The following is a 72,089-nucleotide window of genomic DNA, read 5'->3' as shown; positions in this document are numbered from 1 at the left end:
GCCGTCCCTTACAAATTGCTTATTTCGTGCTTCCTCCCTCTCCTCTTTAAACCAGAGAGAACAAAACTCTCTGTTCTCTTTCTCTCTTCGAACTCTCTCACTCTCTCTCTCACTCTCGCCCTCTCTCTCACTCTCTCTCTCACTCTCGCCCTCTGTCTCACTCTCTCTCTCACTCTCTCGCTGCCTCTCTCTCTCTCTCTCTCGCCCTATTACTCGCTGAAACCCTCGCACGAACGGCTCACTCTCTCTTCGAACTCTCTCCTCTTTTCGAACTCGCTCTTCTCTCTCACTCTCGTTGCCTCTCTCTCTCTCTCTCGCCCTATTCATCGCTGAAACCCTCGAATGCTTCGACATCACTGTAAGTTTTTTTCAATTTTTTTTATTGTGATTTTAGTAAGAATTATTTGAAATAAGCATCTCTATTGAGAAGATTGTAGTTCTAGTGTTTAAATTAAATCCTTAATTGTTATCCATGTGAAACCCCATTTTAAAATTGTCTAAATGCTTAACTTTGTGGAGAACCATTGATTTTTAATTTTTTATATAGTTTGTATCAGTTGTTTCATTCATGACTTTCTTTCTAAATCCTATCCTCTTCTTGGTGTTCGAATGTTGAAAAAATAAAAATTTTGGACATGAAGGTGAAAGTGTCATCATAGTCCCAAATTGGGAGTCTTCTATGAAATTTTTAAAAAAATTCAGAGAATTGTGTGACTATACTTTCAATGATTTGGAAATGGGTTTATTTTTTGAGTGATGCATGACTTGGTGTTTGAGTTGACTTAGTTTATACTTTATAGCCTTTGGTCTCAATGTTCTGTATGCTTGCTCTTAAACCTAACACATATAGGCACAGAACAATCTTCACACACCAAATGAAGATAGCTATCGACATCACAAAACTATGCTGTGTAAGTTTTTACAATTTATGTCTTCATGGTGTGTACTTGAGATTTTCATAGCTATGACATGACATGAATAAGTATGATAGATTTAAAATAATGGGGATCATGCATGGGGAACCTTGAAACCTTGTGTTTTTAGAGGGCTATTGTAAGTTGGATCTTCCTTTGATGCTTGAGTGCTTTGTATGTTGCTAATTTGTCTTTTGTTGTTTTTTCTTTTAATAAAATGTCTATGTATTCAGAAAAAAATATATACTGCATGTGTACTTGGACTGGTTGTGTTTTTTTTTTTTTTTCTTTTCCCTCTTGTTTTATTTTGCTTTAGGAATCAGTTTTAGCTTTGCATCAGGGTCGTCAAAGGCGCTAGGGTCTCTTAATGTCAATATTAAGCAAAGGGGTCGCTTTATGTAAGTAAGGAGGATGAAGATGTGGATCTAGAGGAGTTGGGTAGTGCACTCTTTGAAGCTTCATGCCTGGCTTCGCAGTCCAAGAAACAAAATATTCATCTACAACTTGAGTCTGATGTGAAGGGCTTAGCGTTCAAAATGGATATCATACCTTATTGTAAATCTTCTTACATGAAAGCACAAAGTTGTGTTCAGATTCCATAGAAAATGTTTCTTTATGAAAGTTTCACCAAAATATACTTTTTTCATAAGAAGGATGATTTCTAGCCATTTCTTTTCTTGTATATAGATGCATGATTTCTAATGTAACCAAGACAGGACCATCTTTTCTATGAATCTAGATATTTGGTCTGTTTATTAAGGATGCCATTTGATTCATCTGTGCTTTTGGTTTTTGTATTTTGATTGTACTGGTATCTTGCTTTGATATCTAGAGTCAGGAGGGGATATCAATGTTGTTTGTTCCAATTACTCCTCACTTTCTATCAAGGAGAGCCAGAGTGATCTTCATGGTCCGACCGGGGAAGAAATATGGGAAGAAGGTTATGAGTATGATAGAGCTTTTTATGTTGTCAGGACATACTTGAAGTTCAAGAATGGGTTGATCATAAATTTCTTTTGATTGGAAATTTTTGTGGATTTTAAGGTTTTTTGGTGGCAACCTTTTGAGAATTCCAGCCAGCCATTTCATAGCTGGTGCAGAGCTGATTGAGACCACTCCCTAGTTGTGTTATTTCTTGTCAGTGTGGGACTTCCGCCTCATACAACTAGTTAACATTTTAAGTAATTTCCACATCTGTTTCAAACTAAAGACTAGAGCTGTGAATTTTCTTATTAATGATTAATCCTCAATGCCATTTTACTGTTTTACATAATGGTAGCTAATAGGTTTTGTTTGGATCATTCATTTGATTTTTTCATCATCACTATTTTTGACCTCGATAAATAATTAATTAATCTCAAGATGGCTAAATTTTTGCATAAACACTAGTATTAGTCATATGAGATTTTCGTTTCGATTATATAACCAATTAACCAAACAAGATTTTGGATTTTATAAATTAACTCCTAATTTTGACTGTCTATCTATCTATAATCAAAATTACAAATTCTAACCATCTCACTTATATATAGAATTGAATGGAGTAGAAAACCCTTCACCAATAGTGCTACGACTATATTACAGTCCAACAACACAGCATAGCACAACATTTGTTGTATCATATATATCAAATCGAACAGACACCCTTCCGGACAACAACGAATAATGATATATACCCAAACACATTTTGGTGCTCGAACTCTACATCAATGAGTATCACAGATCTGTGATTGTGAACCATGTACTACTGCCCATTATGGAGCTAGTAGACATTGGTTACATTGAATGGTCCAGTCTCCATGTCAACATAGGTTTTCATATGAATATATTAGAAGGCGATACCAAAACGATTATATTTATTTACCAAAATTATTAAATATAACTAATTAAACAGCTCGAGTTTCTATTCACATCTAACACTTAGTTATTGTAATAGATATTAATTACACTACAATCTGCCTTTATTTACCAACACTTTTCCTTCCCATCCTCATTCTGCTCCACTTCAATAATATTCTTCAAGACACGGAAAGGGCGGTGTTTCTGAATACCAAAATCTAATGCATATGCAATTTTGCTATCCTGAATCTTTTTATCACAAATATAAGCATTCCTTAAGGCAGAAATATCATTCTCTGGTCTTTTACCATCATGAAAGTTCTGCTCTGGCCGGACAAGATCACTCCACCTTACATGAAGGTCAAAGTATCTAACCTGAGACACATTGTAAATTGACTGGAAGTTAGAATCTCACCAAATAAGGTAGACAAACACATCACAGCACATCAAAAGAGCACCAAAAAGAGTGAAACCTTATAAAAGGGGCTTAGACCCATAACTCAATTGGTTTGACACATTGCAAAACAACTTTGGGGGTCCAACTCACCCATCAAAAAGAAAAGTTTATAAAAGGTTTAAGGATTTGTACTATTTGTGGGTTATGTTTTACTACCTAAGCTTGTGTTTACATTATTTGAGTAATTTGAGGTTACTATTCTTGGCAAAACATATCTTACCATAATTGGATAGGTGAAATATGTTCTAGAAAACAAATGGAGAAGTTCCATTAATTTTAACAGATCTAGGATAGTTGCTCTATTTTTCCCTTTGTTTCTCTGTTGTATTAGGTTTATTATTAAGAAAGAGCATATAGACTGGAATTAGGATTATGAATCTAGTCATAAGATAGTTTAAGAAAATTTCTATTTCCTGTTCTAGGTAAAATTACAATAGAAATAAGAAATTACAGGATGTTGTCCAACCAATGATCTCTGATTGAAAAAGTGAATAATGAGTTTTATTTTATGTTTAAAATTGCTAAGATGGCTACTATGAGAGGTGTGATCCGTGCATGCTGGGTAGCACTGATTGCATCTTTCAAAGATTTGTGTCTTCTCCAAAAACAAAGCAAGTTGTATCATAACCAGAGTGTAGTAACCCATGCCCTTGAAAAAAGGATAGATTCATGTTTCTAACCCAAATCATTGGGACAAGGCATAGATGATTACAATGATCATTCTCTTCTTTATCTGTTTTATATTTCTGAATTTCATCATCGTTATTTCTGTCATACATGCAATAACCCTTTAAATAAGCATTTAGATAAGCCCATTAAACCCCTCTAAATGCCCATTTGCAACCGGTTCAAACCAACACAAGATCTGCTACCCAGAAATTCCACACACTTACTTGAGATCAGGCTCAGTAACCCTCCAAAACCCATCTGAAACCAATCCCACCAGTTCATGCCAACCTAATTCATTCCCCCACCCTAAACCCATATCAAGAAATCCTACTACTCGAGCAAAGGTGGAAACATTGTTGACCCTAGACACTTCCTCACTACTCTGTCTACATCGATACGTTCTCAAGCAAAGCAACAATTTCTTAACCAAAGATGTAAAAAAATGAAAGTCGAAAGAAGAGAGTATGGCCTTTAGCATACAAATAAGATATGAACAAACCTGAAGTGCAAGATTCGATGCACTCATGCTCATTTCCACTGCAGCTCTCCAAGCAAACCGTCTACTTATTTTGGGAATCTCAAAACCTTCAGCATAATTAATACTAGAGATTTTTCTAGAACCACCTGAAGTGCTACCAATTCATTAGCCTTTTTTTTCTTTTATTTATCTCACGAATCTGAATTGGGAAAAAAGATGAGTTAACTTGCCAAATTACCTTGACGAGCTGCCTTTTTAACCATAGAGCGTGGCAAAATCCCTTTCTGAAAGACCAGATTCAAAAGTTTCCCTCCACACCACCAGCTAACTTTGTACAGCTTCACTTTTATAGCCTCTATTCTCCATAGACAGTCTCCTAGCCCTTTGTTTTCTCTTTAATCAATGTCCATCTTGAACTTTGCAATTTAAGAAGGAAAAATTTTATCCATGGTTTTAGGTGACATCCACTGCTTTAAGTAAAGTAAAGAAGACTGAAGAAAAGTAATGGCAGCTTACGCAATTTTTGTGCAACTGAAGCAGCCTCGGCAACACGACTGTCATCAGAAAATAAAGGTGAAAGTTCTATTAGGTCCCCTGGGCTGCTATTGAACTCCATCAAGAAAAATGGGAATTTTTATCACATTATAACTAACAGGCATTTAAATTTGAAAAAGGTTGACTGAGCTTACCTCTCTCTCATATTGGGTGTACAGTTTCTCAAACTCCTCACCCCAACAATCAGACAAACCCAGAGCTTCATTGGGGCAAAACAAAGACCATTGTCCATAACCTTGGACTCTTTTCATAATGAGGTCTGGAACCCAAAGAGCATAAAATAGATCCCGAGCTCAGTTCTCTTCCTGAAAAAGTGAAACAAATAAAGATACATTATTGCTTCTAAAGAGTACCCTCCTTTTGTTGTGCAGAGAAAATAGTGTTGCCTAAGTCTAAAAAACATAACATAGAAAAAGAATTAAACCAATTAATATTAAAACAGAAGTTCCAATCATAATCTTGGAAATCTAAAGCACAACAATATTGCTAAGAAGCATATAACTTAGAACCTACTCAACGATACCTTTCCATGATTATTTCTGAGATCTAGAAACTCAAAGACATCAGCATGCCATGGCTCCAAATACACATCAAATGCACCTACATATAGCATATATAAGATCAGAATAAACTTATCCCCCAATAAAATAAAATGAAAGGATCTTTTGCAAGTCTCCCCCATACACAATTTGTACATAAAAGATATTCAACTATCGATTAAGAAATTTGTATTTGTTTAATAGACAAATGATCCCAACAAATTCAGAATTTTCAAAAATAAAATTTAACGTCCACAATGCTGTCAACTATGGCAAGATGAGTCTCCTTTGGTATGTTGTTTACACCATTGAGTTTATCTGGGTGACAGATCAATTGTATTTATTTACTCTGCACTTTTCAATTTCCCACTCACTGTTAATGAAACTAAGGCACAGACAAACTTGGTAATTTAATTTGTACATCAATTTAGTTTAAATTTTCATTGCATAATTAACAGATATTTTAGACAAATTTACAAAATGAATGAAACAACTGATACAAACTAAAAAAAAATTAAAAATCAATGGTTCTCCACAAAGTTAAGCATTTAGACAATTTTAAAATGGGGTTTCACATGGATAACAATTAATTCCTGATTTATTGTCTTCAAATAATTCTTACTAAAATCACAATAAATAAAATCGAAAATCAAATCACAATAATTATTCATGTTCATAGAATAATTCCATACAGTGTTTGAGAAATTTCCAAAAAAAAAAAAAAATTGAAAAAAACTTACAGTTCTGTCGAAGCATTCAAGGGTTTCAGCGATGAATAGGGCGAGAGAGAGGCAGCGAGAGTGAATGAGTGAGGCAGCGAGAGTGAGAGAGAGAGAGAGAGAGCGAGAGTGAGAGAGAGAGCGAGAGAGAATGAGAGAGTGAGTCGTTCGTGCGAGGGTTTCAACGAGGAATAGGGCGAGAGAGAGAGAGAGAGAGAGGCAGCGAGAGTGAGAGAGAGAGTGAGAGAGAGGGCGAGAGTGAGAGAGAGGGTGAGAACGAGTGAGAGAGTGAGTGAGAAGAGAGAACAAGAGAGTTCTCTTCGAAGAGAGACAGAACTCTCTGTTCTGTTCTCTCGGGTTTAAAGAGAGAGGGAGGAAGCACGAAATATAGTTAAATTGAGGGACGGCGCTGTAAAATTATAAATTTTATAACGTTCGTGTGAGATTCGATCTCGTCCGTCAGATTACGTTTTATCTAACGGTTAACAAATGTTTGCCAATCCGTTTGCCAAAAAGTTAGCCAGCGAACGCCACCCTATATATATATATATATATATATATATATATATATATATATATATATGGGAGGCGTTCGGATGCCTCTGTTTTAACAGTCATTTTAACAAAAGAACCTCGACCGTTGGATATATAGCGATTGGATGGTCGAGATTGCTGATTGGGTTTAAGTTATAATTTATGACTTTTTACAGCGCCATCCCTCGTTTGTGTGATTATTAGTGCCACCTCCCTGGCACAATTACAACAACAGAGAGAGTTCTTCTCGTCTCCTCTCGATCTCTCTCTCTGAAACCCTTGAACTCTCTCGATCTCTCTCTCTCGCTCGCTCCGCTGAAACCCTCTCTCTCTCTCTCTCTTAACAAAAACAAAAGAGCATCCATTTTCAAAACCTTGGATCTAGTTCGAAAGAATCGTTTTTTGGAAAGGGTTTCAGAAAAAAGAAAAACTAGATAGAATTATATAACCATTAAAGCCTTCATCACAAGCTTGAATAAGAAAGAAAAGCTAAACATGCATCTGTTAGAAGGAAAACCCATTACAGATTTAAACCAAAAAACCCCAACATTATTGAATAAAAAAGAAAAGCTAAACATACATCTGTTAGAAGGAATACCCATTACAGATTTAAACCAAAAAACCCCAACATTATTGAATAAAAAAGAAAAGCTAAACATACATCTGTTAGAAGGAATACCTATTACAGATTTAAACCAAAAAACCCCAACATTGAGACTCAGATTGGATTATATGGCCGTCATTAAAGCTACCAACCTCTATTTCAAAAAAAAGAAAAGAAAAAAAAGAAAAGGAAATTCATCCAAAAATCCCCTCTTTCGGAAAATAACCCATTTGGCATCTTCCCATTCTTGATGAACCCTCAATTTGGAGATTGGATATTTAAGTTCATCTCCTGTGCTCTCAAAATACACAGAGTACTTCGACCCAGATTCTGCCGTAATCCTCCCAACCCACCAGCCATTGTTGTCGTAAGTATCGACACTATCGTGCAAAGAGAACCCAGAAACAGGAATTTCAGGAGGAGAAGGCCTCACATGGACACCATTAACGATCTCTTTTAATAATCTTGACTTATCGTTAGATAAGAACTTTATGTTCTTTTTCACTCTCAGTTGTAATTGTGCCAGGGAGGTGGCACTAATAATCACACAAACGAGGGATGGCGCTGTAAAAAGTCATAAATTATAACTTAAACCCAATCAGCAATCTCGACCATCCAATCGCTATATATCCAACGGTCGAGGTTCTTTTGTTAAAATGACTGTTAAAACAGAGGCATCCGAACGCCTCCCTATATATATATATATATATATATATATATATATATATATATATATATATATATATATATATATAATTGCATACAATTAAACAAACTAAATATCATATGCAAAATAAATAAATAAAAGGTAGGCATGATGCTAAATAAATGCCTAAATAATTTTAGAATTTATTTTAGTTATTTATTTTATTTATAGAAATTGATCTTCTTTAACTTTCAGTCTATCCGATTTCTATCCGATTGAACTCATCAGATAAAACTCTAAAAAATATATAAATATAGTTTAAAATTTATAAAAATTATAAATCTAATTTCTCAATGATTTTTTGACGTTTCGATTTCTAGCTCCAGTATGTATCAAATTAAATTTTAAAATAAAATTTCAACCAAAAATAGAAATATATATATATATATATATATATATATATATATATATATATATATATATATATATATATATATATGGATACATTAAAAATAAAAAATAAATTATCAAGGTAGAGATTTTGATGCTCTGATACCAAATGTTAAATCAGAACTTAATATGAAAATTGATTATCAAAATGCGAAAATAAAATAAAGAGAATCGAAATCTGAAAAAATGCCCAAAATCCGTACCTCCAGCCATTGATTTCTTATGCACTTATTTCCACTGGTTTTCTGTCTCGTTTGGCACTTCCAAACTCAGATCCACTCACTTTAGATGGTGTAGACAGAAAGAGATTGAGAGAGAATGTAGAGTTTGGGGGACCAAAAACGGAGTTTTTTATAACCAAACTTGGTCGAGACTTCCATCAAGCACTCGATCACGTTTTCGTTCGTTGCCACAACCCAGATCTTGAGTGGGTCACGTTACCTAATTAGAGGAAACATGTTGGAGTATCGTGGACCACCTCATGAGCTCCGAAAATGGTGGTTTTAAACCATCCACGAAAATCAGGGCTAACACTATGGTCCAAAGGCAAAGCAATAGAGATTGAAAAGAATTCCATGAGCAATCCATTCGGGATTGAAACGAGAGATTTGAAAGATTTAGGGTATGTGGAGAACCTGTAATTGATGTCTTAAGTAAGTCTTCATTCATTTGAATATTTTGCTAAACTAATACATCAATTCAGTACCATTTAAATTTTATTCTTCTATGATTTCCTTGAATTATAGCACCATGGCCATTTTCAGAGTTTAGAGAATGGTATGGAACTCCTTGAGTGCATAATCCACATTTGATTTATAAAGATCGATACACACCGAGGGGTTATAGAGAGGAGATGTTAAAATATTATTATACTAGAGCAAGAAGAATTGCAGAAATCACTTGAAATAGCAGTACATCCTTATTATTTTTCTTTTCATTTTCTTATTTATGAACTAAAAGTATTATAGTTTGTGATCACAGGCGGATATTCTTGAACATGTACTAGCACAAGTCGGGTATGTAATGGAAGATTTTGATATTCGATGGGCAATCATGAATGGGGTGCAATCAACATTAACATTCCTACGACAAGATATTCAAATATCGAGACCACCTCTATTTATACGTGATCCTAATGAGCCTCAATCGAGGTAGTTCCAAGACCTATGCCTAGAATCAAAGTTGACAACTCACATGCCAACAAACCACCAATGGCCACAAGTAGAGCAAAGGGAGCAACCGCAGGAGTAGCCACAAGAAGAATATCATACAGTAGACGAGGAGATGACTATGCCATGGATGAATTCACCATACTAACAACCAGAGCTAGTACACTCTCAGTTTCAGTCAACCCATTTGTCTAATTCGACGGGACATGAGTATTCAATAGAGGTAGATGTCATGTCTATTAACAATCTCATAGTACCCGTGCTTATATCGGCCTCACAACTACCGACATGTCAATCACCGATATGTACATGTAGTCATATGGTTAGAGATAGTATGAGGCACATTATTCAAGCACCCAAACCACAATCATTGAATAATCGTTCACGACGACAAAATATTGGCTTTCTAGCTCCATGATGCATATTGTAATTTTCTTGAGTTTATGGAGTTGTAAAAATCTATCATTTTGGAAAGTGGATGTAAAACCCCGACTTTTCATTCGTATCTCAAGGAAAAATAAATAATAGAATTTTAAGAATATCTTGGAAGTGGGACTAAGGGGTAAAACTTTAGAATATTTCTGATCATTTTTAATGGAATCTAACCTCACCATTGGATTCAAAATGATCGAAAAATATACTTTAGCTTGTAAGCACGCTCAAATGCGAGTTCAAACATAAAACTTGCAAAATCCTCGATAACCGAGTCAGACCAGGCTAAAATAGTGACTTTTAGCTAGAGCAAGAATTATTAAGATTCGATTTCACCATTGGGTTCGTAACGAAAAATTATTGAACATGAATTATTTATTTTTCGTTTTTAGAGATCAGGAAGTCGAATTATCGTCAAAAACGAAAACAACATCAAGTTTAGGGATCACCTCAGGTTAAAAATGTAAATTTTTGTTAGAGATAAAATTTATAAAAATGACTACACCATTAGATCCGGAATGAAAAATTAGGCAAAATAGAGTATTCATTTGTCAGTTTTGGAGTTCGGATGGTCAAATTATGGTCGATCAAAATAATTGACAAAATACCGATTTTGTCCCAAATTTTATATAAATAAAATTTTAATAATTTTTTTTATACTTCGTATCTCCAACCCATCCAACAGCCAATGCGTTATATAAAAAAATTGTTTTTTTTTCTAAAACTTCCACCTCAGATCTCTCGCAAACTGCTCGCCATCGACGACCGATGTAAAAGGGAGAAACGTCCGCAGCCTCGACATCTACAAAACCCACCCAACTTTTTTTCGTTTCACTTTTTTTTTCACCCGATATCATCAAAAATCAACCGTATTTATATACAGAGATTTCGAAGCTTCGACTTCGGATTTCATCTGTTTTGGGATCAAATCGTCCTCTGCCGTAGAAGGGAGAAAGGAAGACGACATCGAGATATTTGAAACCACCGGGCCGGTTTCAAAAATCAACCGGCTTGAAGTACGAGTTACCTCGATTTCCGTTCCATTTGCATCGATTTCCATGCACGTGTTTCAAGTCCTTCGCATAGAGATTGTAAGGAACTTTCAACTTTTATTAGTAATCGTAGATTGTGAAAATTGCATTTAGGATTTTATCGAAATTTTTTTGATGTATTTCCAAAATATAGAATTCTTTTGTTATTTCAAAATTTACATCAGAAATTGCATGTTTGATATGTTTAATTGTATTTTTTAACAAATTATACGTGGGTAGGATATTTTAACGGGTTATTTCCATCAATTGGGTCTTGTGCACTGCTCGAACCTCGTTTTGATATAAAATTTGTATTCTTTTTCAATATTATTGATAAAAATAAGTTTTATAGTTGGAAAATGTGATTTAATATTCAATGAACTCATATTGAGTTGATGAATATAAGAAAATGGATATTTTATTGAAGAGATTAAAAATTATAAAAAAATCGGAAAAGGGAAAAAATGGTATGAAAACGGTAAAATGCCAGAATCACACTCGAGGGGTGATGTTTGCATTTTACATTATTGTGTTGTGTGTAGGTTGGTGAACGGGTATCCAGGAATAATATTATTGGTTGCATGTTTATTTACTTTCTGTTAGCGCGAGACGCTGTTTACGTTTCCATTTTGTTATTTATTTTAAGCCGGGTGGCCACACTTGCATGGTAGGAAACTGGATATCCATTCTCAACCTTGTATTGTTAATTTCTCTTTTATTTTCAAATGAAATTAATATATATATATATATATATGTAGCTGTTTTGTGAGCTGTTAAAGAGTCTGTGAATTCCTGAAGGGATAGTGCGTCATATCATCCGGAGTGGTGTACTATCCTAGGATGTACGGTAGGGACCACCAAGCTCATACGTGGTATGGGACGCATATGAGAGTGGAGTTACAACTGGAATCCGGGTTCATTCCTCTCTATCTTTACTAGTGAACTTGTAATGTAAATGTGGTCGTATACGAATGGTTTGTATATTTGGGAATCACATACACGCTTGATAGGCATAGACGAAGATGATTAGTCAGTGATCACTAACAATCTATAGTAGTCGAACGTTTTGACACATCGAAAAGAGACCCATTGCTTACGGTGACATCAAATGGCCAGCCTGACTCGGATAAATGGTCAACCAAGTGTGGTAAGTGCAGCGACCGGCCACAAAATTAGGAACTAAAAGCCAGAGAAGAATTGTAATATTATGTTCCGACTGGGAGCGATCCAGTCGTGAATCCCAACTCTCTAATTCCAATACTCCACCACAGTGTATTACGTATCTGTTGCCTTACTTTGATATATAAAATGAAATGCATGTTTAATGTTTCCATTTGATCAATTAGATTTGTACATAAAGAAAATGCTATAGTGAGTACTGTTGATTGATGTAATGTCAGTTTTAAAATGTTTAGTTGCTCATCCCTAGCTATATGTACCAGTTAATCGTAGTTTTTTCTGTAAAACTTTTTATATTTTAAAATGATTCAATATGTTTATTAGTTCATGCTAGGAGGGGTTATTGGCAGAAATTTTTTGTTTCCTTACTGGGTAACCATTGTTACTCACCCGTTCCTTCCTATTTGTTTTTTAGCTTCAGAACCTGCAGTTGACGAGACGGGCATAGAACCAGCGAGTGAAGACCATCTGGTGGGTCAGATAGACGACCAGAGTCTATTACCTATTGAGTATTGGGGTTATTACCCCTAGTGGTATCGATTTGTCTGAGAATAATATAGATTTCGATCTGAGTGATAAGAATTTTTTTAGAGTGAGAAATTCCTGTATAATCATGTATATAAACTTCTTCTTCCGCACTCTAATTTTTGTACATTATTAGATGTATATAGGCTTCCGCTAGTATTATATTTTGAATGTATATATGCAGTGTATGCCGTTTATCAGATGCAGGTTGAACGCCTTTGAATGCTAACATAAACAGAGGAGACCATGCCAGAATTTCGAGGTGCCACCTAGTACCTCGAGATCTGACATGGGGATTTGTGTTAGCGTTTGGCAGGGCGCCACAATGGAACTATGGATATTGTAATGTTCTTGAATTTAATGGAAATCAATCACTTTTTGATGTGCATTGTTTTTTTATTTATTTTTATTATATCTTCCATTGAGACAGTTGAAATCCTTTGAGTTACTCTAATATAATAAAATTAATGAATCAAATTGGATTAGGAAAACAAATTTGCTTCCTCTTTTAAACAAAATAATGGTACCCAAATATTTCAGGTCCATTGAAATAAAAGATCAAGCTAAAAAATGTGTGAACATGACCAAGTGTTTTTGCCAAAGAGTATAAACGAAACTCAATCTTCTCTTTCCCTCATCCTGTTAGTTCATAGTTTACTTGGCATCTTCAAAATTTCAACTAAATGTTCTCCTTTGTTGCAATAAAATTTTTTTATTGACATTAGGCATGGAAAATCTAGTGCATGTCATATAAGCAGTGAAACTCAAGAATGAAAATAAGTATTTATTGACAGATTACCAAGTTTTGTTGGATATTGGGTTTTAAAATTAATTTTCCTAAGAATTCTTCTTATGGATGCAAAATTCATAAATGTAAAAAAAAAAAAGGAAAAATATTTAGGAACAAGAAAAGCTAAACACATGATGCAAATTGCAGCAAGTAATAATTGATTCCAATATATAAAATACCTTAAGAGAACTATAACAAATCATATGGTGCTTGTACAAGTCTTCTCATTATGGCCTAGTTGGCCACCACGCCCATAATGCAAAAGATGTTTCTCTCCATCCAATGTATCTTTTCGTCTCTTCTTTGGTCAACTAGAACAACGACCAGTTTTTTATGGCAAAGTTGTATTCGATTTTTCATATGGATTTTGTAGCTGGTATGGGTTGGGACACCATGCTTGGGCTCGGAATACGCATGATGGTATGTCTCAACTGACAACTTAATGGCACAAAAATTATATGGGCTCCACCTCCTCAAATTGCCGTACAAATTACATGCTCACAAGGAATTCCAATATGTTACCAGTTTGCGCATGAACAACTCTTGTTGAACATATGAGCTACGTGACGATTAGTTCTATTAATAACTTCAAATTCCATGTCATTCACCCACATGACTGATAAAGAACCCGTTAATTTCTCACATTTTTGAAGTTTTTTTTTTCCCATTTTGGCACAAGTACACTAACCCATGACTCCGACTCCTCACGACGTCTTTGATGGATTTCTGTAATCTTCACTCGTATCCCATCCAATAATTCAGTAATGTGTTTGTCACGCAATTCTAAAATCCATGCATTAAATGATTCTGCAATGTTAGATGTCAAATGACCATAACGTTTTCCAGGAAAATAATTTGTTGCCCAATTTATCAGATTACGTGAAGAATTTCCCTCAATAATCCATTTGTAAACTATAGAGTTATGTATTTTCATAGTCTCAAGGACTCCATCACACTCTATTTGTGTATATGCCCTTGCTGCTTTCAAAATCATCTTTGAAAATACCACCCTTTTGAAATGAGATATTAAATTACTCAAGAAGTGTTGCATACAAAATGCATGATTACCATGAGGAAATACTTTTTGCATAACTTTCTGAAGTCCTTTTTGACGGTCTGAAATAAAAGTGATCATCCTACTTGTCTCTATATTAAAAGCTTCTCTAAGGCATGTCAAGAACCACTCCCAAGAGTGCGAATCTTCAGCTTTAACAATAGCATAGGCTAAAGGAAATATTTGATCAGTCGGATCAACAGAAGTTGGTGCAAGAATTATTCTTTAATATTTTCCTTTAAGAAAAGTTCCATCCAAGCCTACCATTGGGAGACAACCATTTTTAAATCCTCAAGTGCAATCCTTAAAAGAAATGAAGACTCTTTCAAACTGACTTTTAGCACTTGTCTATATCCAAGCGATAGTTCCAAGATTTGTTTCTCTAAGCTTAAGACAATAATCATGAAGATTTTTGTAAGATACAGTCGTTGACCATGAATTTTCACCAATGCCTTTTCCTTTGCATTCCATGTTTTTTAGTAATTGATGGTAATACTATACTCACGAAGAATATCTTTTTTTATTGCACTCGCCGTATAGTTTGGATTGTCACGTAAACGAGCCTTTATTTGGTCTACAACTCATGATGCAGTTGCTTGAGGGTGATTAGCTACACCCATCCTCCCTGTACGTGTATGCTCATTACTTAAACTTTGCATTCGAAACATTCCACCATCTTTGATCTTTCGACCATAAGTTTTCCATTTACATCCCTTAATATCACACTTAGCAATCACTTATACTTTGTTATTTTGAACATAGTTGATGGAGAAATTCTTTTTCACGACAAAGTCTCGAAGAGATTTTCGAAATCCGTATACATCATCAAAAAAATTTCCATAAGAGATGATTGGTTTAGAATGGCCTAAAATTTCATCATCCCTGGAAGATGCATACGGTTAAAAAGAAAAAAAAATCATAATCAATATTTTTATGATCTTGATTTTGTACAATGACTTCTTCTCGTGAATGAACAACTAATTTATTTGCTTCATCAAACCTTTTTTCATTCATTTCATCCAACACATACACATTCTCTCTGAAATGGTTTTACCATAGGTCTTGCTTGAGAAGTGGGGTTCGATGTGACCATGTAAATATGGTTCTCAAGAATTGGGGTGCCAGTAGATTCATTCTTGAAGACCTATATGTTTATGATAGAATTTATATCACGCATATCAAAAATAAACTTTAGGCTCTCATCATTGATAACATCAAAAGTTATCGAATTTGAAGAAATGGGAAAGACACACCATAAGAAAATCAAATTGTAGGGTAGCTTTCACAATGTCACAACTATATCGATCAACTCTGAAAATAAAATGTCTATTGAAATCGTCAAAAGTCTTGTAAAACCCCAAAAATACACGTCTTTACTTTCATCAATTGGTTGTATGAACTTACCGCCATAATAACATAACAATCGTAAGATTTGTGTTGACATTGGAAGAAAAAACTTGCTTGCTTAGGGTTAGAAATAAAGAAAGAAGATTGGATTAAAAAAAAGATGAATTTAGGAGGAAGAGAAAAATTTAGGTGAGGATTTTATAAAGAAAAAGATTTTTTTTCATAAAAAAGTGAGAGAAGAAGAGAAGATGAATTTCTATATAAAAAAAGGAAGGAATGTTCGCATTATTTTGTAAAATTGGTAAAAAGATAGATTAAAACGTGGTACTGTCCAATGTTTTAGTAACTCACTGAACAATCAAACGTTTTAGTGCATTTGGGCATTTTTGGAAAGAATTTTTTTGAAATCAATTAAAACGTTGGGTTGTCCAACGAGTTACTAAAACGTTGGACAATACCACATTTTAATTTTTTTTATATAGATTTTTTTTATAAATAATTAATAAATTAACACATTTTTAGTAATTTTTCCTAGATTTTAATAACAATCAAGGACTAAGTCTATCTCGAAAAAGTAGTTGTTAGAAACAGAATCTGAAACAAATGCATAGACTGAAATATTAGCGCTCGATCGACCGAACAAGTATGAGTCGACCAAGTGACCACACGTACGAGCTTTGAGACTTTCAGGTTTGGTCGACTGAACAGTCTCGATCGCCCGAGTGAACAAAAATGAAGGTACCCAAGTTTCGGGTTTAATTGACCGTATATGGGTCAGTCGATCGACTAGAGACACTCAAACACACTCTTACCTTTTCTAATTTTCCTCTTTCTATCTTTCAGCTTGTCTTGATCACGATTGGTCCTTCATTCTTCTTTTCAACCTCTTTAAGCTTGAGCTTTAATAAATTTCTTCAAGTTTGATACTTTCCAACACGATCTTAAAGTGATCTTTTTTACATATAAATTAAATATTTACATGGAAATGATAGAACTCATGGATGAGGATAAATACTTCTACTTTAGTAAAGACAAAAACAAGTAATTTGGAGAAGAAGATGAACAATAAGCTGCATATGGTGTTTGATTATCCAGAGATATGAAGACTTGAGAGAATTCATGTTCTAAAGCGTCTCTTAGTCTTTGAGAAGGGATTTTATAGTTGAAATCCAGGGACATTGTCACCACACAACTGGTCGAGTTGTTTGCTAGGTGGTGTGATTGAGTTGGATGGAGGTTGTTGATTCTACCCTTGGGGTTTGTGCCCATACCTCATTAATGTTGTTATTTGAGTTGGATTAAATACCGAGTTGATATGATTTCATTGTTTGAGGGTAGGTTAATAAAAAAAATGACATGTCTACCACTAAATTTGATAAGTTATTTTGGATATCACACTTAATGCTTAGATTCACCTTGAAGGGAAGCTCAAATTGCTTTTAATTCTTTGTCATATTAAGCTGGGAAATTTTAAATTGAACTGATATCATATATTGAGTTACTACTAAGTTTAGTACCATTCATGAACATCTTGGCTCCAATTCAAACCAAACTCGTTTGAAGGCTCAATCTGAAATTTATTGTGTTGGTGATTATATTTGCTAGAGTGCACAATTTATACCATTATGTCTATGTTGATTCCTCAATGCAAAGTACTTTTTTACTATTAGAGATAGAGTTGGTGAAACTCCAGGCTTTTCACCGTGTCTAGACCTAGAGTGGGGTGAATAAGTAAAATAAAAAACTTTTTAAAACTCTTAGCTTATCTAGGTAATTTAATAGGTGAGATTAAAAATCTAGATAAATTCACCAACCAAGAAGTTAACCTAGGTCTCAAGATTATGCTAAAGCAAGTTAGTACTTAACGATGCACAAGTTTACATTAATTCATTCATGGCAAAGCATACAACTCTAAGACATGATGTAGACAATTTATCAAACATTTGATATGTATATTCATTCAAAATAAGACATAAAATATAATTATAAAAGAGATGCAAGACTAATAATGGTTTGGCAACTTGCTTACATCTACTACCAAGCACCCTACTTTAGAGTCTTGGGTTCCACTAACAAATGAGGTTTATGGTTCACCTCAAAACCTTAAAACTCAGATTTTTCTTTAGATTAAATTTATATCTATGGTTTGAGAAGAAAACTTCTTCCTCACACTTGTGGATTTTGTCAATAAAGAATCCACAATCTAATTTTCTTGAGTAGAGTCCTCAACTCTATTAAGAGCTTGATTTTGACTTAGAACCAAAAACCTTTAGATAATTAAAATAAACCAAAAACAAACTTATAAGGACTTGAATCAACTTGATCGATCTTCCAATTAGATGCTTGAGTTCTTTATGTTTGTAAGGTTCTTTTCTTTTTCACTTTGAAATTCTTGCTTCAAGAGGACACTCCATGCTCCATTGATGTGTTTCAATATGTGCAAGATAATGGTGAAGAGATGAAGAGGATCAAAATAAGGAAGGATTAGATTGAATATGGATTCAACTATGGTATGGACCTTCCATGGCTCGATGGTGCTCTTTAGATGTTATGAGGGAAGTGCCAATGTTCTCTAGTCTTTGATCAAGCCCAAATGAAGCCAAGGCTTCTCTAGATCATTGGATTTTGTTTTTTAATGATTAAGATTGGCTAATCCAGAGTAGGGTTGTTAATGAATTGGATCAGATCCAAAATTCGGTATAATACACTAGATAAAAATTTACTATTTGGGTTCCAACAAGAATCCAATCCGATAAGGATTTGATTGATAACCCATCAAATGGTTTTCGATCAACCATGTCCTAATTCGATAGGATACCGATCCCATTATATGTGAAAAAGAATGTATAATATCTTGCATTTAAATTATATTATAAATTTTATTTAAATATATGAAGGTTATTTATGTTTTTTTTTTTTTAATATCAAATTGAATTTGATCTTATTGAGTCAAATCATGGATCGAGGATTTGGTTTCTAACAAAGATCCAATCTGATATCTTATCATATCGGTTCTAGATCAACAATCTCCCGATTGGAAAGGGACCCAATAAAATGTGAGAAAAAATGTAATTATATTATACATTTTGTTTAAATACATGAAATTTATTTAGATCTTGTTCGTCAAATCGGATTTGGACCAATCCAAATCCGACCTGAACTTTGTTGGATTAAATTTGGATCCTCATATTGAAATTTGATAAACCAATCCAATGAGAGTCCAATCCAAAGTTTATCAGAACAATTTTGGGTCCAATCCAAGACATGGAATTGGTACAAAATCAACACTGATTCATTGACACCCTACTAATATTGAGATCAAATAGCATTCAAGTCCGATTTTTTTTAGATCAATTCTAGGTTTGATCCAGCTTGGATCTTATCCATTGATAGCCTAACTGAGACGAACTCTTGGACTTTAGCTCCAAAAAACATCCCCTACTTTTGATTCTGATCAACTAAAAAAATATACAAAAGTAACTTATGTAACAAAGTATGAAAGCCACAGGACCACTTCATTAACTAATAAGATGGGTGCTCTATTTGCTCCTACTTTTTATGTAACTGTACCATCTTAAGTAAATGCACCTCAAAAAATTAAAGGAGTTATATAAGTGTACCTTGTTAGTAAGTGCACCTATTGCATATACGACGTGGAAACCGTGCAAATTAAAGAAAAATATTATTGGGCTTGGCCCGGCAAATTTTAGAAACACAAATTTGAACAGGCCAAAACTGGAATGTCCGAACCCGTTACTCTTGTTCCCATTTATACTTTCTTGGCAATTGTACTTAATTTTCTATCTTATTTATTGGATTGAACATCTTATTATATCCACATGTTATTAAGTTCAAATGATGGATATTACCTTATGGTATATCAATAGTTTTACCAAGTTGATCGATCTTTCTTCTTGGGTTGATATCTCGATGTATCAAACATTTTCCGTGTAAGTACGAGAGCACTATTATGATTACTTTGAGAACAGTGGCAATGTAGGGGAAATCCAAATCTTGACAAAAATATGAGGACACGATACAACGGAGAGAGCCAAAAGAGATCAAAGGCATCGCGACCATTTGCTTTTAATTGTGTTTTATTTCTAAGTAATATATGACGTAATTTTATTTGTAAGTATCCAATTATTTTAATTAGAGCTTGTTTAGTAATGAAATTTCAATATATAATATGGATTTCGAGTTGTTTAGTTTAATTTAGAGCTTGATTTATGATTTTAATTTTGTTCTTTATTTTTCTGATTTTTTTATTACTATTTCATTTATTGTGATTAGTGAATTAGATGACCGTCCTATTATTTGTTAAACCTTCATATTCGACAGTCATACTCTATGGATTTTTTATTTTTTTGAAGTCCATTCTCCAATAATTTGATAGTTTAGAGCCGTCAAAAAAAGAAAAAAAAAAAAAATTCTACAAGAAAATATTTGACGGAATGGTCCGTCAAATATGGGATTTTTTCATATAGTGATATGAAGTTAAAAATTATTAAACTTCTTTGTTTCTTTTTCTCTTGATCTCTCCCCTTTGTGGCCCTCTCTCATTTTTCTTCTTCTCCGCCCTCTACCTTTCTTTGTAATTCATTATACGTCATTCATTATTCTTCTTGTATTTCTTATTATTTACATTTACGAAGGTTTCATGATATAAGAGACAATGCTATTAGAATATGAGTAATCAAATCCATTTTAAACTTAGTTTAAAAAGTATTTGATCCTGTCATGCTGACATCAGCCTATCGATGCAAAAAAAATAAAAAAAATTTGTCTACGTCGATTGGACCTATTGAAACATTAAAAAAATATCTATTTTTTTAAATATTAATTTACAAAAAAATAAATAAAAATAAATCAAATGATAAAATCCAACTCCATTGATGTGATCTTCCAAAATCTTGATCTTGAAAACTTTAGGGAGGAGGAAACAATTAAAAAATGAAATTAAAATTGCTCACTTAATCTTCTACACGTGAGTAATGTGGGAATTGAGAGGAATTCACTTTTTCTTATTCATGTGCGCAAATGGAAGTTAGGGTTTTGAATTTGAAAATATTAGTTTTAATGTTAGGTGCATGTTTCAACCATAAATTATAATACACAAATGTCATTTTTATTATTTTAAATTTAAGGTGGTAGACTTACAAGTTAGAAGAAGGTGCAAAAAGGGGAATTGAGAGGAATTCACTTTTTCTTATTCACGTCTGGCGCAAATGGAAGTCAGGGTTTTGAATTTGAAAATGTTAGTTGTAATGTTTGGTGCATGTATCTACCAAAAATTATAATAATACACAAGTGTCATTTTTATTATTTTAGATTTAAGGTGGTACACTTACAAGTTAGAAGTAGGTGCAAATAGAGTGCCGTTAATAAAAATGTCGAGGGCATTATCGTAATCTAAGACAGTCAGTGAAGCATTGCCGGCCTTTTTTGTAATGGCAATCCCCTGAAAATTCAACTGTTGCAGTCAATGGATTGGCGCCTTGAAAGTTGAAAGATCAGACATCAGAGAAGAAGAAACACCATGTTCACAGAGAACGATCTCCCACAAAATGTCGAAAATCCAGATGGAAAAATCGGTTTTTATGAAAAGGGTTCCTATTTTAATCGAGAATCAGAAAAGGGTCGTAATGGGTTTTATCTAAAACCATCGAAAATCGGTAATTTGGGTTCTCAAGAGCTGACTCTAAGCTATCTCTGCGAAAATTCTAAGATGGATTTTCAGGAAAAACAGATTTCAGGGAAAAATTTCTCGAGTTCTTTGGAGAAGGGGAAAGAAATGGTTTCGAATTCTAGAAGCGAAGATGAGAGATTGGTAGAAAGAGATTTCTTCCAAATCAATGGAATTAGTGGAGGAGCATCGAAACGAGACATCGATGGAGACGAAGAAGAAAGAGAGAAGAAACCAAAGGTAGATACCCTTAACCTCTCTTTATCTTTGCCTGATGTTTCTCTAGCGCTAAATTCTTCGAATCCATTGTCTAAAGACGATAATCCTACAATTAATCCGAAACCCAGTAGGAGCAATCAGTCCTTGGTGCCATCGAATAATTTTACGCGAACTGAAAGCTCCGATTCTTTTTCCCTTCAGTTTTCTCACAATCTTAGTTGTTCTCTTACACGAAATTCGATGGAGAATTACGAGTATTCGATTGGGAGCTATCGGAATTGTGGGGAGGGGACTAATGGGTCAGTTCACAGCAGGTTTAAACCCGTTGGTGATGGTGTCAGTTTGTCGAACAATGTTGGTTTTGGTCACAATTTGATGAAGGGAAATCGACCTATTAATAATGATTCGTTTAACAGTTTTTATAGAACAACGGGTTCGGAAAACAATTCCTTTCTTCCATCCGAATTGCCCGCAAAGCCAAGGAAAGATACTCAATCAGCTGATTCAAGAGGAATAGATTCTGATCGACAAAGGGTTTTTGAGAATTCGAATGGAGGGACAAGATTTGAGAGGCTTATACGAGAAGTCGTTTCGGAGTCAATCCCTCTCATGGCTCAAATATTTCATGAGCTTCCTTATGATACAATTGAATCCACGAAGGAGTTTTTGAAGAATCTCATTCGGGTGTCTGAGAAGAGTGAGGTGTTGGTTGACCTTCAAAACCGTCTTGAGAGAAGGTCTGATCTCACATTTGAGTCACTCTCAAAGTCCCACGAAGCCCAATTGGACATCTTGGTTGCGGTGAAGATGGGACTTGTGAACTACTTGTCTGAAACAAATCGTCTCCCTATGACTGAACTGGTTGAGATCTTTTTGCTTTCGAGGTGTCGGAATGTGAATTGCAAGAGTTTATTGCCCGTCGATGATTGTGATTGCAAGATATGCTCGACGAAGAAGGGCTTCTGTAGTACGTGTATGTGTCCGGTCTGTTTGAACTTTGATTGTGCCAGCAATACATGTAGTTGGGTTGGTTGTGATGTCTGTTCCCATTGGTGCCATGCCGTCTGTGGGATTCAGAGGAATCTCATCAAGCCGGGGCCCAGCTTAAGAGGGTCAAATGGGACTCATGAGATGCAGTTTCATTGCCTTGGATGTGGGCACACTTCCGAGATGTTTGGGTTTGTTAAGGATGTGTTCTTGTGTTGTGCAAAAGATTGGGGTTTAGAAACTTTGAAAAAGGAGCTTGATTGTGTCAGGAAGATCTTCAGGGGTAGTGAGGACTCCAGGGGAAAGGAACTCCAGAGTAGGGCAGAGGAGATGCTCTCCAAGCTTGAAAATGGTGTTATTTCACCTCCAGATGCTTGTCATGGCATCCTTCAGTTTTTCAAGTGTAAGTTTTCTAACCTCTTGTTTTTTGTTTATTAATTTTATTTTTTTTGGTTTATTTTTTTTCTGCTCATTGTGTTAGTCTCTCGCTGTTGCCTGAACCTTCAAGAAGTGCATTGTGGGGATTGGTTGAATTACTTGTCTATATAATGAACATGTCTCCATTACCTATAACATTATGGTTAGCTTGGTTTAAACCTTTTATATCTTTTGATACATAATGGTGGTTTTCTGCTACAATGTCAAGCTTATTGTTTATACTAGGTATGGACTTTAGAAATAGATTTTTTTTCAAACCCGACCTAATATAATTCTACTAATTCTGAACTTCTTGTTAACTCATCTCAATCAACTAGCAATAAACAATAGAAGTCCCAACATATCATATCTTTGTTTTGCTTGACCTTCTCTTGGACCCTTGTGGAATTCTCTCTGCCCATGGTCCTAGTCCATGAACTGGACCCTGTTGAGTTTGAAGGCTTGCTATGCTTCTTTTTAGCATCATGCATATTCACCTCATTAAAGATTGGAATGCCCTTCAACTTCGCTTGGTGTTATGTGAGTCCTTTTGGTGAAACGATACTATGTTTACTCATTTTAAACTCCGTTTGAGTACATTTCTCTCAAAGGTTTCTAATTTGATACACTCTTTCAATGGCTTCTATTTTAGTGCCATGGGCTAGATCTCACGCTCAAGGCATAGAAATCAAATGTGGACTTTACTAGACCTAATTAGCGACTGCTTTGGACTAATTCTTCAGATCTGAAATATCTATGTTTCATTTCGTGTATTTACAAATATGATGCTTTGAGATACTCTAAATAATATTATTTGCATGACAATATCTAAATTATGTCTCCATCTACTACTCACTGGATCCTAGACCACTCATCGAAAGTTTGATTTCTCACTCCCAAGCTTATCCCTTAGGTCCTTTAACTTCTTTGGACAACTAAAGTTGGGGTAACTCTCTAAGAAGGGGGGCAGAATTTTTGTTTGGGATTCCAAGTTACCATCTATTTTTGAGTTTATGAATTCAATAAGGTGTTCTCTGTTGTGTTGTCTAAGCTTGCATATCAGGAGGTTCGGGAAGAGGCTACAACAACAAAACCCTATCCCAAATATTTTGGTTTGGTTAAACAAATCTTGCTTCTCCATTCCACTCTGTTAATAGCCACGTCCATAGTATTAGATTTCAACATGTTTCCACGAAATATACCGAAATATTTCCATTTCCACAAGTTCCGACATGAAATTTAACCGACAATTTCTTTTTGTATATATTTTGGTGGAAATCACTATTCATTTCATGAAATATTTTGATGAATAGTAAATTTTGACTGAAATTATCAAATCTTAAGTATAAAAATGCAATATTTCATAGGAAATATTTCGATGAATTGTAAATTTCGACCAAAATATTCTTTTTTTGAAAAAAAATTTATAATTGCTTTTAGAAAGAACTTATAAATTACACGTAGTATTTCCTAATAAAAAATTGCATATAACATTCTTCTGTTAATATCAATGAATTATGATTAATTAGTTATCTATATCAGCTTATTTTAATATATTCTAAGCATATTAATACATTTATATAAGCATGCATACAATCAGCCATGTTTCGATTAGTTGGATACATTAGCAATTTATTCATTACTTATTCAAAAAATAAAAGAAATATAATAATGCATGAATGCAATACTTAATAGTTTCTTCATTTTAATGTCTTACATATTAAGTTGTATGTAGTTAATGCAACATTATTATTCTTATTTCTACTGTCAGCCTCTCAATATATGTGCGTATGTGTAACAAAATGTTGTTGATATTCAATTTCACATTCCATATGGTAGTTTATTGTATTTTGATGACTTAATGAGTGTGTTTTAATGCCTATTTTATCATTTCCTACGGGTTCAATGAAAATTTCTTCAATATTTCGATCACTTCCAAAAATTGTATTCATTTCCACACTGATCGAAATATTTCTACGAAATGTTTCCATTTTCAGACTAACTGAAATGGACACCGAAAATGAAATTTAATACCTTGGCCGTGTCTTATATTTATTGAAAGTGTTTTCATATCTCAATCCACATTCTTTTAGGTCTTCTTATTGCCCTACTAGCACCTTCATCTTGAATATTTCTTCTAACCAGGGCTGTAATCAATGTTGGTTGAACATGCCCAAACCATCTCAATTGAATTTCTCTTAGTTTATAGCCCATGGGAGCTGTTCGTAAACTATCTTAAATGCGTTCATTTCTAATTTTATCTTTCCTAGTCTATTCAATCATCCATCTCAACATCCTCATCTCTACTACATTCAATATAATTAGCATGGCGATTTTATCTTTCTAACTCCATAAAACTTAGCTGGCCCTACTACCATCTTATAAAAGTTCTCTTTAATTTGGTTGGTATGCATTTGTCATATAATACTCCAAAATTGTACTTCCACTTTAACAATCCAACTCTGACTCTATGGGTTAGACCTTCCTCCATCTTTATCTCAATGAATAATAGACCCACGATAACGAAATTGATCTTTCCTATATTTCTAGACCATCAATTTTTATTAGACATTTCTCCTCCTGCGTTTCAATACTAAATATGTAGTCCATATACTTGGTCTTGGTTCTATGTGTTTAATAGCCCTTAGACTCCAATATCTCTCTCCATAATTCTAGTTTTTTATTGACTTCTTCTATAGTCTCATTCTACATCATTTGCAAATAACATGCACCATGGTATGTGCTCTTGGTACTTCATCTATAACTAGAGCTAACAAATGTGGACTCAAAGCCGATCCCTAATACAAATCAATTGTAATAATTGGGAACTCATTCTTCTCCTCACCATTTGTCCTCAAACTAGTCATAACCCTCACATATATATTTCAAATTATGTCAATTTATTCATTATGATCTCCATTATTTCCCAATGCCAGTCGAATTGGCTTTCTAGGTACTTTATCATTTGCTTTCTTTAAATGAATAAAAACCTTATGAAGATACATCATCTTCTCTCTATACTCTATCATTTGTCCAGGTAGAATGATTGTGTCAATTGTTGATCTACTCAGCATAAAATCAAATTGATTCTCTGATATATATATTCATTTTTGTTTTAACCTTTATTCAATTAGTTTTTCTCATATTTTCATAGTGTGTCTCGTAAGTTCAATATCCCGAGAGTTGGCACAAATCTATGTCTCTTTTATTCATAAATACTAATACGACAATGTTTATCCTCCATTCATCTCACTTCTTCTCATTCTTTAAATATTAATGAATAGCTTAGTTATTTAGGACAATCCCTAACTTCCCATGCGTTTTAATATTTCTATCAGAATACCATCTAATCCTAAGGCCTTACTTATTTTCGTCTTTGCTAAAGCTATTTTAACTTTTGAAACCATAATTCCACAAAAGTATGTGTGTTCTCAAATCTCCCGCTATATATTTTTTTTCTAGCTCTGAGTCTTCTCTTTGGTGGGGTGAGGCTTTTAGGTTTTTATTTTGTCGACTTAGGTTTTATCAAGTGGTCTCTGGAGACGATTGGTGCTACACAATCTCAATTGATGATCCAAAAGATCAAGCATTCATTCTAGGGGTAAAATTAATTTGTATTAGTTTTATTCGCATATCGTTGTTTCCATGGTGCCCGAAGTTGAGACCTTTCCTGGAAAGCAACCCTAAAGGATCTATTTGATTATAACAAAATGGCTGCAACCCTGATTGGGAATGTGGCTGCTGGTTTCATTGAGGTAGATGGGAACTAGGAGGAGCCAATAAACAAGGATGCTATAAGAGTTCAGGTCAGGAAACCTCTCGTCTCAAAGGACTCAAGAGGAAGATAAAGAATAAGATGGTATGACAATCTGCTTGCCCCATTCGGCCATCATCAAACAGTTTGGGGGTGGTACAGAGGAAGAGGTGGAAGTTATGGTGGATCAGTCATAATGGGTTCAAAGAGAGGTTACACAAGATTTGCAATTTGAAAGGGATAATGCTCTAAAAGATGAAGATGTGAGAAGTTGTCATCAAGTTCAGCCTTATCCAAGTGGTGTGTGAAAATTTTGGATGATCCAACGGCAAATGACAATCTGTTGGAAGCTTTTTTCTGGGCTTGAGATTTTTTTAATAATTGAAAATACATTTAAATAGCTGGCATCCGAGCTTGAGAATTGGAAACTTGAGGATTGGGAGCAAAAGCTTATTCGTAGGTGTAGGGTTGTGAACGAAAGGAGAGGAGACATGAGTAGCAATTTAATAGTTTGGCACAGAGCAAGAGGGACAGGTTGCATGTGTGTTAGCTTTCGAATTAACAATGGCGCACGTCAGCAAATCTTCGTGAATTTGAGACATCCTTTACGGACTATTTTGAATATCCAAATTCATAATCAAATGATATTCTCACTATCTTGGTTTCAAGTGATTACCTTGGGATTTGTTGTAGAATAGGATTATTGGCTCTACTTGATTGATCAAGGAAAAACAAGGTTATCACAAATTTGTGTCACAATAAAAGTTCTTCCATTGATTTGAGAATCTCTAACGAAGTGCATATCTTGGGATCATATTTAAAAAAAATCTAAAGTTTAGGGTTGTTTCTCGTAGGGAAAAAAAGACAATTTGGGCTTAGAGATGGGAGGCTTCTCAAATTGTTATGCTTTAGTAGATCTGGCTTAAAATGTAAATAAAAAGCATCAATTGATTAAGGGAGTATTGTCCATTTCAAGATTAACTGTAGGCAGGTTTGTGAAAAGGGTATTCAAGCAAAATAGAGGATAGAATAGAGCTAAATTGATTTGAGATTCAAGGGAAGGAAGTTATAAGAAATCAGGTTTTTGTAAGAATACTTTCTGGGTGTGTCACAAGGGATTTTGGACTCATCTATCATAAGTCAGTCAAAAGGGGTTTCTCATTTGAGAAATGAAGTAAGGTCGGAGAGGTTAGGCGGTTTCATGATGGTACCTATCAGTTACCCTAGGCATTGCATAGGGATACAAAATAGGGTGAAGATCCAAGATGAAAGTTTGAGATGAGCAATCTATGCGAATCAACATGCCCCAAAACCCTAACATGCATCCCCATGATTAAGTGTTAGAATCTCAAAGTGTGAGATATTTCCCATATAGTGATGAACACATATAACTCAACGATTTTAGACAATGGTACCATATACTGCAGTGGAAGCATAACTAAATTACGATACATAAACAAAATAACAGTTCTAATTCCCAACTTCCTTTATTTATATATAATAGAAAGAAATATCGGCACATACTGCCAAGAATATACTTACATGCTCTCTCAACATGAACCAACTGCTCTATCTACTAATGCTCACAACACACAAACTTAACTGATTCTGAAATTGCAACAATCCTAAATTTGATCATCGATCACTAGAACTTCCTATAATTGAGGTGATTGATAGGGGGAGTAATAGGGAGGTTACCTAGTGGGAAAAGTAAATTTCAACATATAGTTAGGGATGCAGGGAAACAACTAATACATTTGAACATACGCAATTTCAACATTTAAATCAACAATTAAACATATGCTAATTAATTTCTATATACACAACCTAAATTAACAGATAACCATACATTTAAACTCAGCGACATCCAACTATATATATATATACATGCACTTGATAGTGTAATTAATGAAATTCAAGAGTCACGCGTATGTGTGAACTCATTGATTTCATCTATACTCGTCCCATACCTCTATCTTTACAACCAATTTTTCTATCAAAGATAGTAAGGAACATCCCGGATTTTAGTTGTGACGCTATTCTCCAAGGCATCCCATATTACCAAGGAGAATTGACACCTCAACTGTCATCCTAGATTAGCTTGCCACTCTAGATCAACAAGCTAATCTTTATAGGCTTTCTCAAACTCTTTGCTAGATCACATTTACATATAAATAATTGAAAATCCTTTTTTGTTTTTCTTTCACAATAACAAGAACTTCCATTTTTATCCGAGACATAAATCTATGTTTTCCTTTTTCAAATCCATATGACCCCAAAAATGTGAAATGATAAAAATAAATAAAACATCTATCACCCATTCCTTAACCAACACGAAGTAAATAAATTCCTTGCACCAACATGAGTATAAATAGCATCTCTCGTGCCAACATGAGTATAAGTAACATCCCTCATACCAACATGAGTATAAATAGCATCTCTTGTGCCAACATGAGTATAAGTAACATCCCTCACACCAAAACAAGTATTAATTGCATCACTTGCGCCAACACGAGTATCAATAACTCATGCTCACACACATTACATTGGAAACTCTGTTTCCATTTCAATCTCTATTGTGCATCCTCGATGCTCACCTACTCAAAAACCAAATCAAATGACTTCTACAAGTCATTTCGCAATAAATCATAGTTACATGTACAATATAAAATATTTTCGAAGAGAATTTTGAAGTTTCGATAGCCAAAAATCATTTTTGAAAAATATATTTTTTTCTTCGATTAGCTGAGGAACAAAATTCCGGTTTTACACGTTTTCTGAAAAAGAAATCGAAGGGAGCTTTGGTTAGTCGAGGATTCCTTCGATTAGTCAAATGTGGGAAAAATCAATTTCCAAAACTCAATTTCCACTTCAAAAGCTTTCAAAATCTTCCACAAATTCATTTTAGAAATTTCTAAAATATTTTAAATATCAAAATCCATCCAAAAGCCTACACATATGTGCATGATTTGCAAAATAATCATATTTTAATATATTTGAACATTTCTACAACATTTTCTCAAAACACATAACCATATGGAGAAATTGGAAGTTTCCTACATCAATGGATTCAATTCTTAGCTTCTGAGCTCGACGTCTTGAATCTTTATTCAACTGGCTTGGAATTTTATTCACTTTCTAACGAGATCAAAAACTAAATCAAATGTCAATGAACAAACCATTTTTAGATTCGACTTCTCTCACTTTAACATAAGTAAATATGAAATACCTCTTTATATTCATATATATTTGTTAAAAGAGCTAAGCGGGGCCTAGGCGACAAAAAAATAGATATTTTTTTTTATAGATTTATTAAAAATAATGCAAAAAATAAGAAATAGGAAAAAAATAATAAGGGCAAATATGCAATTGCCAAGAAAACGTCAACTAATTAGCAAACTTGCAAGTCAATAATCAATTAAAACCCATAACCCAAGAAGTCAACCTAACATTTGCAATTTAAAATCCATCAAAGTAACAATTAAGAAAAATATGTAAATAGAGTAGCTTCAATTTAGTTTTCATAGATATTAACTAAGTTAACAAAAATCTTCTAATCTGAAGTCAATAATGTCCTCACCCCTCTAATTGACTGGGGCATTGTCACCACCACCATCATCGTCGCCATCATTTCCCTCCACTTGAAAGTGAGACCTAGCTTTCAACCTTGAGAAGTCTTAGAAGTATAAATACTAAAAAGATTTTTTATAAAGCCCTCAAAAGTTTTGGTGAATATTTTACACATCCCTATGTTTTAAAAAATCTAAGAAGATATCCTAGACCATGGTTTTTTTTGAGAAGACTAAAGAAATATAGATTTAAAAAAAAATCCCACTTTAAGGGCTGGGTGCCTGAGTAGGTTAGGTGGCCGCTTTGGTGCCTAGGCCCCGCTTTTGACAACTGTGGGTCAACTAACTTAAACCCTCAAATTAAGCTCACACAAAGCCATGTTTTTTGACAATTCTAAACCTACTAACAATACATGCTTGACTCAAAAATTATCTCATCACAACTTTAATTAATAATCAACAAATTTCATAAAATTTATTACTCGAGATACGTAATACAAATTTCAGAGCATTACACGAATCATCAAGATGCCCAGATCAGAGAAATCAGTGAGGAAGGTGGAGTTCAAGATGGGGTGGAGGAAGGAAGTAAAGCTATAGTATGGGTATAGAAATAGGGTAATTGGAGAGGACATGGGGGACTTCCAATGGCTCCTCCATAATATAGGAGTAATTGAAGCTGAATTATGGCTATCGTTTGGAATTAGGGAAATATCATTGCAAGGTTTATAAGAGAATTAATAAAACAGATAATTTAAGTTACGTTTCCCATGGAGGTGATCCACAAGAATGGGGTTAGCAAAGTCAGATGAGGTTCTGCTATTAACTTGGCATGGGAAGAGAGGTATTCAGAGGAGAGAGGATGTGCAAGACTTGGTGTCGAACTCTCTGGATCCGAATTTTGGAGAAGAGTTGTTGGGGCTTATGGGAATGCCGAATAAGAGAGAAAACCCGAGCTAGTGAAAGAGGTGGAAGGCTTGATGGAAAGTATTAGCAAATGTATGTTGAATGAGTTCAGAGGAAGGTGTAGGGGGGATTAAGAAATAAAGTCATCCAATGAAGTCAAAATTAGTGTCATTAAATGTTGGAGGGGAAGATGGGAGATCTTGTTTGGAGTGTTGGAAGTGTAGTGGTGCTTGAAGAAACCAAATTAGATTGTTTGGTCGAGTGCATCATAAGAGATCTACGGAGAAGCAAAACTATAGGATGATGTGCCATTCAAGCAATTGTTTCTATTGGGGTTGTCTTGATTGTGTGGGTTGAAAGAAGTATCCCACTTTAAGTCTCTTTGGTGGGAGCTTTCTATTATCTATCACGTTGCTACAAGACGAAGACCTTTCCTTTGGTCTTCACTGGTGTGTAAGGGCCATTGGACAAAACTATCCATGATGTTGTAGATGCCTATATAACGTGATCTTGATTGAGTGCCCACAAGTTTGGAGAGCTTTTGTAGGTAACAAATTCATGTCTTTTTGTCCAAACTTCTAGGACTGGAGGGGATAGTGGATTTTGTGGAATACATACTCTTCTGTAGTAAAAGCACGTGTATACTGTATTTGATCCAAACATATGAACCAAGTTGACTCTTGTTTTATTGTTGGATAATTACGGAAGATTTGCTTGGGTAAGAATTTTTTGGTTATTTCTAGTTGGCATTAAATTAAAATTATTTACATACATCCTAGGAAAATGAGCAATCTAGCAATGTGCCGTATAAAGGCAGTTTAAATGATTTTACCTTTTAAAAGGAGAACTGCTATTGGCACCCCAACTTTTACTTATTACACCCAATTTATTAAATTCTTTATCACACCCTAATTAAAGATTAAAACACATCATTCAAATATTACAAAAGTTTGGTTCAAGTAATTACCGAAACGTTATAAAGCATTATAACACATTCAGACAACTTCGACTGTTGTTTACAATTAGGATTAGGCTCATATAAAATCCTAAATCTAACAGATAGAAATCTTAAAAGTTAGTCTTAACCATTGACTTATTTTTTTTTCAATTGGGGTGTAATAAGTAAATACACACACACACAAGACTTTTACTTATTCTCAACCATTTGTTATAATATTATTTGACTGCTCATATGTGTGATGCTTTGAAGAGTGATCTATGTGTCTATAGATATAGTTCACACTCTTGATGTCGTCCTTCATCTTCAAAATAGGAGAACAAGAGAATTTGTATATTTTTTACCAATTTAATTGTTTTCTTTGGTCTCATACTATCTCTTCTCCTAATGCCAAATACCATTATTGTGATTGTATAAAAAGCAGATGGATTGTCCAAGTTTTCTGGTAGCTCTTCAAAAGACTTGTCGGCATCTCAAATGATCCAAAGGGGCGGTGTGGCCTCTCTTCCAACATCTATTTCTCTCCCTCCCAAATCTACCCCTTATTACACGAGTTCTTCTAGCGTTAAGCTTGATATGCTGTCCCTTAGAGATGATACTCAACAAAACAACCTTAAAGCTCTCATGAGTGATCCCGGTTTCGACAGCCTTGAAAGCATTGTGCGAGTTAAGGAAGCAGAGGCTAGGATGTTCCAAGGAAAGGCAGACGATGCCCGAAGAGAGGCAGAAGAGTACCGGAAAATGGCACGTGCTAGGAGTGAGAAGTTGGAGGAAGAGTACACGAGCAAGCTTGCCAAACTTTGTTTGCAGGAGACGGAGGAGAGGCGAAGGAAGAAACTCGAAGAGCTCAAGGTCTTGGAGAATTCTCATTGTGATTACTATAACATGAAGATCAGAATGCAAGCTGAGATTGCTGGCTTGTTGGAGAAGATGGAGATTACAAAGCAACAGTGTGCTTAGAAGTGTGGGTTCTTGTGTATAATCATCATAGTTACGATGATAAAAATGGTGATTGGCTATGATGTCTAATTTGTGTATTTTTATTTTTATTTTAAATTTCTGGTGTTTTGGATGCTACTTTGTATGCAAATTGAAAATTTGATCCAAAAGAGCTTTTGAACATCCTAGCTTCTTGTTTCCTCATTTGTCAATAATCTTCATGAGGTGGATTATGTGAAATTATCTATTCTGGGTTTCTAGTTTTCTTGGTGTAAGATTTAGGTTGGAAGAGTTTTAAGGGTCTTCTGGGGATTTCATAGGAAGATGGGATTGAGTTTATAAAATCAATTGTAATGAACTCTTTGTGCTTGGTTGGTCCCTCACCTTGCTTTTATTAATGAATATTTTACTTACCAAAAAATAAATAAAAATGGTGCGAATTCTATTGGCTAATACTTCTATGGACTCAGTTCGGCCTAAACCCACACCATTAACACCCTTATTTGAGGTATTGAAATTTGCTGGGAAGGTTTAATTTCAATCTTTGGCAATTACAGGTTCGTGATTCAAAGGGGTTTGCTTAATGCATTGAAAAGGAGCCTTTAAAGCATGACTGATAATGTTTGAATGGAGTAAGATTTGAAAGCTACGGGTGTGCGGTTGGGTTGTCTTGCAAAAGAAATCGGATTTTGTGAAAAAATTGTGGTGGAAGTGAGAGAGTTTGTAGATGATGATGAGGTTGCTCAAAACTTGATTATACCTTAAGCAATAGGTCTACAGAGTGCAGATGAATAAAGATATGGACATTTCTGAGAATTTTAATGAAGTCAATATCATAATTTCTTTAATTTTCATGTATCGATGAGAACTCGACTAACGTTTTTGGGCGTGTTATGAGAGGGGAAAATAGCCAATTTTCCTTTCAAGTGGTGTGTCCAAAAGCATTAGTCAGGCTGGGAGCCTGATTATGTTAGTCAAGCTAGCTCTACTTTATTCTTTTATCCTCACTTCACTTGTTTTACAAGTATCTGGATACGCCATTCTCAAGTAAAAGGCCATGCAGGAAAGAGAAGGCGAAAGGAAAATAATAAGGTTAATTGTTAAGGGTGAGGCAGAACAAGACATTTCAAGATGAATGAGGGAAACGGAAAGGAAGGAAAAAGAGATTCTAGAAATAAATCATATTTGACTGATTAGAGGCAATGAAATTGTTGGATAAAACTAATTAAATGGAATAGTAATGCAGATGGAGATAGTGAAAATAGATTTGAATTGATTTTCAATGACAGAAGACTTGACTTTGGACAAAGTGGAACGACAGAACATAATTCAGTTAGTTGATTCGAAATCTTTGTGAAACCAGTACAAGCTATTAAGTAGTATATAGCAGATGAAAGTAGCGTTAATTAGTTGCGGTGAAGAGCAAGTGAAGTTTCAAGAAATTTTAATCTTTGTGCCTTGTATTTGGTTGGTGGTATTATATCGATATAAGGCAATATACACCAAGGAATGATACCACAGGTGCACCCCAAATTTCTAAGATAGCCTTTTACCACATTTCGTAACTTTTGTCCTTGGGGAAATTTAATCTTTGTACAAACTATATAAATCAAAACAGTTTTAGGGTTTCGATGAGGGACTTTTTATGAGAGGAAGAGAGGATAAGTAGTGATTGTAACACAGGTTTTCATTGTGATAGTGAATCCCGTGGATATAGTCAATCTTGTTCATGTTAGTTTTTCCTACTATTTGCCTTTTATTTTCGTTGTTATCGTCGTTGTTCGCACCTATTTTTCTACATATTTCAAAGTTCACTTTTGAGCAAATCAAAGGAAACTGCAACACGGTGACGAGAGAAACCTTAGGTGCAGCTTTGTAGAATCTCTACTACTAAGATTATTCATATATCACTGAACTTGTTCAAAATTCAGATCAATCTGAGGATTGTAGGAATCCAAATATGATCATGGGAGCCATTTTGGATCAATATATGTAAGGAAAAAACTTCTTGTTTTATTGATGTCTAACTAAATTTAACAATGGAATTATTGAAACACTCATTAATTTAATGAAAGAAATCACATATAGGAAAGAAAACAAACAAAATATAATCAAAGACACAATATCTTCTATTATTGATCTTAAGCTATTAATTAGACCGCGGAAGGATAACACTAAGGCTGACAGAGACCGCGAAGAGGAGAATGAGAAGTCCAGTGAAGTTTATTATGAGAGCTTCTTGACTACGTACTAGGCCCAAAAATGTGAATTTCTCAACCAGACCCGTCTCAGCAGTGCAAATTGCCATGACGAAGATGACCATTCCAATGAAAATGTGCCATGGTAAGATCCTTGTTCTCATAGAAGTCACTGCCCCGGGGAAGAAGAAAGAGAAGAATGAAAACAAAAACTGAAACAACAATCAGAAAACTTATTGTTAGAATTACTACGTGAAAAAAAGGTTCAAATCGTTGCCAAATTCAAGAAAATACATGACGATAGATGTATACCCTTTTCGAAACAAAATAATTCAACACCAAAATGGAAATAAACCTTATTTGCTAAATATTTTCAAATGTGTATAATTTCAGCGTTTTTGTTGCCCTTTTTGGTACGGCACCCCTTCAATTCTCATACCTTTTTGGTAAGGCACCCTTCAATTTTCATACCAAGTGATAATTAACCGCAATTCCATATGGTTTCTTCAATTAATAGATCTTATCGGTAGCTAATCTATTGGATAGAGAGAGCTAAAAGCCTTGTGAAACATATTTGAGACCATACCATATCCAGTAATAGTTCAAAATTAACTCATAGTTCAAATGACTGTGCTCATTAAAAGTTGCATAAGTCAATTTTCCCTCAAATCCAATATTAATTAGTTTCCATTTTATCAATTTTTTTAATTTCCAATAACAAATACCAAAAGGACTAAACCAAAGAATCATTGAAAAATATAGTTTCAAAATAAAATAGGATTCTAAATGTATATATTTAAAAAAAAAAATGTTCAAATAAAAGAAGGGTGAAACTGATATACTAAAAAAAGAATTAGATGCAATTACTTGTGCAAATGGATGAATTCCTAGTTTGCCATATATTCAGCCCACTATCCTCAATTGCAATACTTTTCAAACAGTTATAGTTTTCTTCATTTTTTTAATCGTAGAAGTATGTTTTTTCCGATAAGACTTCGATGATGATAATGAGGAAGTATTACCTGCAAACCGAATAAGCAGATTGTAGAGATTCCGAGCCAGGAATGCAAGCTGTACATATTGGGTATGTCGACCTCATTGTGAAACTTGAAAACAGCATAAATTCCCACAATACCCACAAGTAACGCTATCAGATGCAAAATCAGGTGCACTGATTTTTGCACATTTCTCGTTGATTGAACCGTCTTGTACGCCATGATCGCTGCTCCAAAGTACAAATTCCCCATAAATAAGTTTTGTTTTATCACTCTAACAAAAGTAAAACTATAAACCACAAATTTCTCATTAAAATTAATTTACCTTCTCCTCCAATAAATATAAATCCAATTAACATAAGTACTGGGTGCACCTTTAGAAAATTTGGAAAAAAAAAATATTAATAGAAATTAAATAACTAACAAGTAGCAAATAGTTAAAGACTAATTTATCAATTCCAAAAATTTGGAGTCAATTGAACTAATCATTGTTTTAAATCTTGGTTTCGTGTTTCATCTCATTCACGAACCATACTGTGATAACTCTGATGAATTATCTTACTATGTATCTCAGACGATTTTGCAGATTTTTTGGCCATATGTGAACAAAAAAAAAGAATGGACAATTTTGTTATGACATCTTGTCTCATTCACGAACAATGCTGAGATGACTCAAGCAAGTCATACTGATCTTTGATGACTTTTAAACAATGCCTTTTATTCAAGAGATGTTTATGAAAAAGTGATCAACTTTTGACGAATTTGCGATTCCAGTTCACTGTTCATATTAATTACCAAAACGTGAACGAAAACGAATTCAGAGGTTTTTTAAACCTGGTAAATTGTCACTTTGTCCTGATTTTTTTTAATGAAAACGTGATTGTTCACATTTTGGTAATTAAAATGAAAAGTGTTAAATAACTCATTGTCAGCTCATGAAGTAGTAATTCACCTTTGTCTTAAGTCATATATACTTCCCTTACATTGAAAATCTTTTGCTTGTTTTCGGATTTTAGAGCGAGTCCACCTCGAAATTGTAAGCTCCAAATGAGAACGAGTGTTATAATCGCTATCCCTAACAAGTGTGCCAACACTGTGGCTGGTGTTGCTGAGAGTCGGAAGCTCGAACCTTTGGTTGCCATGGCTCAGAGAGAGAGAGAGAGAGAGTTCTATTGTTGCTGTGGTTTTGAAAAAATGTTACACAAAACATTTACTATCTGTTCTTTGTTAGATTTTTTTTTTTTTTGGAAAGGTAATGGGGGATATTTAGCAGACCCCCAGCTGACAAAAGAAAGTTACAATCTCTCATAGGATTTGCCCACGACGTCCTCATTTACAATAGTACACAGCTGAGTTGGGAGCTCAGAAGGAGACAAAGTTGAACTTTGAAAGGATCTAAACCACGATGCCAAAAAATCTGCAGCCTTGTTTGTTTCTCTATAGATGGATTAGAATCTGACCACTTGAAATGACCTTGAGAGCACCTTGACAGAGTTGATCATCCTCCTTGCATACCAAAGGTTCTTAGTTAGAATTGGTAACAATGATATAACCAAATGTGTGAAAATTGAAAAATTCCATAGGCCGGCAGTCACAAGGGGATAAATCCAATGTTTCGACAGCTTCTCTTTATGGTTGTTTGGTTTTGTTTTTTGGGTTGTATTTCAATCTCTTTTCTTCTATAACAAAGTTAGGCTCCATGAGTCCAAATTCACGGTCTACTAAAAAACTGCGCTAAGCTGATAAATCAACGACATGATGCCATGTATACATTTAATTTTCCATATATGTGGCGTCACTATTTGATTCATCAGCTTAGCACAGTTATTTGTTAACAACAAATCTCTACTCGGATTTCTCCATGGTGATGTGGTTCAAAATTAGTTTAGGTAGGACCTATGGACCACGCCACGCACACACCCCATCGTGCCATTTTAGAGTGCTGGTTAAGGCATGGGTACAAGGTTGCTATAACTACATGAAAACTGGAAAATTCGACAGAAAAAATTGACGGGCCAAGGCTTACGAATTTTAGAAACTAAATTGTGACGGTCTAGGACTGTCGAAATTCTTGATGTTCCCAGATTTGACGGCTTAGAGCTGTTGAATTTCTCTCATCCTTCATTAATTTGACAGTTTCGGCATGTCGAAAAAATAAATTTGACAATGAAAAATTTGACGCCAATTCGACCTCTTGGTCCGTTGAATTTTATGAAATTTGATGGCCTAAGGCCGTCAAATTTGGGATTTTTTCACATTGTGTATCTAGTTGGGGTGATTCCTAGGGTTTTTGCCACCTTCCAAATTTAGTTTTGCATGCAGTTTTGGTTTAGAAATAGATGTTTTGAGGTGTTTGGGATGAAAATGAGGCAAATGCCTTGTCATCGATTATGCCTTCGGAATATATACAAGAAATTTAGGGAAAAATTATCACAAATATACAGTAAGAAGTTCGCATTTAAGATTGAGATGAAATGTATTCATCATACATATAAAATTGAAGATTTTGAAAAAAAAAATGAAATGCCATGATGGCGGAGAATGATTGGAAAGAAAATGAATGGCTTCAACATCTCTATGAGATTCGTGAATCTTGGGTAACTCTGCACCTTCGTAGTACATTTTCTGTCGGAATGAATACAACAGATTATAGTGAGGTGGCAATGTTTCTTCATTGATTTTGTGACTTCTAAAACCAACTTGCAGAAATTTGTAATTAAATATAAGCAAGCTTTACAAGAGATAATTAATAAAGAAAATGAAGAGGATTAGATATCAGAACATAAAGATTGAATCATTAATGACAACAGTTATCTTTTAAAACATGCAGTGAAAATCTACTCAAGAAATATTTTTGATAAGTTTCAATGCAAATGGGAAAATGAAGCCCACTACAGAGCTGATGAAAGAGAAAGTGATGGAAAATACGATATGTAGACACCCCAATTTACCTGGACCAAACCTGAGAACTCATAAAAATCTAGTAGAGAAGTGTAGAGCCCAAAGAAATGAAAATCAATCGAATGGGACCCGTCCAAGGGGGGACCCAGCTTTCAAAAAAAAAGAAAAATGGAATTATGCTAGGCTATGGGTACAAGCTGTTGGTCACCAAAGGCTTATGTACTTTTTTTGCTTTGGCCCCCACTGACTTATTGTTCTTCATGTTTTTTAGCTCGGCCCTCACTCAAGAAGAGTTTAGTTGGTTAGGCAGTTTTGGTTGGAATGAGTGCACCTGAGTGCTCTAGATTTGCTTAAGGGAATTTACTAATAAATCCCTTTTTAATGTCTCATTTTTCTAAGTTAAGCTTTTCCTCCTTTACCCTTGTGTTAAGCCTATACTAATCTTCCCATCTTGGTCTTTTAGTTGAAAACTAGGAGCATTTATCCTTCTACCTTCAAGTTTGTTAGGATTCTATTCAAGGCAATTGACTACCAAGACCTCACACAACTAGATTAATTACATGTCATTACTCTTGTTTTCATAGGAGTTTGATCGACTTCAAAGGGTTTGGACACTTTTCCTCTCCAATAAATTCTTTTAAAATCTTGTGAGCTTTGATACTTCTTCCATTTGATTATCATAATTGGTAAGACTAAAACATATACAAAAGTCCATTAAAAACATTTTGGTTGGAGGTCAACATGGTCATTTGTTGAGGTTTTGTTGAAATTAAGAGGAACTTATGGAGTTTGGACCTTTACGTCCCCAAGGTCTCCCAAAGGCCTATAAATAGAAGTCCCTTCAAGGCAAATAAGAGGACAAGTTTACCTTCCCAAATTTTTGTCCAATTCTCTTCTCACAACTTTTTAAAACCCCCAAACTCTGTCCAATTACCTACTCAAACACCTAGAGGCTTAGAAAAAGAAGAATAAAAAAAGGAAGAAGACCAAGGTAGGTGATGAATTTATTTTATATATTTTTTAAACTTTGTAGAAGTGTGGTTTGGACTATAAACTTTCACATTTACCTATGTTCTACACCATACATATGTAGTTACCACTAAGGTTGGTGTATTGGAGGAGTTCCTTTTATAATTGAAGTTAGGAAAGTATGAGGATCATTATGAGTGTTAGCATTTCAAATTTACAGGGATACATTCCAAGCATTTGCTAAAAGTTTTTGCTCATCTAGATGTGGATAAAATCCCAAATTATTTCATTTTAAAAATGTGGGTGAAAGAAGCAAAGAAGTTCAATGCAATGGATACATGTGAGGTAATTACATATTATAATCATGGATGTCTAAAATAATAGAGACTTTCCCATATTGTCGACGAGTAACTAAAATGACATGTATTGCTTCAATATCAAAGAATTCATACAATTTTACAATAGAAGGCATTGAAAAATTATTCACAAAGGTTTTGGAAAAGCAAAGAATCATAATACCCATGATAATGTTGATAGTGGTTCAATAGTTGCTTCACAAAAACAAGAATGTATTGGTACCCATTCTTTGTGTGAAGTTTTGCTTTAAGATCCACATATATAGCAGGCAAAGGGAAGGTTATAAAGGGTGGTAAGGAGAAGATTGGTAACACAGGAAGGTTGAAGAGTGTTATTGAGATGATACTAAGCTAAAAAAGAAAGGAAATGTATTTAATTTACGTAATATTCACGGTCAAGAATAACATAATTATTCGCAAAACTCGAAGAGAAAAGAAAATAGGTTTGAGTGATCCATGTAAGGAAACAAATCTTACATTAATATAGAAGGGACACATCTTTTATATTATTTCAACTATTTTTATATTATAACAAATAAAAAAATTCTTAGTACGACATACTATTTACACAACATTTATTAATGAGGCAAATATGGACTTGGGATGTGACAGGGCCCCAATGAACATGAAGAATGACAATAAGGCTACCTTTTGGTAAGAAAATATCATTACCTGAATTATATTATTACTTAGTTGTTCTATAGTTCTATTTTGCTTAATATCTAGACATATAGCTTAAGCATGCAGCTATAATAGTTACGTTGTTTTAACAACACTATGTCATAATAGGTATAAAATCACCAAATTTGTGGAAAAAATGATGGATTTAAGTAGTCATTTTTAAGTGACTAATAGAAATAGTCACTACCATAAAAACTACATAGATTTCATTTGGGTTTGGTTTGGATCGTCCGTAGTTTTGCATCCTGTAGACACCTCATTTTTGCACTCACTTGATTAATCAACTCGTCAACTTGATTATGATAGTTCCCAATGATGGCTGAATATTCTAATATTTTTTGTTATTACTAGATGTGTTTCCAAAATTCGAATGAGATATTTCAAGCATGTAAAACTTTAGAAACCACACTATGCTAGAAAAATATGATCCAAATGATCATTTTGAGAGAACAAGAAGTTTTATGAGAAAAATCACTAAAAGACGATCAAATTACCAAAATATCCTTAACATCAAAACATCCTTAGAGCTTACATTACGATTAGGAAAATCCCTTCGAACACATAAAACAACAAATTAAAATCAAATAAATTATTTCGCCAATTGTTACCAAATTTTAAAAAATTACAAAAACACCCTCATAGGTCTACAACCATTTTCCGCCGAAAACCCATAAGTAACAAAAATCGATACTCCCATTGAATTCCTTACAAAAAACTGGTTTCAAAACATCTCAAAATGTTGAAAATCAACTTCTCAATTCAAAAGCCCCATTTGAGGGAAAAATGGTAAATTTTCAAATCTTAAAAATAAAAAATCTAAAATGAATAAAATCAATTAATTAAGCTCATGGGTCAAATTTTAAGTGGTGGCCTATTTATTTAAGTGGGGCCCACATGATATTTATTAAAGAACCCTCCACTGGGGGTCCCAAAAAATTTAAAAAATATAATTTAATAAAGAACCCTCCATTTAGGGGAGGGGGGTTTCTTCAAAAATTAAAAAATATTTTCATTCTACGTAAGATTTAAAACTCTAATTAAACAACTTAACGAGACCTAGTCAAACCTAAAAACTCTACAAAAAGGAGTTTCGACAACCTAAATTCATAGGGTCAAGAAAAATCATAGGAAATAGAGGCCAAAAACTTTTCCTAGCCTTCCCAAAATTCTAAATCTGAAATCCCAAGTCTACACCTAACACCCAAATCCTATTTTGTTTACTTGGAAAACACCCAAATAACCTCAAAACACTCAGAAAAGTTAGAAAATATTCAGATTTAGGAGAAAAATACCTCATCTCGGAGATCGGAGGAGGATCTAGTGCAAAGACAGAAAAATGAAGACTCATACAAGGAACGCACTCCGCCAGTTCTGAGGGAATCGACCGTTGCAATCACCTAGGTAAAAAAGGTATTGTTTTTATTTTAATTTTTAGGTCATTTTCTGTAATGTAAAATTTTTGAAAAAAGTAGAGACCGACATTCATTGGGTAGGATTGGTGCCTAACACCTTCCAATCTTGTAACGTGATCCCTAGATCCATTATTTTCGTAAATCAATACTTTTTGTCTGTTTTGAGTCATGTTTCGTTTCATAGACTGTAAAACTAGGTGGCGACTCCCAAAATACCAAAAAATGGATCCGCACTCGTGGATTGAGGGCACTTTCACATCCCATACCCACGATCTTATTTTTGCACCCACATGTACCCATCACGAATTACTTTTTTTCTGACTCAACTTTCTAGGGTTTTACTTTGTTTCACTTTTTTTCTTACTTCTATATCTCTCAGATGCAATCACAATTGGATTTGAAGTCTCCAGGGTTTCGATTTCTCTCATGCAATTAGATTGAACTCTCTAAGATTTCGATCTCTTTTTTATTTTCTCTTAAACACAATAGGATTTCAATTCTCAAAGGTTTCGATCTCTCTCAAGAGAAATCAAACTTCAACTCTTTGGGTTTCGATATCTCTTAGATTGGAAGTTGAGTTTCTGCCAGGGTATTTTCACTCTTCAAGGTATTATTTATCTTAGGTACCCTTAGATTTTCCTAACTTGTTAGATCCATTCAATTTCAACTTTCTAGGGTTTTGAGATGTAAATTGTTTAGATTTCTTGACCCGATTCATTTGTATTTGCTAGCACACCATCATTTTCTTCCAACTTTAAGTAACATGGGGAGTAGGTTTACAAACTATGAGTTTGTTACAGATATCTTTTTAACAACTAAATTACATAGTTGAACTCAACTTCCAGATCCCTACTACTTTTGGTACGCATGTTTCATTCTTTGATGATTATGTTAGCTCCCGATTCTTATGGACAGATCTAAAATGCCTCTTTTTCGAAGCACTTGAAGTGGTCCACAATGTCTTCAACACGTTTCTTGAAGTTTAGAAACGTGACCCACGAATAGATGAAGTGGTGGCAACGGACCAAGACGTGGACGAGTGCTTGATGGCAGTCTCAGTCAAGCTTGATTATATAAGATCCGTTTGGTCCCCAAACTCCTCACTCTCAATCTCTTCTTCAGTCTTACATCATCTATCTAGAGTGAATCTGAGTTTTGAAAATGCTAAACGAGACATAGAACTAGTGAAAAAAAAAGTGCGAGAATCAATGGCAGGAGGTATACTTTTTTGGGGCATTTTCAGATTTTGATTCTCTTTAAGTTTTTATTTCCGCAATTTAAGAATAGATTTTTAGATTTAACATTTGGTATCAAAGCCTAAATAACCTCTGCCTTGATATTGTTTATGCATTCTAGGATATGTATTTATTTGTTTTTGTCAAAATTTTATTTTAAAATTTTAATTTAATGCATATTGGAGTCAGAAATCATTGAGAAATTAGATTTATAAATTTTTGTATTTTTAAACAATCATTTTGGTGTTAAAATGATGAATTTCAGACCGATTTTTTCCTTTTGGTTTACATCGGGTGGAAATCGAGTCGGAAGAACTCAGTTGAAGGTTGAAGACGACAAGCCGCATATGAATTAGTTTTATCATTTTGTACAGAAATCATTAGCATTGTTTTTGCAAAACGACATGTCGTTTCAAAGGGCATTAAAATAAAAAAAAATCATTATTTAGGCATTTATTTAGAAACATGTCTATTCTTTGCTCAATTTTTATTTATGCATATGATATTCTTTTGGTTTAAAATTATGTAAAACCTAAATTTATTATGTAATATTTATACTTGAATTATGGGAATGATTATGCATAATAATGATATGATAGTTTAAGTTATTTTTATGATATGTATTATTCTCATATTATGTTATTCTTTTATGCTTAAAATATTATTTTCCATAATATTAAATTTAATTATGTAATTTATTAAATTTTATTATGAGAATAATTAAGTGCATAAGATTAACATAATATACATTTAATTATAGTTAAACTATGTAATATAGGAATATTCTCATAAAACTTAAATTTTATGCATAAAAGAAATAATGTCTAAGTGATTCATATAATTTTAGTTAATTAGATAATAACCATAATATCTTTAATTAAATAAAACTATAATTAATTAGGATCACATAAAGTAAATTTAGACATTAATTGTAGTTAATTATTCTTAATATAATAAATTTTATCCCACAAGAAATTTTATTATATTTAAATAATTAATTAGGATAAAATATCAAATTAATTATAACTTACTTACAGGAATTATGAATTAAGTAAATAATTTAATAATTTTATCATAAAGTTAATCAAAGATAGAAAATATCAAATTATATCATAATATATCCTTAAGATTTATGAATTAAGTAACATAGTTTGATATATTATATTTCAAATAATAAATGAATCTTATTAAATTAAATATTTAGCCTACAGACAATCTTTATGTCATTAGATTCATTTTTTAAGCATAATTTACATTGATAAAACATGAATTTTTATTTAGGCCTTAATTTTAACATAAACATGTAATCTTTAATTTATGCAACTTCACAAACTACGAATTTTTCTGATATCATATGTGATTTTTTCGAATTAAAGGGTGATAGCTATAAAGTATGGAAAAAGATAATTCTTCTTCACTTAGGATAGATGGACATTGATTATACTATTAAGAAAGACAAACCACCTATAATTATAGATACTAGCTCTACAACAGACATTGCACTTTATGAAAGATGGGAACAATCTAATCGCCTTAGCATAATGTTCATTAAGACAAAAATCTCTGTTGGTATTCGTGGTTCTGTTGATTATCATGATAATGTCCAGGACTTGCTAAAAACCATTGATGATCAATTTGTCATATCAGAAAAGACATTAGCAAACATCCTAATTATGAAGTTCTCATAATTTAGGTTCACAAGTGTTAAAGGTATGCGCGAGCACATCATGCATATGAGGGATATTGCGGATAAATTAAAGAATCTTGAGGCTGAAATGTCAGTCTTTTTTAGTGCACTACATTTTGAATACCCTTCAGCATTAATATGGACTCTTCAAAATCTCTTAGAATACACATAAAGACAAATGATCAATTAATGAACTCATGACCATGTATGTTCAAAAGGAAGGGAGACTAGTGATGGAATTTGGTGAGAGTGTAATATTGGCTACGCGAGAAAATGGCAAATCTCAAGCTAATTAGAAAGAGAAAGGTAAAATAACTCCCCAAACTGATATCAAAAAAAATTTCAAATGTTTCTTCTGTAAAAAGACAGGACACGTGAAGAAGGAATGCGTCAAATTTAAGAAATGACTTGAGGACAGAGGTAATTCAATCTTATTTTTTTGTTATGAATACAATATGGTTAATATAAATATTAACACATGGTGGATTGATTCTAGATCAACAATCTACATTTCAAATTCCTTGTAGGGTTTACAAAACCTAAAGAAACCAGTGGAAAGTGAGCAAAGTATTTTATTCGAAAACAAGATGGGCTCACATGTGGAAGCTATAAGGACATGCTATTTATCTTTAAGTAGTGATTTTGTTTTAGAGTTAGAAAAGACCTTTTATGTTCCAAGTTTTTCTAGAAACTTGATTTTAGTTTTAAAATTTGTACCTTTTGTATATTCCTTTCACTTTTTAGAAATATTTTTTAGTTTATTTTATATGTGATGCCCCCGAAACACTAACGCAAAACCCTATATTAGATCTCGAGCACTAGATGGTGCCTCAAAATTTTGGCATGGTTTCTTCTATTTATGTTAGCATTCCAAAGCGTTCAACCTATTTCTCCTAATAAATAAAATCCATAATATCTTGTATATACATACAAGAATATAATAACAACGAAAATTTATATACATCTAGCCACGTAAAATAGATCAGAGTGCGAAAAGATAAACAATATACATGATTCTACTGAAAATCCTTAATTTAACAAAAATCCTAACGTTTAATACAAAATCTATAATACTCCTGGACAAATCGACACCACTAGGGGGTATATCCCCAATACTCACAGGGTAACAGACTATGTTGTCTATCTAACCCACCAGATTGTCCCCACTCGTTGGTTCTACGCTCACCTCGTCAACTGTAGGCTCTGAAGCTAAAAAAAATTGAAAAGAAATGATGAGTAACAATGATTACTCAGTAGGAAAGCAAATAATTTCTGTCACTAACTTCTCCTAACATGAACGAATAAACATACTAAATCATTTTAATATATGTAAAATTTTACAGAAGAAACTACGATTAACTGGTACATATAACCGAAGATGAGCAACTAAATATTTTAAAACTTACATTACATCATCAGTAGAAGTCACTATAACATTTTCTTTTTATACAAATCTAATTGACTAAATAAAAACATTAAACATGCATTTCATTTTATATGTCAAAATAAGTCAACATATACATATTATACAATGGTGGAGTACTGTAATTAGAGAGTTGGGATTCATGATTGGATCACTCCCAGTCGGGACATAATATATTATAATAAAGTATTAGTTCCTAATTTTGTGGTTGGTCGCTGTTTATCACACTTATAGAACCATTTATCTAGTTTATACTGGTCGTTTGACGTGACCGTAAGCAATAGATTTCTTTTTGATGTGTCAGAACGTTCGAATAATATAGATTGTTAGTGATCACTTACTAATCATCTTCGTTTATGCTTATCAAGCGTAGATGTGATTCTTAAATATACAACCCCATTCGTATACGACCATCTTTATATTACAAATTCATTAGAAAAGATAAAAAGGAATAAACCCGAATTCTAGTTGTGACTCCATTCTCATATGTGTCTCATATCATGTATGAGTTTGATTTTCCCTATCGTATATCCCAGGGTAGTATATCACTCCGAATGATATGACAAACTATCTTTTCAGGTATTTGCAAGCTCTTTAACAGTTTATAAAATAGTTATATATATCATTTTTTTTTGTAAATAAATAAGAAATTTTTTTAAAAAATAAATAAGGAATTAACATTTCAGAGTTGAGAATAGATATCAAGTTTCCTACTATACAACTGTGACCACGCGACTTAAAATAAATAACAGAACAGAAACATAAACTGAGCTTCGTGTTACAGAAAGTAAATAAACATGCAACCAAAATAATATCCCTAGATATCCATTCACCAACCTACACACACCATTACAATGTAGAATACAGACATCATCCCTCGAGTGTGATTCTTACATTTTTACCATTTCATCCCCTTTTCCCATTTTTTTTTAATTCTTACACTTTTTACATTTTTAAACATATCATTCATTTTTCGAATTCATTCACTCAAATATTCATTTTTCGATATAAAATCATTTTTCACACTTTAAAATTTATTTTTATTATTTAAATTTAAAATTTACAAAACTTATATCAAAATAGGGTCCGAATAGTGCCCAGAACCCAATTGACAGAAATAACCTAGTGAAATATTCTACCCACGTATAATTTGTTATAAAATATAATTAAACACATCAAATATGAAGGTCCGGAAATAAAGAAAATAATTCCACATTTTTTAAACCTATTACAAATTTTTGATAAAAATCCTAAATGTAATTTTTATAATCTAGTTACCAATAGAAATTTAGAGTCCTTACAAATCTCTGTGCTAGAGGATTAAAGCACGTGCGTGAAAATCGAGATGATCAGCATGAAAATTGAGGTGGATCGGACATCGAGGTGACTGATTTTTGAATCTGACCTGGTATTTTCGAAGATCTCAATGCCGTTGTCTTTTCTCCCTTCTGCAACGAAGGACGGTTTGACCTTAAAATAGATGAAATTCGAGGTTTAAAAATTGAAATTCCTGTATCACATACGACTGATTTTTATGAAACGGGATGAAAGAGAAGAGGAAATGAAAAGAAGTTGGATGGATTTTATAGAGGTTGATGTCGCGGACGTTTTTCCCTTTTGTGTCGGAAGTCAACGACAACCCGTTCGCAATGAATCTGAGGTTGAAATTTGTGAGAAAATCAAAATTTTGTTTTAAAACCTTGGGATAATTTTTGGACGCATATAAGAGATAATGAATAGTGATTTCATTTAAAAAATTATTTATATAAGTTTTTGGACAAAATCGATATTTTATATATTGTTTCGTTTGACTATAACTTGACTGTTCGAACTCCAAAAGTGACAAACGAATATTCTATTTTGTATAATTTTTTTTATTTTTGATCTAATGGCGTAATCAAATTCTATAAATTATGTATCTAACAAAATTTTACTTTTTTGATTTGATGGGACCCTAAAATTGACGTCGTTTTTGTTTTTAATGATAATTTGACTTTTTGAGCTCCAAAAATGACATGTAAATAGTTCATTTTCTATAATTTTTCGTTATAAAGCCAATGATATGATTGAATTTTAAAAATTCTTACTTTAGAAAAAAGTCATTATTTTAGCCTAGGCCGATTCGAAAATTGAGGATTTTATAATTTTTATGTTTGGATTCACATTTAAGCATTCTTATAGGTTAAAATATGTTTTTTAATCATTTTAAATCCAATGGTGAGGTCAGATTTTATTAAAAATGACTAAATTTTTTTTTTGAAGTTTTACCCTAAGTCACATTTCAGTATTTTCTCAAGCTTTCACTATTTTTTTAATATACGAATAAAAAACTCGGGATTTTATATTATGAATCTGATTTTGTTAGAAATTGTATTTTGTTTGATAGTCTTTATTGCATTAATTTATGAAATAATGCCACTCATAATAGTGCAAAATCTATTGGATCTAATTAGGTCTTTAAAATAAATAAAGATTTATTAGACAACATTGAAAAATATATGGCAAGACTCATTGCTGAGGGATTTACTCAAAAAGAAGGAATCGATTATATGGAGACCTTTTCTCCTGTATCTAAGAAAGATTCCTTGGGTGCTATTTTGACATTAGTATCCCCCATTTTGACTTGAAGTTGCAACAAATGGATGTGAAAACAATGTTTCTTAATGGAGATCTGGAGGAAGAGGTGTTCATGAAATAACCTAAAGGATTTCCCTCTAGTGACGGTGAGTAATTGGTTTACAAGCTTAAGAAATCCATATATGGTTTAAAACAAACATCCCGCCAATGGTATTTGAAATTTCATAATGTAATTTCTTCATTTGATTTTGTAGAAAATATTATGGATCAATGTATATACCAGAAGGTCAGTGGGAGTAAAATTTATTTTTTTATTTTATATGTGGATGACATTTTGCTAACAACCAATGATAAGGGTTTGTTGCACGAGGTGAGACAATTCTTCTCTAAAAATTTTGATATGAAGAATATGGGTGAGGCGTCTTATGTCATTGGCATTTCAATGTATCTTGGGTCTGTCATAGGAAATCCATATCTATAAGATTTTAGAGAGATTTTGAATGAAGAATTGTTTACCAAGTGTTGTTTCCATTGTGAAGGGTGATAGGTTTAGTTTGTACCAATGCCCGAAGAATGATCTTGAGAGCGAACAAATGAAAAACATTTCATATGCTTCTACTGTCGGAAGCCTACTGTATGCTCAGGTTTACATAAGACCTGACATTGCAATTATTGTGGGAATGTTAGGATGATATCAAAGTGATCTAGGTTTAGACTACTGGAGAGTTGCAAAAAAAGTAATGAAGTACATTCAAAGAACTAAAAACTACATACTTGTGTATAGATTGACGGACAATGTGGAAGTACTTGGTTAGTCAAATTTTGACTTTGATGGCTGTGTTGATTCACACAAATCAACATTAGGTTATATTTTATGATGGTCGGTGGAGCTGTATCATGGAGAAGTGCCAAACAGACCTCGACTACCATTTCCACTATGGAAATCGAATTTATTTCTTATTTTGAGACTACGTTGTATGGTGTATGGCTTAAGAGTTTCATATCTGGGCTTAGAATTATGAATTATATCTTAGGCCATTGAGACAATTCAACTACTGTTTTCATGGTTAAGAACAAAAAAAGTGAAAGTTGAACTAAACACATCGACATTAAGTATTTAGTCATAAGGGAACATGTTAAAGAAAAGAAAGTGGTCCTTGAGCACGTTAGCATTGAATTGATGATTATTGATCCTTTGACTAAAGGCATGCCACCGTTGAAATTCAAGGATTATGTAGTGAATATGGGACTTGATTCCATTATGTTTTTTTTTCATTGTATGGACAATGTTATTTTAATGAAATTCTTAATTATTGTTTTCTCATATTTATGTGCACCTTAATTTAATTTTGAGAAAAATTCATCTGTATAAGACTAAGAATAAACATAGGGTTTATTCATTAAGAAATTGTTACCACATAAATTATAATATTTAAGAAATAAATACATTGTAATACATGGAAGGTAATACTTGTCATTAGAGGACTTATCGTCATGATTAATGTATTTATTACTTAATACAGATTATCGATTGGTTTAAGATAAGACATTTGTACTGTGGACCAAGTGAGAGAATGTTAGCTCCTGATTCTTACAGACAAATCTAAAATCCCTCTTTTTTGAAGCATTTGAAGTGGTCCATAATGTCTTCAACACGTTTCTTGAAGTTTAAAAACGTGACCCACTAATAGATGAAGTGATGGCAACGGACCGAGACGTGAACGAATACTTGATGGAAGCCTCGGTCAAACTTGGTTATATAAGATCCGTTTGGTCCCCAAACTCCTCATTCTCAATCTCTTCTTCAGTCTTACACCATCTATCTAGAGTGAATCTGAGTTTCAGAAGTGCCAAATGAGATAGAGAACTAGTGAAAAAGAAATGCGCGAATCAAGGATAGGAGGTACGATTTTTTAGGCATTTTTAGATTTTGATTCTCTTTAAGTTTTTATATTTGCAATTTAAGAATTGATTTTCAGATTTAATAGTTTATGGTTATAATTTGTAAATATGGAATTTAGAGGTGTCAAAGAGTCAATCAGTTTCAAATTATGTATTTGTGTGTATTGGTCTGGGGCACACTTCTTAGGTCTCAAAATGCACCTAAACTTGAATTCGGGTTTGGCCTCTCAAAGTTTGGGTGTTGGTTTCAAAATTTAATGAGTAATCTTGGGTTGACTTGATTAGTACCAACTCTGTTGGTCTAGAAAATCAGACTCAAATTCTAATAGTGAGGTTGGGTTAGGTGTATTAATTAGTCCCTCGAAAGATTTTGATAAGTTTCACTTCCATTCTAGAAAATAAAAAAAGTAGTCTAATGGCTACTAAGTTGGAATTTTTTTTGTTTATCTTGTATTTTCTTTTCAATCATCAGAGACTGAAGTAGGAGGTAAAAAAAAACAAGAAAGAACATAGTTCAAATCTAATAGAATAGTGGAGTTTTTTCTTGGAACAAAATGAATTTGTAGAATTTCTGATTACATGTATTAGTTTAAAACAAATGGACACATATCCTTATCCAACGTAGACATCTTTAATGGGTCAGATGATAAAACCAAGGAAGACTGAGATCATCGATAGGCTATGACAAGAAATAAACAAGGTATCATCAATTTTGTCATCTTCAAACTCTTTAACCTTTTGGGTAATTTTTTTCAATTCTATCTCCTTTATATTGCTTTCAACCTCTTGCCAACCTTGATTTTTCTATATAAAGATATTTACCATTTTAAACTTCCCCAAAGTCCTATTCTACTCTTCAAGATTGAAGATTGAAGGAAATAGAATCTTGAGGTTCAAGACAAGGGTAAAAGATGAAAGTTATGATGAGAAAAATCAAAACAAATGTTGAAGATGAAGATGAAAGCATTATGATCATTTTTAGTCTAAAGAAAATGTTGTGTACTTAATAGATAAGAAATTTAATTGTTTTGGGGTGTTTCCATGTTTAGTGGTTCATTGCCTACCTAGAGGTTGGTCTATAATTGAAATTAGTTGCTCTTTCTAATCCTTTTTGTCACTTTCTCTCGTAGTTGTTGGATACTTCAATTGTAAGTATAAGTGCCATATCTATACTGTGTTGTGGTCGTATCTTGGCATACCTACATGACATAATATTTGTGGAATTGCTTTCTCACAAGACTAAAAAGCCCAACAAATAACACAAAACAAATGTCTCAATAAAAACCCGATCATGCTACATCAAGATGATGTCATCTTGGTCATATCTTGACCATACATTTCTATGCTAATAGGTTCATCTCTTACTGAAATCTTGTAGTTATTCTTCTTAATGGTTTTGCAATAGTAATAACTTGTACATGTTAGCATTGGCACCATTAGTAAGGTGCATTATATTAAGCTACTAAGAATTTGAGCACCATTATGGAAGGTAGCTTGGATTCAAACACCTTGGATGAAAATTTAGATTATATCTTTGCTATGCTCAATTCCTTGATATGTTTTTTATTATTGATTATCCAACACCAATTCTATAAATTGAAACTCACCTTATTTTTTTCTTGGAAAATGTTTCCTTGTAATTTGATTGGGATGCATTCTTCATCCTTGTTGAGGTTACCTTCTATATTTTCTATTTTGGTTTGACTTATTTTGAGGCCCTTTGATTCCTTCTTCTTTCGATGAGTATTTTTCTTAAATTAAAGATGTCTCACATTCTTGTTGATATCGTCCCTGCAGGTATGTGAGGTGTTAGGAAAACCATATAAAATTTTGTCATATTTACTTGAGACATATTGTGGTGAAGCCAGAAACAAAATGTTACAGGTTTGACATTGAGGTTGTCTTACTATTATAAATTTCTCATGCTCTTTGTGATTGCTTTATGATTGTGGAGGAATGAATTGTGTTTGTAGGAGCAACTTGCTCCCTGCTTGAAAGACTTATGGGAGGAGCCCTTGATCTTTGCTGCTTTCGTTTGGACTCCATTGTGTTGACCAATGCAACTTGCCTAGTGGTAAACAGACTTACATCATCCTAGTTTTAGATAATGCCTTATGCCTTACTTTTGCTGATCCCCAAATGGCTTTATATGTGAAACTTTGTATTATAGAAAGAAATAATGGATACATTCTTGTAAGCGCAAATGGTGGCATAAATCAGCAACAAGTACCTGCAAGTAATGCTTCTAAAATAACTTTCCAGATTTTCCAATGCGTAAATTTTTAACCTTGTCCCAAGTCCCAACTTTGTTTGTTGGGTGATTCTTGAGATCATTCTTATTGTAAATGTTGAGTTATTTTGCTTGGTAACAAGTCTGTAATGTTGTTGCTCAATTACTTAATTCAACACTAGTTGTTCCAAAAAAAATTGTTTAACAGTATTTGGAAAGATTTATAGGTAACATTCTCTGTAGTTCTTATCTGTTTTTTTATGTTTATTTCTATGATTGGAGGTATTCTTCTATTTTTCTTTAATATCTATATTTGAGTATGTATGTAGTAGCCTGAGAATGCTAACACAAATCCCAATGCTAGATCTCGAGGTACTAGGTGGCACCCCTAGATTTCGATGTGGTTTCCTTTGTTTATGTTAGCATTCCAAGGCACTCGAAAACCTAGTAAACAATAAACATAAAAATCTGAATATATCTATATATCTATATATATATATATATATGGGTGGGGTTCTGTAGACACATAAAGCTACTCATAAAGCTACAATATTTTTGTCTTATATGATTATAGAGATTCGAAATGGGCTGAATTTTTGTGAGGATGATCTTTATGGTGAGGGGACCATCCTTGCAAAAAATCATCCCATTCCAAAACTTCTAACCCCATCAAAAATGATTTACAATAATTGGACGGTTTAAAATTTTTCAACTTGTAAACATGGGGCTAGAAGTTTCATAATGTGCTGATTTTTTTCAAGGATGATCTCCTCACCATAGAGATCATCCTCACAAAAAATCAGCCCATTCCAAATATTTTTGCCCATATAAGACAAAACACGTAGCTTTATGAGTACTTTTATGTGTATACATATCCTAATCCTATATATATATATATATATAACTAGGCAAAATAGGATGATAGTGGTAGCCAAATGTACACTGAGCAACATAATGTAGATCAAGAGTGCAGAAGGTGTAACAATATATAGGATTACAAAAATTACCTCTCACTAACAAAATTCTAACTCTCGACCCCAAAATCTATATACAATCTGCACGGACTGACACAATTAGATGTAGCCCCAATGCTTATTAGGTAGCAGACTCTGGTCATTTATATGACCAACTAGATGCTCCTCACCCGCCGACTCCATGCCCGTTTTGACAATTGCAGACTCTGAAGCTAAAAAAATAGGAAGGAAATAGTGAGTAACAATGGTTATCCAGTAGGTCCACAAACAATTCCTACTAATAACCTCTCCTAACATGAACAAATAATTATATTGAATTATTTCAATACATGCAAGGTTTTACAAGGTAAATAATGACTAACTGATACATACAGTTAGAGATAAACAACTAAACATTTTAAAGGATTCACATTACATCAGTCAGCAGTACTCATAACATTTTCTTTTTATACAAATCTAATTGGCAAGATGGAAACATTAAATATGCATTTCATTTTATAATTCAAAAGAAAACAAATATTAGCTTTGTTTAGTGGATCGAGATAAATAGAAGATCATAAAATCATTGATAAAACTTGTGAAGGTGGATCTGACTAATCTACACTTTTTCATAGTATTTTAAGTTTTTACTTTTAGTACTTTCTTTTAGATAATTTCTGTTGAAAACTATTTTTAATTGTTTGCATAAACTGAATTGGATTTAAAGTGAAAAGATTAGCGGATTAACATTGTCTCTGTGGATCGATCTTTGCTTACCAAACTAATATTCTTCTTTTAATTTAATCATAATATATATCTTGAACAAATTGACGCCACTGTTGGGGGCAACGATGTAATCAAATATCTTTTATCTGAAAATTCGATTCAATTTTCTATTGATCAGAATTTTTATTTCAGAAAAATTTAAAAAAATTCCGTTGGATTTCTGAAGTCAGTACGAACAAAACCCTAAAATTTGAACGAATTTCATTAGAATTTTATCGTGGTACCTTAGTCAACTAGGGTACCAAGGTCAAACCTCGAGATTCGTATTTAAAATTTTTATAGAATTTTTCTTCAGACTTCTGGATCTCAATGAACACATGATTTTTCTAGAATTCTAACTTTTTTTCTTCTATTTTCAATCGAAAGATTCGACAATGAACAACGTGGTTGGAAAGTTTTATTTTACTACCTAGATCCGATTCTTTAATGAAAAAACAAGGGCTTTCGTTCTTTTAGTTTATGTTTAGAATATAATTGTAGTAGGATTTTATTTTAGAAGTTTTAATTTCTTTTTAAAATTTAATTTTAATTAATTTAAGAAGGCTCGGACTGTAATAGAATTAAGAGAGGAAGATAGTGGGACGTAACTATCTCGACACCTTGGGTTCGTATATCGAGTTTGGTGTTGGTGGCCCAAGTTGACTCAATCCAATCATCGCTTGTCTAGAATGGGAGGCAAGACTCAAAACCCTAAAAAAAAATTTGTAAGTGGTTTTTTATAGTGACTTTGAGTGAGTTAACTGTACACTTTTGATTGCACAATAGTAAAAAAGGGCACTTTTATGAGGATGACACAAACAATATAACAATCAGATTTCATAATCGAGTTCTTGCCCTATTAGAAAATTAATTTACACAAGCCAAATTTAATTAAAATCTGATTAGACTCAACCATAGGTCCCATCGAGCTCAATATGCAAAGATAGTTTGAGTTGCATCAATTACATTTCTTGATCGAAAATAGTGCCTAAGTGAGATCATGCCCCGATGTTCCTTACTGTACTAGGGCATAAAATACGTCTATTCTAAATGAAGAGGTGATTTAAGAGTGCTTTTACTTAGCATCGTGCACCACTTTTCATCTAGGGATTAAACTGGCTGATTTTGACTTTAGAAAATTGGGTTGGAGACTCAAGTTACCCCTTTGAAACAGCTATGAGCTGTTTAGTATAGTATGAACCCATAAAACATGTGTGAAATTCTTCCCTATTATTTGTGTGCATCATTAGTTTATGTTGGGTAAGAGATCACAAAAGAATCTGCTTGAACCATTTGATCCTTATTTTCAATAATTCAATGAAATTACTTTCCGTTTGAATAAATTAATCATTGCATGAATGCATTATTTAATGGATTGGTGCAAAAAATCCAATAACCTCAGGACTTATTAAAATGCTATCAAAATGGATCTTTAACATTGAAATTTAATAAATTCACCTTCGATAGGGTTACAAAGTTATCATTGCACCTAAGCTCAAGCGTCTACTGCTTAGCCGAGGTCGTATATCTGGTCGGTTAAAACGAATGTTAGTACTAAGCTAACAATCAGAAATGGCCTCAAAATCTAAACGTCAGTACCAAGATACTGGCAATCTTCACCATAAACATAAATAACATAAATAGCAACATGGATGAGTTAAAACAAATCTCAAAATCAATGAAAAAACTCCCTTGACGATCCAAAGGGAAAGATGGCTAAATACAGCATAGCCAGATACACACAAGAGATTTCTAAACTCGATGGAGATAAAGAACCCATAAATGAAAGTCCTATGTTAGCTAATCATTTCTTATTTAGAGACAATCCTAAAAAGTATAAAGGGAATTGATGAAATTACAACATGCATTGAGGTTCTAAATCATGTCCCTATGATTCATTTATCAAAATTTTTTGTAATGTTAGAAATGAAAAAATTCAGTGGATTAGGTTGCGCAAAACACACCTCAAGGTTTATGTCACTAACATGCACATTTTGGACTTTAGTGATGAACATGTGACATTGTTTTTCAACGTAATTTGTCAGGATCAACGCTATGATGGCTGATGTCTCAAGACTCGTCTGTGATTGAAACTTGAGAAAATATGTCAAAGTTATTATGGCATCAATACAAGTACAATACTGAAATTGAGACTTCTTGAAGAGATTTAGAAGCAACGAAGCAGAAGAATGAAATTTTTTTTACTGACTTCATTACTTATTGGAAAGCTAAGGCTACACGAATGTAGGATAGACCCTAAGAAAATGAACATGTAGTTATTATGTTGAAGAATCTCACTTAGGGGTATGCCGAACATCTAGTCACCCAATACCTTCCCACGTTTGAGTCTCTATTATTTGCCGATAACCAACTGGAAGATACCTTCGCTTCTAGGGTCATTTCCAACCCTTCTGACAATAAGCTCAAAAAGCCCTTCACCAATTCCATATCCAGTAGCAATCATGTCTACGTAGCCAATACATCTGCTATACTCGTCTAATCTACTACCTTGCCCATTAACCAAGCTAATCCCAGTCAACCTCAACCGTATCGACAATTCATTAATCTTGGGATATGTTTAAGCACTATTTTTTAGAAACAATTAAAGAAATGACTCATTACACCTCTCCAACCTCAATCTTTTCCAAATTTGTTCTTCCCTTCTCACAATCCATATTTATTTTGAGAGTTTCATCATAACATAGTCACCTTACTAATCATTGTGTCGCTCTTCATCATATCGTTCAAGACCTTATTGATGTCAAAAAAAGTTATTGTCTTTGTCCCTATGCAACCAAATGTTACCACCAACCACCCACTTACCAACCTCCTCAGACTTTGAATAAGTTGTCCAATACCTGACTCCCATTTGACTCAGTCCTCCTAATCTGCTTAGTCAATCCTAAACCACCTAGTTCCTTTCTTATTGGAATGACGGTTCCTAATGTAGTTCTTACCACCGACTGTGAACCATTCAACCTAACTTTAGATGAAATCTACTGTTTATCCCTACCTTATCATGATAGCCTTATTTTCATTGGTAATGTTTCAACCCAGATGGACCCGGAAGAATCCAATTCCTTAGAAGATGAAAATCCTTATCGATTGGACCAATGACACGAACCTTTCCCCCTCTCTTGCAATAAATTTGAACATGTGATCTAGGACAAAAGAATATTAAAAATACCTAAACTTGATAATTATGCAACCTTGGCTATGGGAGAAGAAATAAGTCTGAGCAAGGAAATCTTGAAATAGATAAAGAGTCTAAAGAAGAAGTTCATGATTGCCAAGCTATTGCGAAATCTCTTAACGTTACCTAGATGTTCCTTGAAGACCCCAATGCCTCAATCCTACTGCTTGGAAATAATATCCTGAGTACTCAGTTTATAATCAGCCCATTGTGGGTACTTGTCTCTAGTCTTGTAAGTTAGTTTGATTCCTCTAACCCCTTCCTGAATTAATCAAATTACTTGAATGAGAAGATAAATGTTGTGTTTAACTTCTAATTGAGGAAACAAATGTCACGGACCTCAAAAAATAAATAATTCTCTAGAAATTTAGATAAGAACCATCTTATTCCCAAAGGAACACGAGGAGATAATGAATTTATTCAACAATTTCAAAAGACTTGTTCGCGTGATCTTATGAGGATATGTTGGATGTAAGAATGGGTGTTGTTCGACACTGAAAAAATATTTGCTTGATGAAATGAAAACATCGATGTGTGAGGTTAGAATTTACAGGATTGAAAAAGATGTGACAAACTATATCAATGCTGGACTTTTCAAAATGGTAGAGTTCCCATATTAGATTACTATTCTTAGAACAATGGATTAATCAAGGCAGTTAACGAGAATCTATAAACCATCATCATGAAAATGTGTCAAACACATCGAGATGGGTTTGAGGAATTATCTTTCACACCCTCGATATGTCAAACTTTGACTCGATCCTCTACGAGAGTTGTTCAATACTCTCTGCTATGTGCATGAAAGAAGTTTTATTAGTTAAAATTAAAAATCTGAATATCAAAGTCTTAATGAAAAACTAATTGTTGGGAACAGATTAGGTTTGTCACCAATACAAAAGTCTTAAGAAAAAACCATTCAAAGTTCTTTAAGAAAAAAAGAAAGTAACTTGTGTTTTTGGTAGGAAAGTCAAAGTGCGAGACATGCATATTACGGATTTAGCCCCCAAAAAAAATTGAGCACTCCTCCTCGACCATAAAAAGAAGTTTGAATCCAATTGAGAGATATATTTATCATTAAGAAAACACTACCTGGGAAAATAATCAGACTTCGAGATCAATGGTGTCGAATTGCAAGAATCAATTAACCTTGGCCAAATTGAGCGATACTACGTGCAATTAATACCCAGCTTGAGCCAAGTAAAGACTCAAAAGTCACGAGTATCTTGTCTATGATTGATCTAAATTTTTTTGTTTTCCTAAGTGAATCAAAGAGGATAATGATGAATTCTTTGTTGAATCTCAAAAGAGAATATTTTGTTTCCTTGAGCCCAAATCAAAATATTCAATATAAAAAGTCAAAATTAAAAGTTAAACCTTTAATGTGTTTGTGGTAATGAAAGAATTTAAACATTCATAACAAGGGAAACTTTATTTTTTTAGAGTATGTAGTTTTCCCCTTTACACTAGGGGCATTTTTTTTCAAATTGTGTTTAATTATCCCTAATGCAATGTTCCCTGTAAAACTAGGGGCATTTTGTTATCAAGCTTGATCATTTTCAACCCCAAATGATAATGGTAACCCTGAATTAAAGGTTATTCTCTTGATAACAATTTTTGAAAACCCCCGAGGTTTAAAAGAAGTTAAAATGTTGGTCTAAAATTCATTAAATTTAACTTTTTGTTTAAAAAAAAATGGAAGCGTTTCTAATCTCACATTGGTTTTGCCCAGATAATAGTTCATTACTCTTTCACCTAGAGTAGGCAAAGTAGAACTCTCAGAATCTAATTCATTACTTTTTCACCTAGAGTAGGAAGAGTAGAACTTTCAAAATCTAGTTCATTACTTTTTCACCCTGAAAGCGCCCTCGATCCGCGGGGTGAGCGGATCCGCTTTTGACCCTTGAGGTTTGGGAGTCGCCACCTAGTTATTGTGGTCTAGGAACCAAACTGACTCTAAAATGGATAAAAAGGAACTAATCTACTATAGAAATCTGAATCCGGAGATCATGTTACGGGGTTGGAAGGTGTTAGGCACCAACCCCGCCCGGCCAATGCCGGTCTCTACTTATTCCAAATATAACTACATCGCTAATGATAAAACCCAGATTAAAAAATAATAAAAAAAAAAACCTTACCTTCGATCTGCAAAAGTATTATTCCCTCAGATCTGAAAAACAGTTCCTTGTACCGTACTCCTTACTTCGTTTTGTCTCCGGATCTGATTTCTGATATCCGAGGTAAGGTGTCTCCTTCTTGGATCTGGATGCTTTGAATTTGTGGTGGATTTTTGGGGTATTTTGAAAGGTTTCTAGGTGTTTTTTAGGCTAAAATCGGAGTAGGGGTGTTAGGGAAGGAGTTGGGGCTCCAAAATTAGGGTTTTGGGGAGGTTGTGGAGGCTTCTTCACCTACTTTTTCTAGGATTTCTTCTTTGATACGAAAATAGGGTGTGGAGGCTCCTATTTATAAAGTTTTTAGAAGCATTTAGGGTTTGATTAGGGTTTCTTTTAGGGTTTCAATTAGGGTTTTGACTTAGTCTTTAGGGTTTTAGGGTTTTGACTTTAGTCTTATGAGATTGACTTGATTAGTTTTAGATTAGGGTTTGGATTTAGGGTTTTGACCTTAGTCTTATGAGATTGACTTGATTAGTTTAGATTAGGGTTTTGACCTTAGTCTTATGAGATTGACTCGATTAGTACCTTGACTTCAGTCTTGCTTGATTGACTTTAATTTTGACTTCAGTCTCACTTGATTGACTTTAATACCTTGACTTCAGTCTTGCTTGATTTACTTTTAATTTTTGGAGAACCCCCTTCTATTATATCTTTAATTCTTTGAACCCCCAAATGGAGGGGTCCTTAAAGAAATATCTCACGAACCCTCAACAATTTTGCCTGAGAGTCCAATTAATCGATTTTTTAGGTTCAACTTTTTAAATTAATTTCATTAATGTTTCACTTTAATTATTTAATGTTTTATTTATTAATTTCGAATTTTTTAATTATGAAAATTGTGAAATTACCGTTTTGCCATCGGAGAGGATTTTTTACGTTTTAAGTCATTTTTCAATGTTCTAGGATGTTTTGGAATCAGTTTTTCGTAAGGAATTCAATGGGAATATTGGTTTTTGTCATTTATGAAATTTTTTATATGAAATGATCGTGAACTTTATGAGGGGTATTTTCGTAATTTTGTCAAATTTTGTGAAAATTGGCGAAGTGGTTTACTTGGTTTCGATTTGTTTTTTTATGTGCTTGAACGGATTTTCCTAAGCGTAATGTAGGCTCTAAGGTTGTTTTGAGGTTAGGGGTATTTTGGTAATTTAATCATTTTTTGTGATTTTTATCGTGAAGCTTCTTTTTGGTTTGCAAGATGATGATTTCTATGTTTCTGAGGTCGTATTTTCCTAGCGTAGCGTGGTTTATAAGTTTTGTCAGTTCGAGATACCTCATCCGGATTTCTGAAACATATCTGGTAACAAAATAAAGCATTGGAATAGACATCCATCATTGGGAACCTTTGCGATCGGGTTGACGACTTGATTAATCAGGCGGATGCAAAAATGGGGTGTCTACAGATGCCCCTCTTTGGCAGAGGGTTGAAGCAAACTAGATAGCAAATCTATCTTGGTAGATTAGTGCGATATCCGAATGCCAAAGCTAGTGACAGTTCATTTTGCAGCCTGATTTAACAATTCGTCGGGGTATTCGGATCATTGAGCATAAAACTCTCCTCGAACTAAAAAAAAAAAAAAATGTCAGGTCCTTGAGCGCGAGCTCTCACTGACAGTGTCAGATCCTTGAATTTTAAAAAAAAATTCTCCTTGACTGATATAACAACTGTGCAAGTGTGTGGGCTCAAAATCTGAGATAGATTTCAAAGAGTTTGAGTTGGAAATGAGTCAAATCTGAGCATGAAGTAAATATAAACTGAGCATAATTCCAAGAAAACCCTTGGCGGTATCTGAGCATAATTCCGAGAAAAACCTCGGCAGTAACTGAGCATGGTTCCGAGAAAACCCTCGGCGGCATCTGAGCATAATTCCAAGAAAACCCTTAGCGGCGTCTGAGCATAGTTCCGAGAAAACCCTCGGCGGCATCTGAGCATAATTCCAAGAAAACCCTTGGCGGTATCTGAGCATAGTTCCGAGAAAACCCTCGGCGGCATCTGAGCATAATTCCAAGAAAACCCTTGGCGGTATCTGAGCATAATTCCAAGAAAACCCTTGGCGGTATCTGAGCATAGTTCCGAGAAAACCCTCGGCGGCATCTGAGCATAATTCCAAGAAAACCCTTGGCGGTATCTGAGCATAATTCCAAGAAAACCCTTAGCGGTATCTGAGCATAGTTCCGAGAAAACCCTCGGCGGCATCTGAGCATAATTCCAAGAAAACCCTTGGCGGTATCTGAGCATAATTCCGAGAAAACCCTCGGCGGCATCTGAGCATAATTCCAAGAAAACCCTTGGCGGTATCTGAGCATAATTCCAAGAAAACCCTTGGCGGTATCTGAGCATAGTTTCGAGAAAACCCTCGGCGGCATCTGAGCATAATTCCAAGAAAACCCTTGGCGGTATCTGAGCATAATTCCAAGAAAACCCTTGGCGGTATCTGAGCATAGTTCCGAGAAAACCCTCGGCGGCATCTGAGCATAATTCCAAGAAAACCCTTGGCGATATCTGAGCATAATTCCAAGAAAACCCTTGGCGGTATCTGAGCATAGTTCCGAGAAAACCCTCGGCGGCATCTGAGCATAATTCCAAGAAAACCCTTGGCGGTATCTGAGCATAATTCCAAGAAAACCCTTGGCGGTATCTGAGCATAGTTCCGAGAAAACCCTCGGCGGCATCTGAGCATAATTCCAAGAAAACCCTTGGCGGTATCTGAGCATAATTCCAAGAAAACCCTTGGCGGTATCTGAGCATAATTCCAAGAAAACCCTTGGCGGTATCTGAGCATAGTTCCGAGAAAAGCCTCGGCGGCATCTGAGCATAATTCCAAGAAAACCCTTGGCGGTATCTGAGCATAATTCCAAGAAAACCCTTGGCGGTATCTGAGCATAGTTCCGAGAAAACCCTCGGCGGCATCTGAGCATAATTCCAAGAAAACCCTTGGCGGTATCTGAGCATAATTCCAAGAAAACCCTTGGCGGCATCTAAGCATAGTTCCAAGAAAACCCTTGGCGGCATCTGAGCATAATTCCGAGAAAACCCTCGGCGGCATCTGAGCATAATTCCAAGAAAACCCTTGGCGGCATCTGAGCATAGTTCCAAGAAAACCCTTGGCGGCATCTGAGCATAATTCCAAGAAAACCCTTGGCGGTATCTGAGCATAATTCCAAGAAAACCCTTGGCGGTATTTGAGCATAGTTCCGAGAAAACCTTTGGTGGTATCTGAGCATAATTTCGAGAAAGCCCTCGGCGGCATCTGAGCAAAATCCAAGATAACCCTTGGCGGAGACTGAGCAAAATCCAAGATAACCCTTGGCGGAAACTGAGCAAAATCCAAGATAACCCTTGGCGGCATCTGAGCAAAATCCAAGATAACCCTTGGCGGAGACTGAGCAAAATCCAAGATAACCCTTGGCGGAGACTGAGCAAAATCCAAGATAACCCTTGGCGGAAACTGAGCAAAATCCAAGATAACCCTTGGCGGAGACTGAGCAAAATCCAAGATAACCCTTGGCGGCAACTGAGCAAAATCCAAGATAACCCTTGGCGGAGACTGAGCAAAATCCAAGATAACCCTTGGCGGCAACTGAGCAAAATCCAAGATAACCCTTGGCGGAAACTGAGCAAAATCCAAGATAACCCTTGGCGGCAACTGAGCAAAATCCAAGATAACCCTTGGCGGAAACTGAGCAAAATCCAAGATAACCCTTGGCGGCATCTGAGCAAAATTGACAAAGGAATGAAGGACTTTTGGGAAAAAAAGAATGAATTTGGAAAAGACTGATTAGAGTGAATTGAATAAATCTGGAAGATACTGAATCTGGAAGAGAAATGATCGAATCCAGGAATGATTGGATCTGGGAATACCATATTAGTTGATTTCTGGACACAGTCAAATGTGAGATCCGAAGTGCTTTTGTTTGAACCTCAAGGATTTATCCAAAAGTTTTATGGATTTAAAACCTGAGTTTTTATTACTTTTAAACCTCAAGAGTTTTTTGAAGAACTGTTATCAAGAAGGTAACCTTAAGTTTGAGGTTTTTAGGATTAACATTGCTCCAAGAACAAAATATCCCTAGTTTGACAATAAACATGGCATTGAAAATAATTGAACACATCATTAAAAAATGCCCCTAGTATAAGGGGGGAAATTACATATCTAGAGGAAAAAGAAAAAATGCCCCTTGTATGAAGGTTTGAAATATTTGATTACCACAAGCGCAATAAAGATCCAACTTTTAATTTTGATTAACTTTATTGAAGATTTTGAGTCAGGCTCAAGAGAACAAAATATTTCCTTTTGAGACTCATCATAGAATTCACCCTTCTCTCCATTGGTTCACTTGGGGAAGTAAGAATTTTCAGATCAATCGTAGACAAGATACTTGTGACTTCTGAATCTATGCCTGGTTTAAGCTGAGTATTGAATTTGATTATTCGGACTTCTGATGTTTCAGCTCGAACCGCTCTCAGCTTGGGATTTTCTTCTGTTTTTCTTTGTTGCTCTAGCTTTTGCCTAGATCGCCTTTTCAAGTTTTCAATCTAGCGAGTTTACTCTAACTTTTGCCTAGATCGCCTTTTCAGATTTTCAATCTAACGAGCTTGCTCTAACTTTTACATAGATCGCCTTTTCAGGTTTTCAATCTAGCGAGCTTTTTCTTTTTTCTTGGCTCTGATTGTTGCCAAAGTTGTCCTTTCAGATTTTCAACTTTGCGAGCTTGCCTTAATTTTTGCCTAAGTCGCCCTTTTCGGATTTTCAACTTAGCAGGCTTCATCATTTTTTTTTATCTTTTCCTTTTCCTCTGACCTTCTAGAATCACTGTCTGATCATGTTCTACTACCCTCCTTGACTTTTTCACACGGTACTTAGGAGGACTTTTATAGGTAGGCTTGGGACTAGGCATAAAATGAAAGGGATTTTGAGGCTCAAAAACCCAAATGCCCCTTGTGTGGCATTTCATTTAAATTTTTCTTGAATTTTCACCCCCATTCTTTTGAATTTTTTTCTTTTTAGATTTTTTCTTCATCGGGGAATCTATTTTTTTATTTTGGTGTGGTCGGGCCTGAAGTAACTTCTCAGGTTGCCTACGTACCCCAAATTTTTGGGATCAGACCAAAACGTAGTTCGAATCTTCCCTCCCCTAGGTTAGGTGATAGGGCTGAGAAAGAAAAAAGGCATCTTTCATTTTTTTTGAAAAGGCTACAAAGGGTTGAGAAAGGATATGTTGAACATGGTAACTGGGTAATATGAGGATTGATTCGGCCAAAGATGGCCTCCTTAAATGTAGTACCGCTTGATCTGGTCAAGGTTGGTTGGTTCTGGTAGTTCACCTCCATCATGATCTTGAAGTGTGACGACTTTTCCAGACAGTATTTCCTTAATGAATGAATTTCTCCAATTTAGACTTTCTCCTATAGTCGATGAGGAGTGTTCAATTTTCTTTGAAGTCTGATAGTTAAATCTTTGACTTGTAAATGATGAGCTTTGACCTTCTTGTCAAATGCACAGGTGACTCTTCTTAGATAAGCTTGCACGTGGTACAGGGCTTTAACTTGTTTTCTTCAATCAAGTTTAATTCTTCATACTGCTGACGAACCCAATCTGTTTCTAACAAATGATTTTCCAACAAGACCCTGAGAGACGGAATTTCCATTTCAACTGACAAGACTGCTTCCATGCCATACACTAAAGAGTAGGGAGTAGCTCCAATAGAGGATCGAATTAGGGTTCGATATGTCCAAAGCGTGAATGATAATTTTTCTGACCAATCTCGATGTTATTGACTCATTTTCCTGATGATAGTCTTGATACTCTTACTAACTGCTTCAACCGTTCCATTGATCTGAGGATGGTAGGAGGATGATTTGTGATTCCGGATCTTCAACTTTGAACACGGAGTAATGATTTAAGCTTTGAAGTACGACCCATTATCAGAGATCAGTTCAAAAGGTATCCCCATATCGATTGATAATATGTGATTTGCAACTCAAGATGTAGTAAGGATAGTGCTGATATATTTTATAACATCTTCTTTGATTCCATCGATATAGACGAGTCAATATATAATCCGTATTAGACAACACCCAAACTTGCACCTAACATATCCTCATAGGCCTACGTGAACAAGTCTTCGAAATTTCTAAGAAAATTCATTATCCCCTTGTGTTCTTCTGGAGATAAGATGGTTTCTATTTGAATCTCTTTAGGAATTTATTTCTGTTCCGAGGTCAATGACCTTTGCTTTCTTGAGCCCGACTCTTATCTTCTTGCTCAGGAGAAAAATCTATCCTTGAAGGCAGATTAGTAGTTAACTCGTTAATGCGCTCGAGGTATTCAAAAATTTCCTTTATCCGATCAATTTCAGATGGGGCAGCAGACACCTCTATAGACTTGATGAACTAACTTGACTCAATAGGAAATAGTAGACTCAATATAAGGAAGACATGACCTTGCTGGAAAAAAGGACTCGAACTAACCCAAATGACTTATGAAAATTTAAGACTACCCAAAACGGGCTTGATGAGAACTGAGACATTGCTTACAACCGGTAGGATTGAAGCACTATGATTTTCAAAGAACAACTGGATGATGTTGAGAAATTTTGAGGTCATTTCTGACTGTTGACTTGATATTGACGTTTACTCTAACTGACCGGATTTACAACCCTAGCTAGACGATAGACGATTGAGCTTAGATACAATGATAACCCTTAAAACCTCTTTGAAGGTGAATTTAACCAATTTCAGTGTCACCCCTTGATAACATTTTAAATAAATCCTGAGATTTTATTGAATTTTGTGCACCAATCCATTAAAAAATTCATCCATTCAATGATTATTCAGAAGAAAAATAATTATGTTGCACTCTTGAAAAATATTGAAAAATAATGTTTTTATTTCACAAATCTGATTATTATTTTGCAACATTTTTTGGTAGTTTTCCAAGGTCCATAAAAACTTTCCATGCAAAAATATATCTTTTGCAAATTATTTTTCCTTCTTTTTCTTTTCTTTTGGAAAATATTTTCTTATGGAAAATATTTTTTCTCTGAAAAATAGTTTTTTATTTGGAAAGTATCTTCTCTTAGAAAATCTTGTTTTTATGGAAAATATTTTTTGGAAAACGTTTTTTCTTAGAAATTTTTTTTTAGAGAATGACACTTTTTTTGGAAAATATTTTTTTCTGGAAAATACTTTCCCTTTGTAAACTATTTTTCTTCTTTGAAAATTTGATTTCTATTTCAATTTAAATGGCCCGATCCATCAGGATTGTTGGATCGAGTTGGGCTGGGTCATTTGCAAGAGATAGATTTTTTTATTGGGTCGGTGCACCCATTTTGATTTTCAAAAACAATATTCTTTTATCCTTGAGGACAATCATACACTCTGATCTCATCATTCACATACATCCATTTCATCATTCACATGCATTCTGATCTCATCATTCACATACATTCATCAATCACATGCATTTATTCAATAAACAACCCGGGAACACCCACGATAAGTTCGAGTCGTGACCTACTGGGAAGGTTTCTAGACTCTAAGCTTACTACGTGCAATGCATTTTTATCTGGCCACCCTTGCCCAAGCACACCTATATACCTCTCGATACGTGGTGACTTAGTTTGATATACCGTGTAGGTGATAATCTAAAATCTCAACTCACTTCTCTGAAGTCAAAAACAGCCAGTTTGATCTCCAGTTGAGAGGTGGCGCACAATGCTGAGCAAGGGCCCACTTAAATACCTCTCGTCTAGAATAGACGTAGTCTATCCCCCTCGTACAGTAGGGTACAGCGGGGCAAGATCTTGCTTAGGCACCAGTTTTGACCAAGAAGTGCAATTGATATACTTAGAGTACCTTTTATACCTACGGGTACGAGTCAAGAGTTGTAGCTTTCATAAATGGTTTGGCATCCCACGAGGGGACCGATCACGTACTAGTACTACGTTGGCAATCGGGACATGTGACTGTGTGGCTTACAATAGGACAAAGGCTCAGGTCGCTCCAGCCTGGGTGCATCAACATACTTCTCAGAATCACCTGATCAGATGGCATTGATGCCCCCAGTTTGATATACCCTAAGGTACGTGACTGGAGTTGTGGGTTTCATGAATGACGTCGCATCTCCGAAGAGACCGGGCCACGCACTAGTGCCACGTTGGCTAAATGGGACGTGTAAGTGAGTAAAGCGGTAAACGTGCATGTGGTGTGTGCAAAACAGGGTGGGGTGTGCCCGAGACCTTTTCAAACAAATGGGCCCATGGGTCAGATCACACTAATAATATACCAAAATACATAAACCATAGCATCGAAATCAGAATCAGGGTATGTACACCAACATTAGGATCATGGCATGTATATGAGATATCACAGCAAAATTTACTATTAAATCAATAAATTAATTAATTATCAATCAATAGCATGTGATCAGGGTATTTAAAAAGGATGGATATATCCTTGGCATCAAAATACGGTCCAATAACAATCAAGGTATATACCCATCAAGATCAATTAATTGCTTAGTTAAGTCGCAATTACCTACGTATCATGACGAAATAATGCACCAAAAAATCAAATATCACATGATAAACCACAAGTTTAACTTTTGAGATTTTCCAAAAAAAAAAAAAATAATCCAATCAAGGGTCACTTTTGATGATCCGAAATAATCCGAAATTTCATAGGGATATTGAGGATGGAACAATGATCGATGGGATAAGAAATTTATTTATTTTAAAATGACCTTTTTCTTCTTAAAAAAAAACAAAAAAAATTCATACTAACTTTATTTTCAACAAACATACTGATAAATATTGACCCATGGATTAATGATTCCAACTCGCATGATTCCAACTCGTCAATCCAACACTCATGAATTGGATTATTATTTTCAAACTTTCAGATTGGACTTCATCCAACGGCCTTAGATGAAACATGGATGTAACCCAAGGAAAAGAATTGTTTTTTTTTTTCTTGTTTTTTTTTTTAAAAAAAACATATGGCTGGAAAAGTGTCGAAGACAAAGAATTCAAATGGGCGAAAACCTTTCTGATCCACAGCTTTCACAAGGAAAGTGAGGTCCGAAATCCGATCGAATAAGCCTTTGTTCAGTCCTGTTAACTTCACCATTAAACGCTACAGCAACAGCCCCAACACTGTTGAGTCCGATCGGTCAATTATTCCCAATAAACGATGAATCAAATCTGGTTCCTTGGCGACAAATTAAACTCAAAGGCAAATTTTCAGCCAAAAAAACAACTTGAAAACGTTTTCTTTGTTTAAAAAAAAAAACCTTTTTCTTCTAACTGGAGATCCCACCATCAATCAAGACGCCAATCTTAAACCTTTTCTAAAAAAAAAATCGATGAACATACCCATCGTTACAGCGATTTTAAAACAACCATCGATATCTGATTTTTACACTAAGAGATCAAAGAATCTGTCCATCGTCCTAAACCGATTGGACTGGTTTTGAACAAAGAACAGAGAGACAAAAACGGTCTCTACTGTTGAGGACAATAGATCAGATTTGAAAATTAAAATAGCAACGATTGTTTCTCTCTTCTTACTAAAAAAACGATTTAATTGATGGCTCTAACCGATTGGACCGATCTTGTATCGAGATGGCAAAGAGACAGAATCGGTCTCTGTTGAAGAAATTAGAGAATTTGGACATAAAAACAATGTAGAAGACGATGTATAAAATGAATATAGCGATTTTATTTATGGCACACCAAAAACATCAGCACCTTTGTTGTTAAGTTGGTGTGCAAATTAAAAAATACCGTTTTATTCATAGCACACCGAACCCTCCAGCACGTTTTGCCTTCAACAGAAAAACATTTTTTTTTACTATTCCACTATTCTTTCCTTGCTGTCAATGGGCAGCATGTTTAAAAAAAAAAAATTTTAAAAAAACCAAATTGTTGTCGAAAGGTGCAACGCACACCTTTAGCCAAAGATTTATTTTTATGTAAAATGGTCAAATATCAAATCAAACACATACCTAAAATTTGAATCGAAATATAATTATGTGCGTAAAAAAAATCATGGTCCGAAAACCATTATCTCATCCTCAATAAGATTATTCCTTTGAAATCTCGCACTATTTAGGGTCATTCCGAATGACTTTCGATTGAACCATAAAAAAATGATATACTGGATTAGGATATTCAAAATTGAATCACATGATCTATAGTTAAGCCAAAAAAATAAAGAAAGCATAAATAAATAAAACACAATAAACAAATAATCAACTAATTAAAAACCAAATAAAAAAGTCCTACTAGCGACGTATCCCATACTCGGGGCTTTTCAAGTTTGATCCTCAATGTCCCCAGTGGAGTCGCCACTGAAAGCGCCCTCGATCCGCGGGGTGAGCGGATCCGCTTTTGACCCTTGAGGTTTGGGAGTCGCCACCTAGTTATTGTGGTCTAGGAACCAAACTGACTCTAAAATGGATAAAAAGGAACTAATCTACTATAGAAATCTGAATCCGGAGATCATGTTACGGGGTTGGAAGGTGTTAGGCACCAACCCCGCCCGGCCAATGCCGGTCTCTACTTATTCCAAATATAACTACATCGCTAATGATAAAACCCAGATTAAAAAATAATAAAAAAAAAAACCTTACCTTCGATCTGCAAAAGTATTATTCCCTCAGATCTGAAAAACAGTTCCTTGTACCGTACTCCTTGCTTCGTTTTGTCTCCGGATCTGATTTCTGATATCCGAGGTAAGGTGTCTCCTTCTTGGATTTGGATGCTTTGAATTTGTGGTGGATTTTTGGGGTATTTTGAAAGGTTTCTAGGTGTTTTTTAGGCTAAAATCGGAGTAGGGGTGTTAGGAAAGGAGTTGGGGCTCCAAAATTAGGGTTTTGGGGAGGTTGTGGAGACTTCTTCACCTACTTTTTCTAGGGTTTCTTCTTTGATACGAAAATAGGGTGTGGAGGCTCCTATTTATAAAGTTTTTAGAAGCATTTAGGATTTGATTAGGGTTTCTTTTAGGGTTTCAATTAGGGTTTTGACTTAGTCTTTAGGGTTTTAGGGTTTTGACTTTAGTCTTATGAGATTGA

At 34.2% G+C, this 72,089-nt stretch overlaps 3 protein-coding genes across 5 annotated transcripts; 1 reads left to right on the top strand and 2 right to left on the bottom strand.

Annotated features, from left to right (window-relative positions):
- Positions 1 to 2,753: 2,753 nt before the first annotated feature.
- Positions 2,754 to 6,501, bottom strand: LOC147410036 (DDT domain-containing protein PTM-like). Of its 3 annotated transcripts, XM_086432230.1 has the most exons (7): positions 6,192 to 6,493; positions 5,436 to 5,512; positions 5,047 to 5,217; positions 4,874 to 4,911; positions 4,596 to 4,773; positions 4,379 to 4,503; positions 2,754 to 3,128 (listed from the first exon to the last, which is right to left on the bottom strand). In XM_086432230.1, the coding sequence occupies exons 5-7, from the start codon at positions 4,618 to 4,620 to the stop codon at positions 2,880 to 2,882; spliced, it is 399 nt and encodes a 132-aa protein (XP_086288356.1). In that variant the 5' UTR covers positions 4,621 to 4,773; positions 4,874 to 4,911; positions 5,047 to 5,217; positions 5,436 to 5,512; positions 6,192 to 6,493; the 3' UTR covers positions 2,754 to 2,879. The 3 variants fall into 3 exon arrangements, with proteins under 3 accessions (XP_086288356.1, XP_086288355.1, XP_086288357.1); XM_086432229.1 differs by lacking the exon at positions 4,596 to 4,773 and having other exon boundaries at positions 6,192 to 6,501; XM_086432231.1 differs by lacking the exons at positions 5,047 to 5,217; positions 5,436 to 5,512; positions 6,192 to 6,493 and having other exon boundaries at positions 4,874 to 4,992.
- Positions 6,502 to 21,316: 14,815 nt separating this feature from the next.
- Positions 21,317 to 33,554, top strand: LOC147410035 (protein OBERON 3-like). The gene is made up of 2 exons (XM_086432228.1): positions 21,317 to 23,226; positions 32,852 to 33,554. The coding sequence occupies exons 1-2, from the start codon at positions 21,471 to 21,473 to the stop codon at positions 33,385 to 33,387; spliced, it is 2,292 nt and encodes a 763-aa protein (XP_086288354.1). The 5' UTR covers positions 21,317 to 21,470; the 3' UTR covers positions 33,388 to 33,554.
- Positions 33,555 to 35,489: 1,935 nt separating this feature from the next.
- Positions 35,490 to 37,872, bottom strand: LOC147410034 (putative ascorbate-specific transmembrane electron transporter 1). Its single transcript, XM_086417189.1, has 4 exons — positions 37,543 to 37,872; positions 36,885 to 36,933; positions 36,587 to 36,786; positions 35,490 to 35,776 (listed from the first exon to the last, which is right to left on the bottom strand). Exons 1-4 carry the CDS (start codon positions 37,699 to 37,701, stop codon positions 35,516 to 35,518), a joined length of 669 nt encoding a protein of 222 aa, XP_086273315.1. The 5' UTR covers positions 37,702 to 37,872; the 3' UTR covers positions 35,490 to 35,515.
- Between the last annotated feature and the right edge of the window lie 34,217 nt (positions 37,873 to 72,089).

This window comes from Akebia trifoliata, chromosome 2, assembly GCF_017979445.1.
Source record: "Akebia trifoliata isolate Shusen 1 chromosome 2, ASM1797944v1, whole genome shotgun sequence".
NCBI lineage: Eukaryota > Viridiplantae > Streptophyta > Magnoliopsida > Ranunculales > Lardizabalaceae > Akebia > Akebia trifoliata.
Note: the sequence above shows the minus strand (reverse complement) of the source record. Positions and strands in the feature narration are given on the sequence as shown.

Coding starts and splice junctions, on each gene's coding strand:
- LOC147410036 (XM_086432229.1), bottom strand. CDS start 5,144: ATGGACAATGGTCTTTGTTTTGCCCCAATGAAGCTCTGGGTTTGTCTG. Junction 4,504..4,873: donor TTCAGTTGCACAAAAATTGC/GTAAGCTGCCAT, acceptor GTAGCACTTCAG/GTGGTTCTAGAAAAATCTCT. Junction 3,129..4,378: donor CATCGAATCTTGCACTTCAG/GTTTGTTCATAT, acceptor AATGTGTCTCAG/GTTAGATACTTTGACCTTCA.
- LOC147410035 (XM_086432228.1), top strand. CDS start 21,471: ATGTTCACAGAGAACGATCTCCCACAAAATGTCGAAAATCCAGATGGA. Junction 23,227..32,851: donor CATCCTTCAGTTTTTCAAGT/GTAAGTTTTCTA, acceptor TATAAAAAGCAG/ATGGATTGTCCAAGTTTTCT.
- LOC147410034 (XM_086417189.1), bottom strand. CDS start 37,701: ATGGCAACCAAAGGTTCGAGCTTCCGACTCTCAGCAACACCAGCCACA. Junction 36,787..36,884: donor TATATTTATTGGAGGAGAAG/GTAAATTAATTT, acceptor ACTTTGGAGCAG/CGATCATGGCGTACAAGACG. Junction 35,777..36,586: donor TCTGCTTATTCGGTTTGCAG/GTAATACTTCCT, acceptor TTGTTGTTTCAG/TTTTTGTTTTCATTCTTCTC.